Raw genomic sequence first — 72,089 nt, forward strand, 5'->3', positions numbered from 1 at the left:
ATAATTAATTGTTCTAGAATGAAATCCACTGGTTTTCGTAACAACTCCTTGTGGCTACTCCCGTTAGTACCTCAAATTAGTTACTAGAGCAATTACAGGATAATTACTCATTAGTTATAGGGCACCCTTGACCTCTCCTCACAGAGACCACTTGTGCAACCCTTCCAACTACCATAACCTGGCCACCTACACCCAGTACATAAGGAAATCAAATCTGTTGGTCTCACTGTTAAACAAGTTTCCAATCATTAAGATCTTCAAACTTTAGCAAAATTTGAATTTTTGTTGTGAAGGACAACTGGGGAACATTTATGTGGGATAAATATTTTCCTTCTAGGTCATAGATTATAAGGAAACAAAGATCCAGCCAGTTCTTCTTGCTCTGCGTATTGTCTCTTAAGGCTTGGTTTGTTGGATGAGTTAGAATAAAGGCCGTTTCTTATCCATTCACTGGTAATCACACATAAAAGCACGTCCAGAATAATATTTTTCTATAGATCTTAATTCATTCTAGTACACTATCTTTTTTATATTCTCTGTTGCTTCCCTGAACAACAGGCTATCCCACTGCAGTGCATACAGAAAAGGCCATCAGCAGATTTGCATAGAAAGTATGGGTTATTTTTTCCTGTAACTTTTCCGGTCCACACCAAGAAAGGACAGAACAAGATTGTAGGTGGAGGCAAGGACCTGTGAATGATTAATATATATGCATTTGCAGACGGCAATGCTTAGTCTTTGCAAGGAATGGTAAAGTGTCTGGGTCTGTCAGTGAGCAATGCAGATGCTGCTGCTGGCTGCTGGTTTTAAATGCTGCTGTTGAAAGAAAAGTTGGTGCTGGACCATCGGTCTCAAGTGTGCCATAACTGAGCCATGTATTGGTAGCTTTTCTTCTTTGCTGTTTATTTTAATAGCTGGCTAGGAGTCTCCAAAGTACAGATGTTTCTTCTAAAAGGTTGTGGTTTTTGTGTGTGAATGCAGTATTTAACATTGCATAAGGAATGGCCTGGCCCAATATGTACCTTGGTCTTGGACATTCAGGTTCAGGTACTAGGTGGGGAGTTTTGCATTCTTCTCTTTTTTAGGCCTTTTTTTTTTTTCCAACTGCTCTAGCTTCACTTATAATAGTGCCCCAATCTCAATAGCCTGGGTTAGCTTATTCAGAATTAACCAAGAACTCTGTTTTAAAATTAATTTTTATTATAGTCCACTTATTCACATATCCTCTGTGAAACCTTCTTGAATTAATTACTGTGCCACGAAACTTGTTCATTCTGTCCAGTGCCTCTGTTGAGTTGTTAATCTAAGCCAAGGATGCTCAAATTGCATATATGACAGATAATTAGAGGCTCCAGTTGGTCAGATAAGCTTCTCTGATTCTTTGAACCATTCACACTAGTTTGGAAACATTCTCCTTTTCTGTTCAATATCACACCTCCCATATTTCAGGCTATGTCTGTTCCATCTTTTTACCATACATCCTTGCTCTGTCAGTCCCACTTTCCACTGACTGTCCCTGGAGAGGGAAGAGGTTGGTAGCACAGGGAGGGAGGTTGTGGGGTACCACAGAGCTGCTGAACCTGCAGCAGGTACCTGGCCTCCAGCGCAAACCTGGAGGCAGCAACTGTTGACCAAGGGCCAGCCAAAGAGGACCTGTTTTGCTGCAGCTGACGAGGCAGCCCGCGTGCGTGTATTTCCCTATTGTTGGCTGCCTAATTATCAGGCATGTACTGGCCTGGCAGCAAACTGTTCTCTTCCCTGAGCTTAGTCAGACCCCACATACTGATTTCCTAACTATCAGCCGAACAGCTGCATCATGCTTTGGGCCATATGTTGCTCACCCATGATTTGCATCAGCACCATGTTTGAGCAGCATATTTATGTAACCTGCATTAGAGGTGGGTGGCTGTTGTCCCCTATAGTAGCTGGCAGGGGAAAGGATTATGGGTTTCCAGCTGATTTTGCATGTAAAATTTGATGTTCTTTCTGTAAGGGCAGGAAGGAGCTAAAGAGTGTACCAAATAACATGAGGAACTCTGTCATGCTGAAGGGCTAGATAGTATCGAAGACTCATTTCATACTCCAGATATGCAGGCCAGCAGGAAGTTACTAGATGTGAGCAGGCAGAAGGCTTTTTCCCTAGAATGAACACCTGTGAAGTATTTACTGACTTTAGTCATACTGAACGCCTGGTGTCAAGTGAGCACTGATGGGACAAGGACAGTGATCAGTCTGGTCCCAGCTGCCAATGTGACAATGTGATCAGCTCTTCTGAGGCAGCCTTATCGCTTTTTCGTTAGGCTGCCAACTGGTCTATGGACAACTTGCACATGTTTTACATTCTGATTACGAAGGCACAGGCAAAAATATTTTAAGTGCAGGTTTTGGTTTTCTTTAAGTGTTTTCTTTTCAAGAATAACCAACATCCAGGCAATTATTCAGTTGCATTGCAGCATATTTTATGTATGTATATTGTTTCAGCAACTTTTTTTATATTTTTGCCATATTTCAAACTTTGTTACTTCTCAGTACGCCCAGTTAGACTGCAACAGCTTCTGTGAAGCTTTCCTTTAGAGCTCAGTTTCAGGCACCAGAGATTTCAGGTATCAGTCTTTTTTCCCAAATATTGTTGCTTTTAAATATCCTTTTCCATTTGAACCATGGATTTCTATATTTCATATATTTTCATATGTTTCTAAATTTGAAAACATACCAGAAGTAAAAAATTTGAATTCTGTTTGTATCTCCTGTGTCTTCCGAAATATCCTTACTGATGAGTGTGCAACAGTAATATGAATCGAATTAAGTTCCCATATGGTTGAGTACCAAAGGTGTAGTATTGAAATCTCCGTGTCTTCCTCATGTTTAATTCTGGGTCATCCAGTAAGATGTTTATTCCATTCACCCTCCTTCTCAGATTCTTAACCGTTTGAAGGTTGTCTTTGCAGGTAGACAGAGGAGATAAATCCTTTTTCATATCTGTTTTTCTTTCATTGAAGTATGATCCTGAGGTGTAAAAGAATCAGCTTGAGTTAGATCTGGGACCCCTGTAGTAGACAGCTGGATTCCCGGGCTCGTAACTGTTCAGAGTTTAGTGGCACCTGCCTGTCTGCAGTCCTTCAAGAGGCACCCGAATGCCCACAGGTTTAGGACCTGTGCTATAAAACTTGACCTGAAGTCCTCTGTGTTCTGTTTCTGTATCTTCCAACTGCTTGTGTAGTAACTACTGGACCCAGAGGCTACTTTTCATGTGCATTTGTGAAGGGGTATTGAGTTCCTCCTTCGACTGCACTACTTAGGCAATCAAAATTCTTCTAACAAAGGAAAACATGCAGAAACGTTGAATTCCTGTTTTCCAATTGCAGGAACCAGATTTCTTGCAACCAGAAAGACAAGTAGGGAATACGAAAGTGTTGGCATTTTTTTCTTGTGTTTTACTGAATTGGATGCTTAAATCTTTTGAACAAATCCAAAGCACAATAAATTGCCATCCTTCAGGACTTGCTAATGCTGCTTCATAGTTGGAAAAACTCAGTGGTCTTTTGAGATGGAACTGTGAAGCAGGGAACAAGAGCAGCAGCTATTTCAGCCAGCTTTTCTCCAACTTTTATTTTTGCTTGCTTGGTTCTCATTATTTATCTCCTCACTGATCACACTTCTGAAAAATATGATGTTAGTGCTTTTTAGTTACAATATCCATAATACTGTTATTGTATTAAAAATAGCCAAAAATCTCTATTTAATTGTACTGTTTTCAGTGACAGAGGTTTTAACAGCCTTTCCTCAGCAGAATAGAAAATTGTAAAATTTTGCCTCTCAAAATGTATGTGTCTGGAAGAGGCTGTCTTTCTAAGGAATATCTTTCTAGGCAAAAATGTGCTTAAAATTTAATTAGGATTGTAAAATACTGTTTGCAGTTTCATTAAGCAGAGTCAGAAGCATAATACAGTTCACAAAGACTTGAAATGGGTCGTGAAGGGAAGAGGGAGAATGAGCATCCATGCGAAGATGACTTGCTTTCAACATAACTGCTATAAATTCTTATTAATTTAAACATGAGAGTGAGTAAGAGCTGATCAGATTTTCCAGCAGACTATTTTTTCTGTCAGAAAGTGCCAATTTGTTTCGGAAAAACACTAAATGACATCTTAAGACCCTTTTAGAACATGTCAAGAAGGAAAGGTAGAAAAGTTTAAGGAAAATGTAGTGAAATTAAGAGGTTATCAGAAGATTGTAGTTCTTAGAATAAAAGGTTGGAAATGTAATTTTGAGCATCCACATCTCTCGTACAGCTCAGCTTTTGAGTTGTACCAAAAAGTGCAAATATGCGCAGACGTTCCCACAGAATCTCCCATCTCTGGCCGTGTTTCTGGTATTTCTGAGTGTGCCAGCAGATGGGCTGCTACAGTCAGTTTTGAGTAGTTTGAGAGGTTGCTGCACATTTGCTGTTGACTACTTGGTTTTCAGCACTGAAGGTGTTACACTGGGCTGTAAATGATTGCAACAGGTTTTAGCTCAGTTACTGTAGCTTAGTTGACAAGACTGTAAGTTCCAGCCAGTGGGGCTGTATCATCCCAAAATACTCAGGCTTGACTGTGAGAAGACATTTTGCTGTGGCAAAATATAACATATAACTATGTTAGGAGTAGTTTAAATAAAGGAAATTTATGTTGCGTTGGTACCCTGTATTAGCAGAGTGGAGCTTGTAAATGCAGTATTTCCTGGGCTGACTCTAAACCCAGTGTATGTGTTTCCAGTATGAAAAACATTCTATTATCTCTGGTTCTTCACGTTTTTGCTGCATTGAGTCATGACATGTGAAGATCTGGGGTTGAAAATTGAAAAGGTGTGTGTGGAAGGGTGTTACGGGAAATAAACGGTTAGAGCAGACAAATATATCGTCAAAGTTATGGTTCTACAAAACACTATCAGTTTGAATTTTGAAGCTTTCTAAAATTCTTTAATATTTTATGGTATTTTAACAATTTCCTGATTTAACAGGTGCTTTAAACATTTATTCCTCTCTAAGTTTGAGGATTTCATTGTCTATTTAAGTACCTGAAAAAGTACAATAGGATTTACTGTAAAGTGTAACATTTCCTTCTTTTAAGTCTGTGTGTCCCTGCAAGTACTTGTGTTACTCCTGTACGGGCCATTTACTTGCCTTTAATAGGCTTGTATCTACATGAAGGGTGTTAAAAATATTTGGACACATATTATTACAGTTTATGTTTTGATTAAAATAGCAAAAATTTCCCACCAGTTTTGCAGTAGAAAGTTAACTTGTTTCTGTTAAATTTAATGCCTTCTAGGGTGAAGTTGTGGAATTCCTTGATGAGCTGTTAGAAGTGGATGAAAAGAAGGAATCCTGATGAGTGAAATCATCACAAAGTGCTTTACGAAAGTGAAGACTCACCATTGCTCCTTACTATTTTTGGTCACCTGTAGTTCCAGTTAGATATACCTCAAAGGTGCTTCTTTAAGCTCCACTTTGTGTCCCAAAATCCACTCCTGAAAGGTTACTTCCATGCTGCACTGACTCTTCCGTGAGCATGGCTTTTCACTATGCAGAATTGGTGCATATGAGTTTGCCTCTCGAACTTTCTTTCCTTTACACAAACAACAAAACAGACTATTTGTATTTTCTGGGATAACACTAAGTTTCCTCATTTCAGTGCTGTTCTACTAAGTTGTAGCACTACAGCTAAATTCTGAAGAACTTTTGTCAGATTATGAACCAAGGAAGACATAACAGTTCCTCTTTCTGACCTATGTGTTCTATTATTTATATATGTCTTTTTATATGATGATGAATAAAGTGGTAATGAATCCCAGTGCACCTGAAAGATGTTAAGATCCATTTAACTAGCTGAAATAAGGTAATTAACAAAGCACAGCTAGTGATCTTGTAAAAATTGCTTAAAGAATTTTGAAAGCAGTTTTGATCTTTTTTAAAAACTGAATTAAATTCCATGATGTGCAATTAAAAATAAAATAATTTCTTCTTCCTACCAGTTGTTCTTACTCTTTCTGTTGAAACAACCTGTGGTCCTTGTGTGAGGTGGGGCCAACCTATGAAATATTGGTAATTGATGTATTTTGTATTCTCTTCTGAAGAAAACAGTTTGCTTGGTTTTTTTCAGTCTGGTGGGACTGTCTGCATAATTTTCATCCAAAAGTAAGTACATGTGGAAACTGCAGTGATTTGAAATGGAATCTTGAAAAATATTTATATGTGAATTCCTGTAGTTTTTATTATTAGCTGTATGGCAGAATCCAAAACAGAAATACTTTGAAGGCCCAAAAGAGTGTGCTAGAGAGGAGTAGTGGGTTGGTAGATAAGTGTACTGAAGAGCAGAAATCCCCTTGACCTCAGAGGAGGATCCAGGATTTCATCCTTTGCTTTCCTCTTTCGTTTTCAAGGATCAAGTCCTGCAAGTGGTTTCATCCCACTTACATCAAGGGCAGGCAAGCATTCAGCGCTCTTACGACTGAACTGTTATCCAGCTGAATGGAAGTGAATTGCCCAGCTAAAATCTGTGTTAAGTTTTTAAAAAGGCAAAGCATGATCTAAACTACCTTGCTGAGTTATTGCTGTTATAACTTATATATGCCATAGTAGTCTATGCTATTGAGTGTCTACAGGGCATAAGAAGGGGAATCCATGGGATCGGATTTCAGCATCTGCCAGCCTGTGACAGCAATGAAACATTTGAAGTTGCATGTAAAAGATGTTTGGAAGATCAGATTGGCTTTTTTAGCTGCTTTAGTATAAATCACAACTAATCCACTGAATTTGATGGGCAGATTGTTTTATTCTCAAAATGAAAATCTATCAAGAGCCTTTTAACTTTAGGACATTTGCCCAGCTCCACTTTTGGTAATGAGGCCAGAATCCGGCTTGCTGTGTGCCTTGAACAGGCAGAGTGTGTATCAGATTTCATTATGGTTTTTGTTCCACACAATATTGTCACTCCATTTATTGTAATTTTGTGTAAGAAATGAACTTTGCTTTTAAAACTTAAAAGCAGCTGATTGTAAACGATCACTTCACGTCATGAATTACATGTAATACCCTGCTGGGGTAGTTTCTTCAATTTATACTTTGTTTTCTCGTGTTGGAGGTGTGTGTATATACGCTCAAGGGAGAGGTTACTGCTCTGGAGTCCTCATTTGTCCTTCTGCTTCCCAGCCTTCATAGACAACTCCAGATTTCCTCCTCAGGAACTCAACGATTGATCTTAAGACCATATACCGAAATAGCATCATCTTTGATACTCTGGCTTTCAAATCCAGAAATCCCACTGTTAAAGGGCACGGAGCTGGTTGGAGGTGGACGTATCCATCTAGACTGCCTTTGTTTTATAGCATTTTTAGTTTACTTTTTTCCTATTGCCATTTACCAAGCCGACTTCAGAGCTCTGCCAAGCACTGGCTGTTGCCTGGCGGTTTGTTTCTGTGATGCCCTAACTCTTGTGTGCTGCCCACAGGGATTGCAACGCAAAACCTGAAAGACTTCCAAGAGCAGTGCTTGTAATTCAAGTTCCTGAGCCTGAGGATTTCCAAAACTGTACATCTTATGTGGAAATAACGTGGGTGCATAAAGCTTCTAATCATGTTTTGCCTGTTGGTGAAGCAAGTAGCATAGGCTGCAGTAGGTACAAGATCACAGAAAGTAAGTTCCAGGATCTCTTTGTTTTTGCCACCCAGAATTATTTCTCTCCAGTTAAAAAACTCCATTCCCTTTTTGAGCACTAATTGTCCAGGATTACTATTATCTTTTTTTAAAGAGCAAAGTATGTGGTAAAACACTGCCATATTTTCAGTCCAACGCTAAAACCAGAGCGCACCAGAGTTACCTATTCTGTGATTCATTGGACTTCAATGGATTACACTGGGAATACATTTAGTGCCTAATTTTTCATCTTCATTGAACAGTTTTTCAATGGTTATTGCAAGTTTCTTGGGTATTATCAATTTCCTGGTAAGCTCATGATTCCATCATCAAGGCTTCCTTAAACTGATCTCTTCTCATGTTCAGTCATTTCCTCAACTCCATCTTGCAGCTAAAATCCCCTGCCATAGTGCCTTCTCAGGTGGGGAATTTCATGATTTACTAAGATGTCCATTAGCCAATGATTTATTTTCCTTAAGCCTACTTAAAGTAAGTATGTCCTTTATCATTCTGTTTAACTTGAGGAAGCGACTGATATTCCTGTGGTCTCCTGAAATGGCACCAGGATCCTTTTTTCATTTTGTTCAGGTGTCTCTGGATTTTTTCTGGCTTTCTTAATTTCCACTACATATAGTCCCAAGCTAGTTCCATCTTAATAAGTACAAGTAGTTCTCAAACTCTTGTTCTTTTCTAATGAGAAATAGCTCCTCTTCCAGTTCTTCAGTATTTATCATGGCTTTTTTCAGCATTCTCAGGTTCTTTTAACTGATTTTTCTTTTCCTGCTGCTGTTGTTAAATGCCAACGTTTACATGTGACTGTAATAATTTAATGTCTCTTCTTCCACTCCTCTGATCCTGCCAGATCTTCTTGGGAGGCTGTGGGAATATTCTTGCCTCCCTTCTGCCACTCCAAATTCCTGCAGTTGTGAGTTGCCTGCCTCAAATACTAGCAACTTCTACCTAACCACATGGGATATTTAGATGCATCACAATTTCCTTTTTTGGCAAGGCTTACAGGACGATGCTAATTCTCATGGTAACATAATTTTGTTGAACTCACCAAGTTCATGTAACAGGCTTGAACATTGGTACCATGGCTGCTGACTCTGGGGGTGAAATTCATATTGGCCTTGGTTGGTAGTATTGTTTGTTATAGAGATGTACAATTACACTTTTAAATAATTGCTCACATTTCTAGTACCAAAGCTTGGTCTTCTGGTAGCTGCCGTTGGCCTCTGATCCTCTGTTTCTGCTCAAAAGAAAGTCTGCAGTAATTCAGAGCCTGTCATTCCGTCACCACTTGGAGGTGAATGGTGGGTGAAGTCCATCTTCTGGCAGGTGTTTAGCACAGGGGGCTGCATGCATGTGAGTCCTGTACTCGTTTTCATGTTGGATGGGGTCCTGCATGACAGGGAACTACTTGGAAGCTGAAGATTAAACTGAGTCAGAAGCACTGTTGCGCTGAAGTGGATATTCATTTATATGAAAAACACAACCGCTGGCTGTCAGGACAGTTTCTTATGTAAGAACTAAAGCTTGGGCAAGGGAAGAGATGCACAGGTGGAAAATCAGTGCATCTCAGACTATGCTAAGTGTGTAATCTTTTTCTAATTAATACCTACTCTTACTGATAGTAATTCTTCATTTATTACTGGCTCCTTGCTAATTCATCCTCATAAATAGCAATATTCATTAAGAAAGGAAGAAGCTTGGTAGTGATTTTTCTTCTCAAAGCTTAATTCTGCTCCCATAAAACAGCATCACAGGCTCCATACTTCTGTGCCTCGGCAATTCCAATTGCCAATAAAGTCAGCTACAGAAAACAAATACTTTTAGAATAATCAGTTCTGGCAAATTCAATGGGAATTCAAATGTCCTGCTGGGCCCTTTCATTTGCTGTAGTAATTCTGCAAGCAGACCTTCATTACTTCTGTTGACAAGGCGTGAGCCAAAAGCAAATTCAAATTGGTCCCTTTTCCAGAGCTTTGCTGCTTTGGAATGCTAAAATATAAACCCAAAAGTTAGTCAGATGCTGTTCTTAATTCACTCAAAAAGCCCATCCAGCCAAGGAGGTGTCATTTCTCCATACTTTCCAGAGCAAGTTTGAGGCAGAATTAAAGATAGGTCTCCTCAAGACAAACTATCCCTACGGAAGTCTGATAGAATGCTCTGATTTACAAAGTTTTTTCTCAATAGACTGTTGCCATTAATACCCACCATATGTCTTCACATCCTTTACAGTGAATTATTAGTCTGTATTGATAATGGAGGCAGACTTGGAAAATCTTTCAATTTCCAGAGAGTCTTCATGAAAAATGGTTTAAATAGCATGCAAATTATACAGCTCTGAAAATGGAGTTGTGATTTGTTGGATTATAAAAGTACAAGTGTTTATTATGACTGGTACTGAGAATAAACAGTTGCTTGCATATGCCAGCTACTATGGAAATATGTTTTTAAGTTCTAATGTGAGCTGTAAACCAAAGCTACTTCAGTTAAAAAAATTCAATACTTAGACTGTGGGGAGAAGTAGTCAGTGCCAGAGAAAACATTCCCCTTTAATAATGTTTGAACATAGAGCTGTGATGCAGTTTGTAGCAAGGCAGTGAGAAAAACCCACAACTAATCCTTCATTGCAGCTGTCTGAACTTTTGGTTGTCTGCCATACTTTAAACAGCGACTTCTTTTTCCTGGTGACTCAAGACTTGAATGACCTAGTGTGGAGAGTTTAAGCTATATACAAAAAAGGAATTAAGTAAGAAATAGCCAAAGTAAGTTGGGTTGCATGCCCCAGCAAATCAGGGGTTTGTATCTTAAGTCCTCTTCAGTGCCTAGGAAAAAATATTAAAATAAATAGATACCTTTTTATTTTTTTATTTTTGGCAAGGAAATATTCAGCGGTTTAGACACCCATCTCTCCTCCTTCCTCTCTTCTCTCTCTTTAGAGTGCTGATGATATATGGAAACTAAATTCTGTAGAGAGTTCAAATTTTGAAGTTTATAAATGCTAACCTTTCCTGTAGAAGAACTTTCTAATCTTGGATTACTTTTAACTTTTTCTTCCCATTGATGTATCTCATGGGTAGGTCTTTTAAGCAGCATGAAGTACCAAATGAGCTTTTTTTCCCTGATTAATTCTTTTGCAAAGTAATGAAATTTGCTTAGTTTCACATGGAAACATTGGGGTCAGAGGAGTAATTTTGCATAAATGCTGACTTTAAAAAAGAAAAAGGGCTTTCTGCGTTTGCCCCATTCTCACTATCACTTATTTGAAAATGAATTAAACATTTAATTCTTTTAATTTAAGTATTATCCTGAACTGATGGAAACCATGTAGTTTGACAAGTCTTACAATGTTCTAATAATTTCTTATTAAGACTAATTTCTAAATGGTCATTCATAGCTACATATTCTGATCTTTCACAGCTATGTATTATGTTGTACCTTTGCATGACAAATAACGGGATATTGAAAAAAGGTAAATCATTGAAGAAAAAAATCAATCTATGCTGGGTCCAATGCCCATGGCAACAAATCTGCAGCATAATAGCTTTTGAGGTACACTAAGCAACAAGGCAGTACAACACAATAAACCATATATTGTCATCTGTCTGACTAATGCAAGGAAAACCACAGAAATTGAGGGATTTCAGCCTGAGAACTCAGTAAGTACCTAAAATGCATGAACACAGTGTTTCTGTGCAAAGGGGAGCAAACACCTTTTGGTTGCAAGGGTTTGAGCCCCCAGATACTGCCAGTAGCTTTGTGTTTCGTCCCACAGCATCAGTTCTCAGCCAGCTGAAGCAAATTTATACAGTCTCTGTCCAGATGCAGCAGCACATGATCTGTATGAAATGGAGGCTCGGCTAACAGGTAGCTGTTAATAATGGAAAGGAGGGGGAAGGGAGATCATATCTCAGTTTTAACCCCAGTGAGCAGATTCCAACCAGCCTCCTGTAACATGTAGTTTCACTACAAGAGAATGATACATGACTTTTATCACAGAGCAACAGATCATCTGTTTATTAGTTTTCCCAAACTCTCTGAATCATTCTGGTTAAGTGAATACTGTGAGTACAAAGAGATGATTCTGCAAAAGAGGGTAGATGTTCTAAAGCAGAACTGGGCTGACAGTCTAAGCTATACACTTTTCAGCTAATTTTTTTAATATCAAAGTATCTTCTGCAAGACTTATGCAAGTAACAGACCTATCTTTTCTTCATAAACATATGGGCAAACTGGATGATTTGCACAAGAACACACACAAGTGCTTCCTTTCCTGTTTTTTTTGTAACTTGATTTTTATTTAAATACTCCCAAAGCATTATGTTAATGTACACTTTCTTCTGGTTCATGAATAACAAGTATTTTTAAGTCTCAAATAAGATCCTTGTACAATTTGTGTTTGTAATTATATTTTGAGTCTCATTTTCACATGTTCAGTTCCTGAGCCAAATAGTATTGACTTTTCATTTTGAATGATGCTACACAGAACTGTAACACCTACTTGTACCTTTCAGTTAAGCAATATTTTTAATGGATGTTCCCTTGTTTATTTTTCAGCATGTTTCCATGGGATTACAGACGATAAGTTTTAGTTGAGTTAACAGTCTCCATAAAGTTGCTTAATGCAAAATCCATTGTTGGGGGTTTTTTCCGCATTAAAAAAATAGTTTACAACAGAAATTCTAGGTTATTTCATAGTCTAGAATGCATTAAAAGCATAAAGTCACGTGTATGTCAGAGACATATTTACAAATCTGTACAATTTCTGTCCTTCTTTATTTACTGCGGCTCTTGCCAGGCAACTAGGTTCAACTCTTACCACTCTGAGGTCAAATTCTCCAAGATAACGTATATCCATCACCTAAAAATGCTTTGTTTTGCTTACCAGCCCTGAGATTGATCGCTGCATGTAAGAGGGGCCCGATTCTGCACTCCATTTCATAAACCCTACCTTCCATGGAGTTAGAGATGGTTACCACTGTGGCTCAAGGCAGAACATGGACATGGGTGAACCCCACCCAGGCACCTTTTCTTACTCCAATATTTTAATGTGTTGAACTACTGGCGTATTTTGACTAAGGCTGAGTGGCAGATGAATTTATTTCTGACCTGCAGATTATTCACAGTTGCCAGACTTTCTCTTGTTCATTCAGAAGGGTAAGGAATAGTACTTCATACTAAACTCACACTATGTTAAAGGATTCTAGCTCCCCTCTCTCCCTATTTATTTTCGAAACTGTTGAAAATGGAACATGCTGTTGGAAAAGCCTCTGTGCTTTTACACCAACAACCAGTTTAAAAAGCCAAGTGTTTGCATTTTGTCAACTGGATGCAATTTTTCTTTCTCAGGTCTGATTTATCTTTAAAACCACAATAAGCAGCATGCAAAAGGGCTACCCATCTCCCATAGCCAAGGTCCATCCCAGACACCCCTCCAGCCAATGAAAGAGCAGAATGGTGAAAAAATCAGTCCTTCCACAGAGTTCACATGGCAAAAGTATTATACATGGCTTCAGTTGCCAGAGGTACTACTGGCTGTGAATTAAAATTCAGTATCTTGGTCAGTCAACATCATGTTCAGAAAAGCAGCTGACTTAATTGTATAGAGTTTCCCTGGAAAGTCCTTCATCACTGTTTGGCTCTGTAGTAAGAGGCTATTCATCATAACACCTGGAATCAAAGGTGCTCTGACTCCTCTCCTGCTGATACTTAAGGAAGAATGGCACTTAACAGTATTATCTGAATTCCAGGGAGACATCATGATTTCTATAGGAAGATTAGGATGAGAATGGAATTTCTTCACTAAGGCTAAAAGAACACCTTCCAGAAAAATAGCACAATGATCCAACATTCATGGCTTGTTAAATTCACAATGGTGAAGAAAATAACCTTAGTAATCATTGCAATAGTATCCATTAAAGTATGGTAGCATATAGTTTTTCTTTTTAAGACACATCAGGTAATAGTTTGTTACTGTGGTTTATCCTGACCAGCTTGGGCAGGTTCTAAAAAAGGAACAAACACCACATGTGTGGATGCTCCAAAAATATCCGTCTCCTATTCTTCCCTTCTTCTCTCCTTCTTTTCCTCTTCCACTGAGAATAGACCAAAAAGGCCTGACCAGCCCTACCATTACATTATAACCAGGTAACACAGAAATTAATCAATTAATTTATTATTAATAGGAGCAAAATGTAAAAGCAGAACAAATTGTAGGTGTAGTACCAAGCATGCTTGTGTCCTGCTGATGTCTCCAAAAGACCCTTGTGATAAAAATGTACAGATTCTTTAGCTCTGCAAAGTCGAATATGCTAAACTGTGACTTCAAAAGGTTGAAATTTATTTCTGTCTTCTATGTTCTTTTAGCACTGTTTGTTTCTTCTGCTTTCTGCACTGCTGGATTTTAGCATCCATGTGTCATGTGATCCTTCTAGCATCAGTATGTTTTTTCTTCCGATCTCTAGCATCTCTGCCAAACAGGCCCTGGTTAGACTTTCTGCATTTCGATGTGCTGGTGATGGTAGTGGTGGTAGCAATGATGTCTGGGTTGACACCTACCATTTAATTTATAGACAGAGTTTTTCTGCTGCCGTTTTTTGAAAAACCACACTGCCAGTACAGCTGCAGCCAGTAACAAGCAGAGAAGAATCACAATTACTGCTATGATAGCACCCTTGCTGGACTTGGGACAATCCTCTCCCTCACAGGGCTCGGAAGTGGGAACAGGCTTTTCTCCAAGGCCCTGGGTGAGATTTTCTTGCTCAGCTAATTCCTGGGATGCTGTGTCAGTAAAGATGTCTGGAGCTGGTGCAGTGGTTGCTGCTTGTTCTGGGTAGGTGGTTGTTTCTTTTAGTTCTGTGTGTGGAGTGTAATCAGAGGGGCTGACCATCACAGAGGTTTCTGACATGGATGTTTTTAAGCTGGTTATGTCAAACGGTATTGTTGTACTGGGCTCCTGAGTCACAGTTTCCAGAGATGCAGCTGGATGTTCCCCTGTAGCATCATCATAACCTCTGCTCACACTGAAGTTCTCCAGACCACTTGCTGACGTAAGTGATGCTGGTGTTTCTTTAGCCCCTTCATCATCTATCCTTGTTGTTGCTGCCACAATCTGTGTTAAACCTTCCTCTGGAGCTGGGCTGCCATTTCCCGATTTTCTTACTTCAACATGATTTGGTTGGTCAGTTGTGAGGATGATGTCGTCTTCTGTTCCCATTGAACCATCAACTTTATCGCCCTCCTCTTCCTCTACTTCCTCCTCTACCACCTCTTGTGTTACTGGATAACCATCTAACCATGATTCATCAGTAATGGCAACTGCATCTATCACTGTCTTTGTATCATTAGCTGTGAGAATGGGTCCAATGGGGAAATCTTCACTGTCATAAAACATTTTGGCACCAGGTTCATCATAGACTGTCTTCCCTCCGATGTGGTTATCACCTTCGGGAAACTGTGCTTTAGTAGAATCATCTGTCTCTTTCTCCAGTTCAGGTTCACTGAAAGTTTCTGATGGAAACCAAAACAAGTTTTTTTGGCTTAGAAGTGACACGGGGGACTCAGTTGGTGTTCTGCTTCCTTTTTCAGAAGTGTCTGTGTCCTGAGTAACACCTTTGGTGCTTCCAGTTCTTCCTTCCTCTGAACTTTTACTGAACGAAAGCTGTTCTTGCTCCTGCTCAATTTCTTCCTTGTCATTGCTATGTTCATTCTCAACAACAGGTATTGATCTGTCATCAGGAAAGTTATCTTCGTAGTCAATGTGTGCCTCGGTTTCATCTAGAAACATTAAAAACAAACCAGAGAAGCCAACATTTAATTTCTCCAGGAAAGCACTGGGATGATTTATTGCAATAAGCCAAGAAGAAAGGTGCAATGAAGAGTGACTTTTAGACAGTATTTTTCATTCTATGTTATTGTTTATTTGAAAGGGACATGGTCCACCATAAGCTGATACTCAATATAAAATTTTTTAAAAAATCAGATAAGCGCCAACACTAACTGCTAGTATCTTACCTTTCCAGATTTAAAAATGTATGTAAATAACTTACTGTCTGCAGCTAGAGGACTTCCTTCAGTTGCTTATACTTCTCTCAAAACTTGCTTTCCCTGATATGACTCTGCCAGACTCGAGAAAAGAATTTCATCACATTCAAGCAAGAAATGTGCATGGAGAGGAAGGTATAGCAAAAAGCAATCAAGTACTAATTGACAGTTAAGAAAACCCAACCCAAACTAAACTAGAAGTTTTACAGCAACTTCATCCCTTTTGAGCCAGATGACTTTAAAGGATTATATGGAGCACTTTATGTTCAAAATATCAAGGTACATATTTATCATTAAACTGCTTTTCTTCAGTTAACTTGGTGTTGCAATTTTACAACACCTGGGGCCAGAACTGTCTTTCTCATTCCATGAGAGCTCTTCAAAGCTGCCTGAGGCAGACTCCACCACCAAAGCTGACTTTGAGTTCTGCTTGTTTTCATCTGAAGAACTTAAATCCAATACTTAAAGCCTAACTCCTAGGTATCATGATAATACTGTCTGTAAGCAACTCTCAGGCTTCCAATTTTAAGAAATGAAATGTTACCAAAGAAAGGAAAAAAACAAAATCAAACTGGTAAAAAACACCTCAGAGTGTAACAGAGGAGTGGATTCATTGCAAAGTTTGAGTGTAATTTAGCAATACTCCCCATGTCTCAACAGACCTAGCACTCAAAGCAAAATAGACTTGACTTAAAGCATGAAGCTAAATGTTTGAATTTGAATGAAATAATGCATTGTAATTTATATTTCTTCCACTCTTCTAAAAGCTTAGCTCAATGAAACATTTTCCAAACTGGACAGGATGGTTGATTTTCAGCTCACACAAGTTTTACTCCTTAGAAAGTTGATGTAATTGCTGAGATTTATGCTGGCATTAAAAGTCATAGAAAACAGTGCCTTGGGATATGGAAAATAAAACAAACTGAATCATGGTGAGAATTTTTCTTTTTAAGAGAGTGTTTAGTCTTTCATGAAGACATTGAAGCAATAGACCTGGCATGGCACAGGAAACAAGAAATTAATAGGAGACTCTGTATTACAGATCAATGCATTCATAAAGCCTTATCTTTTTTTTGCCTTTTTACACTCAAACAATTTTGCATTACATTTTCATCTGGGGCCCACCTCAATTCCCACCTGAGTCACATTCTCCTTGGAGACTGCTTCCCAGACTTCTGGCAGAACCATATTTGGTCTACTCTTAAAAAAGATTAGAAATATTGTCAAACCAGTCTGACCAAAAACGCTTAGCAGTGATACAGCTCCCACCAGCTCACTTTTTGCCAGAACAGCTTAAGCCAGGTGCCAAAACAGAATGAGCATTAACAAAAGGTATTTTCCTTGGAATAGCATCTGGGTCTACTAGAAATCAAAGTAGTTATGCTGAGGAAACCAAAATGTGTGACAAAATGTGCAGAGTGTTAATACCTCTGTGAAAGCTATCGTCCTGTAGAGCAGGTCTTTTCATCTCACAAGAAGGGTTTTGGGGGAAACCTGCACATGATAAAACAGTGCCAACAATTGACCTCTCTCTCTCCTGTTCCCAGGGTCCTCATCTGCTTGTGTAATCCTCTAGATCCTCTCCATCTTCTCCAAAGCAGAAAAGACTTCTGTCTGGTGCAAGGGTAACTTAACAATCAGGGGAATACAACTCTTGGAGTGGAAAGCTTCCTGGTAGGACTCTCACTTTTCTAGTTAATCCTGAAATCTTTTCCAATAGTTTTTCAGAATTTTGTAAATGAATGGAGACTAACTCTGAATACTGAAGCATTTTAACAACATGTTCATGAAGCTCTGCATGGCACTGACCATTGCTATGTTGCACTTCTACTAGCCATCAAACATTAGTCTCATTTTGTCCCTTGTCTTGCTTTCCCTTAAGAACTTTTCTACCTGGATGGCACTCTCTTTGCATGGAAGTGGTGTCTCAAACCATTTTGTTGTCCATCCAGACTCCTGCTAGAAGTTGATATCTGGCATGCCTGCTTCACTAAAGTCCAGTGTCTTTCAGGACAGCCCATAGGTGGCTGTTGCATGTATATGAACTGGAAGATCGTAATGTGAGAAGTCCCCATTTACCAGCTGTTATAGTCATTATTTTCTTTTTTGAGATGCATCATCACACCAGTCTATCTTCACTTGTCTGTCTCTTGTACCTCTATTTTTGCCACTCATTTACTTTTCAGACTGCAGTAATTCAGCTGAGGTTGAAACATGAATTTTTATGTTTTGATGTTCTAGAGCAGGTTCACGCATCCATGAAAAAAATTACATCCACATGCTTGTGTTGTTTCCTCCAGACCTATTATTTAGTTAGCAGTATGAACGAGCAGCTAGTATTCATCTCATTGACCAGAACCTTATGTACTGGTCAATGAGATGACCAGTATGATCCGTACTCATTCACCAACGAGTATGGATCACTGTGAATGCTTAACAACTGCAGTAACATGCTTTTTATAGAATTTGAAGCTCTTTCTCTTTAGTGCCTCTCCTGCCATATAGTTTCAGCCTATGGAGGCACACCAGGAAAAAGCATGAGCTCCTAAGAAAATACAAGTCCTCAGTCTATCAGAACATATTAAAGATTTGTTGAAACATCGATCAAGTCTCCATCAAACCTGCTGTCTTTGGGCCTGATCCTGCCTGTAGAGAAATGAATTGATGCTTTCTTAATGCTGAGCTGAGGAAAGAAAAGGCTTATTGTAGTCTAAAGGGAGCCTGAGATTGGAGCTCATTATGCACTGCTCGTCACTGCATAAGGGAGTCTTGTTCCTTCTGACAATTAGATTGTGGTCCAAGTTGTAAAGCTGCTATAACGTATTTTCATATGCAATCTCACGTATTTCTATAGTTTATAGCAAAGACTACCAACATAACTAATGTTAGCTTACAGGATGCCAGAATGAAAGCAGCTATTGAGCTCTCTAACCATCAAAGGAAATACAGACCCCCTTACTCTGAAGCTTTGATTTATATGATCCTGGATTGATTTACACAGTAACAATACCCTGTTCTTTCTTCTGGGCCTCTGACCTTCAAACGGGTCTTAGACTTAGTATTTAGTGATTTTGTGTTACCACGACAATCTGTTAGGTTCACTGTGAGCTTGATTTTCAAGAACAGATTGAACAATTTTTGCACTTCTTTTTGCTCACCTCCTTGGCATTTTCTTGAACTTTTGAGCTCCCTGAATCTTAGTGTTGGTACTGAAGAGCAACAACCAAAGTAGATTCAGCTCCACCTCTTATCCAAATAATTGCAACCATTATTTATATCCCTTTTTAAAACAGCTAGTAACTGATTTAAAAGTGATTGCATCTTCCTTTCTACCCAGGCAGGTCTGGTTTTAAGAAGAGCTAGCACTAAAATTAATTTATCCAAGACCAGAATCTTTCTGTATTTGGTCACTGTTACATTTTACCCCTACTCTCCTCTGGCAGACTCAAGGATCAGTGAGTTTTACCTGATGTCTAAGGGATTACTGAGGCTAAAATGAACTTTTTACAGCAACAGATGCTGCAATGACATACTACCAAAGACATGAAGCTCAGTTAAAAGGTAAAATCCTTTTAATTTTTAATTAAACATTTTTGGGAGGCAACCGTCCTTAAGAGCTTTCATCTACTTCAATTTTTGATCCTAATGTGAAAACAGTGACCAAACATAGAGACAGGCAAACACAAAGAGCTTGGTTTTCCACACTCTAGGATCAGTTTAATTTTTCTTCTAGATAGCATATTGGCATCCAAGCTCTATTTTGAGTGTTGCTATTTTGGACAACCATAAAGTGCACTGCATATTTTGTGGATGTATTTTTGGAGTACAGGAAATTGAAACTTGATTCTATATAGACCATCATTATAAACATTTCTACTCTATAAAAACATCTTTATTCTAAGAATCTCAAAGTAACTACAGCAAGCATTAACAAGACAGCATCTGTTTTAAGGGTGGGAAGGAAAAGAGCATGTAGACCAATTTGCCCAAGATCAGTCAGATTTGTGAACTACAGCATCTCAATGAATTATCCATTTGACTTGGATCAGGCATACAAACACACTTTTGTTGAGTCAACCAGAGTACGCTAGACAGACATCGTGTTGCTTTTTGTCTTTTGCAATAACTACAAGAAGGAGGATAAATTTTATTCCAGCAGAAAGCCTGTTAATATAAATAAATAACCCATCAATTTTTTTTTCTAATTCCATTTGGCAGAATCAGTTCATGCCAGATCGATACTTTACATTAATCTAATACCACCGCTCACTGACAGGCCTGAAAAGGGAACTGAAGTTTGTCATAAGAAATGTTTTGACAGGCCGTGGAGATATTTTTTCCTGATTTTATTTTTCTGTCACAACTCTTCCTTTGCACTCTCAGAATAAAAAAAAAAAAGGCATTCCCAAAGAAGATAGAAAGCCAAAGACATTTTGTTTGATCTTTTAATTTGAAAAAAAACCCAAACAAACAACAAAAAAACCCCCAAAAAACTAAAAGACATAAAAAGAAATGGTGCTGGTCAGTTGTGCTTACAGACCACATGAATGTGAATCAACTCAGAAAACAATGTTTGAAGTAATGAGAATAAGCAAAGTAATGAGAACCAGGCAAAATGACTGGGAGCTGCAGATAAAACTTTCAGAGATGATCAGAGTTAGCCAAATCCAACTCTGAACACACTAGGCAACTATCCAAGTGTTGACACTGGAGAGATTCCTTCCATGTGCAGAAGAAAGGGACCCTTCTGCCACAAGCATATAGCTGGAAAAACCCAAAGCAGCCCAGATAAAAGAATAAATAGATTATATTCTTTTGAGCCAGTTTTAGGGCAGAGATGGGTCAGGATTTCCCAACTTTATCATCTGCCTTCTCTTTGAGGAAGCAAACTCTCGGGGATGCAGCCTAATGCGATGCAACCTAATGCAATGCAGCCCTGACCTCCCTCACAGAAGTGTTTGTGTTAATGCTTCTGATATTGAACCTGTAGTTCATTTCGGGAAAAAAATTAATGTCATTTAGCAATGGTCACTTTAGTCTCTGTGCCTGGAGGACAGCCACGGCACGGCATGTATACATCTGCTTTCAGACCTTACTACAATGCCGACCTTCAGGATCTATTTTGTGAAACAAATGCATTATTTCCACAAAAATAGAAAAAATAATAAACTACAAAACTCATGTATTTCCCTGTTCTCTGCTTAAGGTTGCCTTGTTGGGTTGAATATCCTTGTGTTTTCAGCTAGAACACAGCATCTTTTCATGATGAGGAGTTACAGGGAACACTAACTGTACAGAACCACTTCTTTTCTTAGAAAGAGTCTTGATTAAAAATTACGGTCTATTATCTGTTGTGCACAATGTACATTACAGCTATTTGTAATGTACTGTTTTCTTAATTTCCAACATAGTTTACTGTATCAAAAATCCACTTAATATAACCCCAAAATAATTTTGTTCAGTTATGCCCATAGCCAAGTTTTGCCATGTATTTTGGGTTATATGTGTATTGATGCATAATTTTTTTTTCACTGAATTTAAAAATCTGCCAACTGTATGGTCGTACACTTGCATCCTGGGTGCCAGAATGGACTGTATCTCTTCTTACTGGATCAAAACAGAGAGGAAAGACGATCATAAAGTGACTTCAAAGAACATTTGAGGGCTATATTTAGACACTGCTGTGATGATAGTTCTTTGACTCTCTATTTGCTCTGGGTGAACAACTGGGAGGGTAAAGCAGGCCCAGTGTTTTTATACAAACAAGAAAAACATAAAAACATTGTGGTTTAGTCTGATATTCTGCCTGGACAGCTGGGCATTATAATGCAGAAGGTACCAGCTAGAACTATGATACACAGATATAGCATCCACAAATCTCAGAAAGCTTTATGAAATTAGATAAATGTCATCACTCTTTCACAGGTGAGGTGGAGCAAGCAGCAGAGAGCAGTATAGTGACTTTTCCACAGTCTCAGAGACAGTGAAAGATATAGGAACAGGCTTATATCTCTCAATCCTCTGATGATGGTTTTCTCCCGGTGGTCCCACCGTGTTGGTGTAAGAGCATCGGGAACACTTCACGTTTCCAGTTGCTCACCCAGCGCAGATGCAGAGCAAGGGAACTGTATCATCTTACCAGCCTCTAAACATAGCACTTAAATGTTCATTGAGGAGGCTTCACAAATATCTTTCCACTGTTGTCAGCTGGTTAGGACAGTAGTCCACTCTGCCAACAGGGATATAAATTCTCTGTTAAGTCCCATAATTAACCTTCATGATAGGAAAGTGCTCTCTTGCCTCAAAGCACTTAGAAAGCAGTGTGCATGCTGAATTCTGGAGTACTTAATAATTATTCTTCTCTCTCCTATGACCCCAAAATATCAGTCAACCGTAAATCAGGTTTCTCTTAATTAAATTCTTTTCTTTTCTTTTGCTGTTCTTTTTCATTGAATTCTTACTTTTTAAAAAATAACGAACCCTAGTATCACACATTTCAGTCTTCCTGTAAAGTATTTTTTCTTAAAAATTTGTGATCAGGAAGATTATATAATAAATATATATTTATTAGTTTATATATAAATATATAATTATTAGTTGAACACTTATTGTATTTTTTATCCCAGGTCCTTAAAGTGTTTGAAAAACAATAATTAGAGGAAACCCTTCAGCATGAAGTCTACATTGAAACAATTTAAAAAATCATAATCCACAATATCACATCTACCCCAAGTTTCACTGTTGATATTTGTGACTTTACAGCCACACTTTCCTATTTCTTTTAAAAATATTTTTCTCTCCCCTGTGGCTCCCCTGTGTGAAAGGCTCAGGCAGAACACGGGAAATAGACCATTCATCCAGAGGAAACAGTGAAACACACACAATTCAAATGGCCTGATGCTTTCCCTTCCTTACTTTGATGTAATACAGTTTTATTTCTGTGTGTGCTGAAGTTAGTTTCCACTAATCTCAGTGAAGGAAAAAGAAGTATCAGTTTGGTGCAGACTATAGGAGATTCAGACCCACTAGGTTAGCTGAAGATGTCCCTGCTTATTGCAGGGGTGTTGGACTAGATGACCTTTAAAGGTCCTTTCCAACCCAAACAGTTCTATGATTCTGTATTCTATGATCAGATGTAGATACTCTTTTTTCCGTCTTTCCCTCCGTGCTCCTCCTCTATGCCCTGCAATATTTTGCTTAATCATCTGAACTACTGTTTGTAAGAACAGTTTCAGAAGCTGAAGTAGTTCAGAAAAATGTTGGTTCTTTTATTTTGGGGTTTTTCTTACATCTCTACCATTTGGATGGAAGTCTGGTTCCCAGGTGCACAGACATGACCTATTTCTACTAAGAACAAGTTTGACCTTTTCTCATGATTATCCATTGCCTGATGGTATATATTCATAAGTAAAAATAACTCTTTGCAAGCCCCTGGGCATTAAGGAATATAGGGGTTCTGAAACTGATATGCTAACTCCAGGCCATATAGATAGCTCAGCTACCCAATGGCTGCCCAGTCCTTTGCCTAAAATTTATCTATTTTGCTAGAAATAATATCTTAAAACTGTGATTTCTCCCTGAAAAAAATAGTAAGATACTCTGATGACTATTCTTAAATATTGGAAAAAATGGTGAGATCATGCACTGAGCATGGTAACAAGAGAAAGCAGAATTCAGATTACACCCACACCTGAACTCGTGGTACTATTTAGCTTATGTTTAAACACGGACGAAGTTAAAAGCTTACAGAAGAATAACTAAAGGTGGATCTTATTGGGGATTTAAATTAAGAAAATATCATTCTTATAATTTCCCAGAGCTTTTACATTTTGCTTGGAGTTTTGGTTCGGTTGGGGCTTTTTTGTTTGCTGGTTTTGGTTTTGGTTTTTGTCTGGTTTTGTTTTGGTTCTGGGTTTTTTTTTGTTTTTCGGTTTGGGTTAGATTTATTTTGAGGTTTTTCGTTTGTTTTGTTTTTTCAATAAAAATCTGTTTTCTTGAGTCAAGTCATTTGATAAAAAAATCCACTTTCATTCCTTTTAATGGAATAAATATCTGGGCAGCTACTATTGTGTTTGTAGACAAAAACTTGGGTACAAGTTAAGAATTGTTCACCTTTTTATTGGGGTAAATTAAAAAATGATACACTTTTTTAAAAAACTTTTTGGTCTCACTGCTTAGCTATAACACAAAATGCATTTCTGCCACTCTGTCACAGATGACTTCTATGGCACAGGTAGGTCTCTTGACTTACATAAGTCTTTAATTTTCCCAGACTAACAAAAGGAAGCAGCATTTATCATATGTGTAAGGCCAGATGTTCAAAAGGAGTAAAGCTAAAGAAAAGGGCTAGTAAAAGCTCAGATCATCCCATCTAGCTTCTTACAGGGCTGTGGAAATAGTCAAGAACTTAAAAGGCTTTTTTACATTGAACGGATTCTGCTGCCCAGAAAGAACTTTCATGCTCATATAAGTATGAACAAGTTATCCTTTCCTGTGGTTTATTGGAGATGTCTACCAGTGGGATTATAGAACCCTTGTTGGGCCGGATAAGGCATTGACCTTCCCAGGGACCGCCCAGGTCACACCCCTGCGAGAATGGAACAATCTTAGTTAGGCTGATGGGAGGATGTGACCTCCTGGAGGGATGCTCCCTGTGTTGGGTGAGCTTACCTTTGACACAGGCCTGGACCTGCCCGTACCACTCCCCGCAGCTGTCACAGAGTAGCGTGAACGCTGTCTCCTTGTTGCCCATGATGTACCCCTGGGCACAAACGTACAGCAGCTCATCCCCCATTTCAAAGCCAGTGTGGCCATGTAGGATGGTGTGGGGGAAAGATGGTGGGTCCCCACAGGGCTTGTCTGAAAGGTAAAAAGAGACGAGATTGTAGAGACCTTGCAATAGTCTTTTAATATGGTGCTGACGGCGGTGCTGAAAGAGCTATCCTGAGGATAAACTTATACATGTCCACAGAAATCTCATCTGTTTAATGCTCTTATGCTTCTTCACAACTATTTTCAGCTATATTTGAGAAGGTATATATTGGGCTATAACTGTGATGCAATAACCTTAAAAAGGCTTTTGTTTGGAAGCTGAAAAAGTGACCTCCAAGACTGTGCTCCTAAACATGTAGAAGGAGAAACATCTTCAGAGAGCACCCTTGCTATTTTGCAGGAGTCCACTTTTAGGGCATCATCAGCAACAGTTCAACTGACACCAGTTCATGTCTGGTGTTTTCAATGAGCAACAGTTTTGACAGAAAAGCTTTTCTCAGTCTCCTTTCTGCAAAAGCTCAGGCTTTCCTGCTTTTGCTCTGGGGACATTCTGCAAAATCCTTCTGAGTCTCAGCTGCTGCTTTTCCCATCATCTACCCTCTTCTGACCCAAGCATAGGTAAATACATGCTTGTTTAGAAATATGATGTATTTATGTTGCCAGCTGTTTACCTTGTAGTGAAATGAAAATCCTACAATAAACATCCACCCTCTGTGAAAGTTCCTTTGGATCAGGCTTTCAGAAATCATCTGATAGACCTGACTAACCACTTCTCAACTGGGTATGCTGAAAAAGAGCTGCCACTAATATAAGGGACACGCTACTGAAGTCAGAGCTTTGAAGTCTGTTCTCTATACTGTGCACACACACACATACATATAAATATATAAATATATATATATATATATATACTGTCTAACACCTTCAGAACTTAGTGGGAGTCATGCACACACACTGACAGAAAAAAACAAGCTGTTGAGGCTACACAAAGCTCAGTCTATGAACAGTCTTATGGAGGTTTGGCATCTGAGGAAGTGAGGCGCAGTTAGCAGCTAATGCCTTTCCTGTGAACTGGTCAGATGAACAGAGATTGATGTGGATGAAAGGAATAAAAAATTATTTTACTGCCTCATAGGAAGGCTACAGAGCCCTGCATTTCATGTACTTTATTTATATAGCTACCTCTATTGGTACGAATGGGAGCTGTGTGTCTGCTCTGAGGGAAGTATTGATCCCAAGGTTGTATGGGACAATTATATATCAGAGGATACATCAGAGAGTATTCTTATCTACAAAGCCTTGCTTCTTGATCCTGTGGCCAGAGGAAGCATAAAAGTAACACATTAGTTAACTATGGCAAACACATTCAAAAATCACATTATAACCTTCCAGGAAAGAAGAAAGGTGGAGGGATCTTTACAGTAAAATTTGACAACAGCCATGGTAACAGAATTATGAGAGCCTGAAAGAGAGATCTGGCTGGTGTTGAATAGAAAGAAAAGTAGAGATTTTAAAGACGTTCATGGACCAGCACTCTGTGGGGAACTTTTGACTCTCTTGTGACTTTGTAAGGTCATGCCTTTGCTGCAGAGCATATTGAGTGGCAGCATGGACAAGCTTAAGTGAAAACTGATATCTTGCAAAGACAGACTCAAGTTCCTACATCCATTTTGCTGCTGTCCTCTCCTGTGTAAGATGTACAGAAATTTTCTGGGTTACAGCATCTTATGGCTCCTCATCCTGCTGCAGTCTTGGTTGCTATGACAATTCCAGCTCATCCTTTTGCCAAACATGTTCTTTCTGGTACATGTACAGAAATGACACTGGCACAGCCACTCATCAAACTGAGCCACTTCTGGGGACAGGCTTCAGGTTTTTGTCTGCAGCCTTTGTACTAGGAGCTGGAAGAGCACGGGTTTATTTGTAACAACAGTCTGTGCTCAGTGCTGGCATTCGGGTCATTTTCTTACTGGAAGAGAGGAGGCAGATCTAGGCCACAAAGCGTGACAGAGGGTGTGTTGGCAGCAGCTTGTCATGTAGAGGAACAGTAGTGCTCTTTGTTAAGGCGACCACAGGGGTTGCCTGGAGTGGTGATGCTGGTAGATGAGAACTGGGTTCCTCTAGTGCTGCACTCTCGATCTGGAGCTCTGATTTTCCCCTCATCCATCCTCCCATAAACCAGCATATTTTCTCAGTGCTTGCTAAAAAATTAGCCCACTGCATGGTTCCCAGTAGAAGAGCATGATCTTCTTGATACTTGAGGGCCATCTAACAGGTCCCATGCTCTGCCTGCATGTGTCCCCGATCACATCTCAAACCTGGAAATTTGGAATTGGTTTCTGGACATCATGACCCTTCCTGAGTTTTTTATATATTGACACTGAGGTCAATCACGTAACACGGCTCCATATGTTGATAACTGACCTCCAGTAAACAAGAGTGGATTGGGCTACAGAGCAAGACAGGACAGCACAGCACAGATATAAAATTAGTTAAAGTACACAGAAGATCCTCCTGTCAGCAGTAGTTTGGCACAGACTGTCTCCTTGAGTGAAAACCACTGCTACAGTCAAGAAAGACCTTAATATACATGTGTAGAAATCAGGACAGAGTCAGCATCTGAAAAATGATAGGGAATAAGTGGCACAGCAAAGATGTAAGTGTTGAGCAAAAATATGTTAGGGCTAGTAATGGCTCTGGTTACAGACCTCTTAGAGACTCATTAACTATTTTTTACATGGGACTGAAGAGGCCTCCTGTTAATTGAGTTAGCATATTCAGTCAATTACTGTTTTTTAGGAAAAACAGCTCCTCAGAATACTGGCTTTAACTCCAAATCTTGTGTGGAAAGGAGTTTGTGACAAGTGATATCTGGCAAAGAGTTGGCACACATCACTTTAAGAACACAGCACCTCTCCTCCCCTACCTGGATTCCTCCAGAAGCATCTTTACTTGAATTACAACCTCCCATTAGTTTGTAAAGACTCTTTTTGAGATGTCTTGATAGAACGCTGTCTACAGAAAGGGCAGCCTAAGACCAGTGCAGAAAAAATCAACATGAAAAAGATGCTTCCATATCACCTGGCAGAACTGGGAATTTACTGGAATCTGTTTATCTGCAGTCACTACTTTAACTGTGTACCACGCTCTGAAAGCTGATGTGAGACATCTGCTTTGACATAAAGCATCCCCTGTTACAACCCTTCAATTCAGTAGAGTTTTTCCAGAGAGACCACTGGAATTTGTAGGATGTCATCCCATCATTAAGAAGTTAGAAAACACAACTCTTAACAGTCAGGCCTGTGAAAGAGATGAGTGAAGATGTTTGTTTTTCTTCTTGATTGCGGAGACCTGAAAGTATATGGAATTTTTCTATTTGGATAAAAGTACTGCAAAAATAGAGTACAAAAAACCAAACCTCAATTATAGCCAATGTAAGTGTTGCTTGTAAGCTACCAATGTTGGAATGCCAATACTTCTTACATCGATAGGACTTGTAAGACTTTATTAGTTTAAATGACATCCCCACATAGGTGGGAATTCACTGTCAGCCATATGCGAAGCTGGAAAAAAGAAATGAAAAATTTTATATCCACAGCAAAGCATGACAAATACAAAGAAATAGTTCAAATATTACACAAAGCAAACTGCAGTTTGATTGCTCTTGTAAAGTACATTTAATATATTTTCTGTAAAGAATACACTATTTTCTTTTTTTATACTGTTGAAAAAGGCAAACTGAAATATGTATGTAAACCATCAAGCTTCGATGGATATCTGGAGCCAGGAGTCATGTTTAAAAAAGTTTGATTTGCATTTATGCTGTACTGTACTACAAGTTGCTGCCTGTTTAGTTTTCCTGTGGTGGCAGCAAATCAAAGCCTTATGGAACAGAGATCTTACTTGTTGCCTGTAAATATCAGTGGGTGACTGAAAGAAAGAACCAGCAAAACTTGGGAGCTATTAACAAAAAGATCTTTCCTTTGCTGCATAAAAAAAAAAAATAAGAAAGAGAACCAAAAGTATTATATACATATGAAATTGAACGGTATGTGGTATTACAAAAAAAAATAAGACAGGCAGGAAAAATTCCAGCTTTCTGGTTTTCTTGCTTTATCTACTTTATACTTAGAGGCATTTTCTTACGAGCTTTGCTAGAGAATAAATACACACTCTGTGTTACAGATCTGACTTTATGTGTGATGCTGCATATTCAGAATAGGCAGAATCTAATATACTTTTAGGTATATTTTGGCACTCAGGGCTAAGAGAGAAACTTCTGATCTCAGCACATCCTGAGCTGTTACAGAGTTGTCTTGCTGACTCTAATGGCTGCATAAAACATCACTTTACGGGAAATCAAGAAGACACATTTCTCTGTACTGTGAAAACTGCAGCTATTCTCACAACATTCATAAAACATTACAGCTAAATCTTTCCTTGTCAAACACAACTCTTAGTACCAATTCCATGTAAAACATCTCTTAGCCTTAAAGGTTGTTGTGATTCTTCTGTGTGTACGGAACAAAAACCATTTCAGAAACAAAACCAAAAAAAAAGTCTCTCTCTCTTCAGGATTTTTATTTTCCTGATGTTGCAAGTACACTCAGAGCTCTTGCTAGCACCTGACCACTGCCCCTGCTGTTGGGGCATGCTGAGGTGTGTGCTTAAGGAATTTGTCTGAACTCATTTGCATGCTAAATGTTAATTGAGTCAAGGTCAATTATAAATCAAGGCCTAAGAAGGAAAATTTTTAATGGTCTGTACTAGAAGTTTCATGGTGGTTCGAGATGCCCTTTGCACAATCCTAAGAACTGCAAATAGAGTTTGAAGAGCTACTATCATCAACTGAAGAAGAGAAAGCTAATGTGACTCTTCCCTCTGTCCCTTCTCAACCAACCAGTCTCAACTCAGCCAAGTCTGACAAAGAAGGAAAGCTGCTGAGTGTCTGCTCATTGTGGTGAGATGAGTTTAAAAGAGGAAAGAGCCAAAGCCAGGTGTCTTTTCCATTGGGATGGGCACATGTAGGACTCAGCTCTTACTGTTCCCACATGCAGTTCTGGCCCACTGATTAACAAACCAGCGTGTTCATATCTCCAAGGCAGCCACAGCACAGTGCCCCTCTGCCCAGCCAGCCATTCCCAGACCCAGCAAGCAGCTGAGAGTGCCCTGAGGGTGGGGAGATGATGGGTAGAGGGTGAGGTTGAGAAACACTGGAGAAACAATCAGATGAATTTCATATGGGACTGCAGATTATTGGTTGGATGAATATAGAAGAAATTAAAGGGCTGGAAGAAATTAATATGGGGACATAGGTCTCAGTGTAAGAAACCCGGGATTTATCAGTTTCAACAGCGTAAAACAATTTGCCTTTTGTATTTAATACTAACGTATTTCTGTATTATAATTGAAACTGTAGTGCTTAAAAGTGATGCCCAGTTTTCTAAAAGAAAAAAATATTCATGAGCTTTCATGAATGAACAACTCATTAATCCAGACTTAGATGTGTAGTTATGAGCCACATGTACAAAACATCAAAACAGATATGCTATGTGTGAGGTTGTGGCACAGGGTTTGCTGTTGCTGCTTCTTACTGGGCATTTGCTAAAACTCGAAGTGGCATCCCTAAGGTGTAGGATATTGTTTCATTGGTCAACAGCTCTGTGCTGGCTTGTGTGTCACTGTGTGTTATACTTGCATGTTAAAGCTATTTCCTTCTGGACTTTGCTCTTTCCATACCAGCTACAAACTAGCCTCTGCCACACAACTTCTCTTAAGCCTTTCCATTCAAACATTGGCTCTGCATCCCAAATTTTTTCTATTTTCAAAGAAGAGGGAACCTTACAGTCATCCAGAAATGTTTCTGTGTATAAGAACTGTTTGGTGAGTGCATTGGAATGATCATCTCATTCCGCCATCAGAAAATTCCCTGCCTTGTACAAAACAAATTGTTAAAAAATTGGTTATTCTTTGTAAATGACCTGAATTTCCCCCGAATTTTAACTATGCAGTTCCTGAGTCCTATGTAGTACTCCTTTGCAGCATAACCTTGTCTGTTATGTTCTTATCTTCATCTTTACTACCCTGTTACCGTGAGCAGTAACCAAATGCAAAAGGTAAACACAGCCCCTTCTCTGAGATCCAGCATCTACGTGTAAGCTCAGATGGAGCAGGTTGGGACAGACAGGGGAGCACAAGGGCACAATGGAACAATAGTGGCCAGAGCAATGATTTCAGCATCCCACAGCTGTCCCACCCACTGTAAGGTTTTTCTCGAGGGGGGAATGATGACAAAAGAGAGATTTGAAGGAAGACAATGAGAGAGTTTTGCAGATGTTTACAGGGAGCTGCTCCTATATGTGAGGAGCAGCATGGAAGAAAGCACAAAGGTGCTTGTGTGACAACATTAGCAACTGGGTGACAGAGCTGGCATTGCTCACAGCAGCACGGAGCCTGGATTTGATATCACAAGGCTTATTTGAGAGGATGGTCAAACTCTACTAAAATCACTCTTTCTAAAAAGAATGATTTGGTACACACCAAATATGCATCACCTCTGCTACATTTCACTTCAGCTGTATTTTCATCACCGCTGCTGCCACTGTTTATTAGAATGACCCCTGTGTGGTGAACTTACTGCTTCTCAGTAAATGTCTGCTTGCCTTTGCTTTTCTTGGAAATGGGATGCAAAAACTCGCTACGGACATCAACAATGTGCTTCAAGTGTTCCCAAACTTCTTTACACAATCCTACCTATCAGTAACAATTTACTTTTTGCCTTCAGAATTCATCTTTGCTTGTGGGTTCCAGCATTTTAATATCAAAAAGTCAAAGCATCAACTTACATTGGAAATAGTTTGGTTTTCAGAATCATCCATGATCAATCAGAGTCCCTGGTGGGCTGGTCTATGCTTGTTAACAAATTAAAAACCCCAAAACAGCACTAAAATGGAGGCAATGGCATTATTTGCATACAAATGTTGTATACTGATAGATATCATTGAATCATAGAATCATAGAATCAGCTGTCTTGGAAAGGACCTCCAAGAGCATCAAGTCCAACCCTTGATCCACTACCGCTGTGGTTGCTAGACCATGGCACTAAGAGCCACATCCAGTCTTATCTTAAAAACCTCCAGGGATGGAGAATCCACCACCTCCCCGGGCAGCCCATTCCAATGCCTGATTACCCTCTCTGTAAAGAATTTCATCTTGATATCCAACCTAAACCTCCCCTGGCAGAGCTTAAGACCATGCCCTCTTGTCTTACTGATAGTTGCCTGGGAGAAGAGACCAACTCCCACCTGGCTACAACCTCCTTTCAGGGAGTTGTAGAGAGTGAGGAGGTCTCCTCTGAGCCTCCTCTTCTCCAGGCTAAACAACCCCAGCTCCCTCAGCCTCTCTTCATAGGACTTGTGCTCCAGTCCCTTTACCAGCCTTGTTGCTCTTCTCTGGACCTGCTCCAGCACCTCAATATCCTTCCTAAACTGAGGGGCCCAGAACTGGACACAGTACTCCAAGTGTGGCCTCACCAGCTCTGAGTACAGGGGAATAATCACTTCCCTAGTCCTGCTGGCCACAGGACCTTCCCTGTTCCTGATACAGGCCAGGATGCCATTGGCCTTCTTGGCCACCTGGGCACACTGCTGGCTCACGTTCACCTGCCTTCAGTTCAAACTCCCAGGTCCCTTTCTGCCTGGCTGCTCTCCAGCCACTCTGTGCCCAGCCTGTGGCACTGCATGGGGTTGTTGTGGCCAAAGTGCAGGACCCGGAACCTGGCCTTGTTGAACTTCATCTTGTTGGAATCAGCCCAACTCTTCAGTTTGTCCAGGTACCTCTGCAGAGCCCTCCTGCCTTCCAGCTGATTGACACTCCTCCCCAGCTTGGTGTCATCTGCAAATTTGCTAATGGTACACTCAATCCCCTCATCCAGATTATCAATAAAGATATTTAACAGAACTGGGCCCAACACTGATGCCTGGGGGACACCACTGATGACCGGCCACCAACTGCATGCAGCACTGCTCACCACCACTCTCTGGGCTCGGCCCTCCAGCCAGTTCCTAACCCAGCACAGAGTGCCCCTGTCCAAGCCATGGGCTGCCAGCTTTTACAGGAGAATGCTATGGGAGACGGTGTCAAAGGCTTTGCAACAATGTCGTGTTTTGGGGCTCGAAATCACCTTGCTAAATTACATTCTGCTACAGTGCTGAGTAAGGGAGATGCTTCAGGCACATCCGTCATATTTGTGCCAGATATATTCCTTTTCATAAAGTATGTTCTGTGAACACCAAAATGGATTCTGCTGGATCAGTAGTGCTGTTTGAACTTGCTAAACTGCAGCGAAGACAAAAGATAATGCAATTTATTTGCTGCAACAATGTCTTTGCAGCAGTTGGCTCACTTAGTGGGTGATGACTATAAGGATTTATTTTTTACATTTCCTTTTTGCTTCTCACCAGTAGAAAAAAATTGAAGGCAAAACTTTTAACATTACAAGATAGCAATGACTGTGAATTATTTCAAAAGTATATCAGTGCTGACCTTCATCCTTTACACAAAAAGCACCATATTGGTCATTCTCAAAGGGATCGGTTTCAATTTTAACATCAATGGCTTTCACGCTCTGCTGTTTGCTGCCCGTCTTTCTGCATATAATTGTCCTAAAATAAAGAAGAAGAAGAAAAAAATAATCAGAAATCTTCTGGAGTTGTACATGCAGATGAAATTTGAAGATTTTTTATCAGAGTAGTCAGGCTTTAGCCTCAGTTTAACTGTTTCATAGATGGCACGTAAGAGAATAGTGTGGGAAGATCTACGAAAAGAAGCCAAGGGAGAAATAGAAATAGTTAAAAAAATGTTTGCTGTAGATCATTTCAAGGCAAAGGAAGCAATATGGAATGTTTATCTTATTATATTCTGTAATACTTCTAAATATCAGACCTAGACCCAGAGTATTTAAGGCCATATTCTTCTCTCACATTTCAGCAGTACACATTCCCACCAATAACACCTAGATAGAAATGAATGGAAAACTCAAGGTTATAATCTGAAAGATTTTAAATCATTAGCATTTTACATCAAAGAGTGATTAGGTTGCATATTTAACCGCTCAAAGGTTAACGCAGGTAAGCTCAGAAAATTCGTCTTGGGTTCTTGGAAATAAAACTGAGGGTTTTTTAATAGTAATTTTACACATTTGTGTAAACTCCATTTCTTCTGGTTTGGTACTCAGCAGTAACTAATCCATCCTATTGCCCCTCATAGGCTTGAAAAGTTTTAAGTCTGTATTTGGTTTTACGGCCCTGTAGATGCTGAACATGAAGGAAGAGTTTATTAATTATCTCTCTTCTCTCAGCTGTGCTGGCTGCTTAAAACTAACAAATAGAAGAGAGCTTGTTGTAGAAAACACTGGTTTTACTGTTACATTAAAGGTTACAAAGGCTGGGAAAGTGAATTCAGACCAAATTTTTGCAGCTGGATATTCATGGTGAGGGGTTTATATTTTTGTGCACAGCAGGCTTATAGAAGTGTTGCACGGTCAGCTATTCTAGCAAGAGCCAGACGAAAATGCCTTCCACAGAGGAATCCTTCCAGTGAAGGAAATATATAATTTCGTATTGTGCAATTGTTGAACTAATGTGTCGTCAGTCCTGCACTGAATTTGAGGAATAAAAAATAAGATAAAGTAAAATAAAATAAAATACCCATTCACTGAGCGTGGAAAATATCCAATGGTAACCCAATATCTGATCATGCACTTAAATATATATAACAATTGATTTACAAAAATAGGCTGAATTATGGTTGTATAGACTATCTTCATTCCGGTATGTATTAGTTTTGAGTAGTTAAATATGCAACTTTAATGTTCTTTTAATATAAACAAACAAAAGCAACATGAAACAAGCCATTTGGTGGTGGTCATGCTTAAGCACCAGAATGGTTCCTACTACACTTCTGCTCTGGAAAACAACATGATGTCATTTCCTGCTGAAAGCCCCTTTACGATTCCAAATCAAATGTTTCGTTTGTAAGGAAAACTCCACTTGATTTTTTGGGGAATCACTTGAAGTGAATATTGTCCATACAAGTTTTAAATCAAGTTATCTTAGAATTTAATGCATTTAAAGTCCAAGACCTCTAAGTCAGTAATTAGGCACCTAGACAGAAATGACTTGATCTGCCAAGCTGAGTTGAGATGACTGGAAGAATCAATTAGAAAATTTCTGTATGTATTCACATATTGTTCCACCAGGTCTTACGAGGTCTAAGTGAACGAGACAGTTATACTTCCCTTCAAAAAGTGCCTTATCAACCTTAATCTTTTCAATAATTACTTGCTTAGGTCCCTGGATCACTTAGGCCTTGGAGCACCAAGTAGACAGTGATATGTCTGTAAATAAACACGCTTTTTATTCTGCAGTTGTGTACTTTAGGCTTCAGGGTCTCTCCGTCTCTCAAAAAAAAATCCAACTAGAAAAACAAACAAACCAAAACAACAACAACAAAAAAACCAACCAAAACAACAAAAAAAGCCCCCCAACAAACCAAACCAATTTTGAAGACTGTTGCCATCATAAAATTCTGGTCTCTGAAAATCAAGCCACATCCATTTCTATGTTCTGTCAAAGAATAAAGTTCCTGACACTTGGAAGAATTTTTTTTAAATCTTACCTTTAAATTTCTGATTTCTAAATCCAGTTGCTATATTTATATATTTAGCTTCTACCCAAGCACTGTAATTTTTTATCAGTTCTTCAGCAAGCTAAAATGTTGTCCATGGGTGTCACACCCCTGGTGTAATCAAGTAATCCAAAACAGGATACTTGGCTCACGTGTAAGATTGTTATTTAAAGAGCAAGTTTTTCTCACCTCTTTTTACAAGTTTGTAGTTGACAGATTAGCTTAGTTAGTTGATTAGCTAATTCATTTAAGAACATTTCTCAGCTGCTATCCAATCTGACTTACAAAGGTGTACCTCACATATAGTTTCAACATTATACATAAAGAAAGGCTTTAAATTATATGAAGATTTTAACAAGAATTTCTCACTAAATTTTTTCCTACATGAAGTTGAAAAATTGCTCTTCCTGTTTCTTTCTTTCTTTTTTTTTCTACAACAGACTAGACCCTGATTAATCTGCTACTTAGGAGTTTAGTTTGGATTGTTATCATATTAAATTTGAACTGATTAAAACTGCAAACTTTCTAAAGCAATTCTTCTGAAATGAAAGAAATCTTGTCTTGTACTCACAACAGTGCTGGGTTAATGATTGGACTTGATTATCTCAGATATCTTTTCACACCATAATGATTCTAAAAATCTGAAGGAAAAAAATCTATTTCATATCTCTCATTCCACCTTCTCTGTCAGTAGTTTCCTACCACAAGCTCCATCCTGCAAGCAAACATCTTCAGTAAGGTATTATTATGGCTGCTGAACTTCAAGAGTGCTCAGCATTTCTTAGTAGTGGGTCTAATGATCAGACCTGCAACGCCCTTGGCATAGAAATAGTCTCTTTGCAGTTGGTAGGACTTCAGGTATGACCAAAAATACACAATAATAGTCTCTTTTCTCTGAGTTCTTGAGGGTTTCCCTAAATCCTAAAATGTTAGCTTTTAATCTATAATTACAGTTTAAATATACAGGTACACTTTTGTCTCCATTCTAAAAGGTAGAGTTTGATGCTCTTAACTTCACTTTTCATGACTGAAAAATGGCTATCAATTCAGACTTAAACATATTTTAAAATTTCTTCAGCAGCAGCACTGACGTGCTGAAATAAAGAACAAAAAATTGTACAGTTTTGCTAGTCTTTTCGGCACCTTTGCTGAGAGGTTGTGTTTCTTTACTGTTTTGAATTTGTGCACTGGGGCATACATCAAGGCTGAGAGAATGTCACTTTACACCTTTTTAGAGGATACATTCAGGTAGGGAACTTTAATTCTATTTATTGCTACTTTCATGTATTAATTGAACTCAAGCGGACCCTCTCATTACTCAGCATACAACGTCATCTGATGCTCAGAGAAATGTAATTTCCTGATTTTTTACCCTATAGTTAAGAAATAGATTAAATTTTGTTGTTCCTTCTGTGGAGATCTCTTGTGAAGGTAGAACATGCTCAGAAGAAACATACTGATTCAGACTGCAGATCATTCATAATAATCTGCTTGAAACATTCATGTGTCCCTGAAAACTATCCTTACATGGCCATGAACTCACAATCTCAGCATAAAAATCAATCAATCAATCAATCAATCAATCAATCAATCAATCACACACTATCTCTATAGACCGTGTAAGTACCATATACTATTCAGTAAGGTAAAAATGTACTTGGGAAAGGAGAGGGTTTTAGTGGTATTAACAACAGTCCCTGCTCTCTGATGGAAAGTGGGAAGGTGCTTGATGGTGTCTCCTTTGTTTCCTAGACAAACTACAGAGAACCTTCTCAACCTCTCGCTACCCAGCCTAGAAGGACAACTGGTTTCATGGTTTTCCTCTCAATAGAGAAAACCAGAGACTGGAGACTCTGCACTGTGTTGAACCTCAGCTTAATTCCTGCTGTACAACACATTCATCCAAGTAAGAACAATTAACAGTCCTTCTTTTGTACCTACCTCGAAAAAAAAGATCAGAGGTTGGCCAAGCTGCTCATTGTTTTCCTGTGCCATGACTCAGATACTGCAGTTATCATGTGCACACATGAGGAGAAAATCTAACCTGCAGCACAATAAAGGATGAACCAGACTTCCCATAAGCCTTCTGCTTACTCTTGTGCTGCTTAAATTTTTTCTAATGTATTATGTGACCAATGAGTAACTGGTATATTTTGCTCTTCTCCTAATTCCTCTGTTCAAAGAAGAAAACAGCAGAAAAACTGGCATGAATAGTATTTATTTCACAATATGCCATGATATGCCATTATATAATATGTACTAATAAATATGCCATGATGATATGCTTGAACTGTAGTAAAGATACCTAATTTAGTATATTGTATGTATGTCTAATAAAGGTATTTTTAATAGACACATAGTATTTTTATATAAATTTTGTTTGTAGTAGTATCCACAGCTACTTCATTTCTAAGATAATTACAAGGCAATACTTGAAAATTTTTCAGTAAGCCCAAGTTAAAACATATGGAGTTAACAGCTGAGTTTATATGACAAAGCGTGATCCATCAGCACAGAAATCAGTAGGTGGGACTGGGATTTTTTGTAGTCACTACTTTATCTGCCAGTTGATTGTAAGTTTTGTAGTCTTAGTCAATAAATTCACTGAACTGAGTCAGAATGGTCTTATGACATTTATTCATAGTAGTATGAACTTGCATATGAATATATTCATGCAGAAGAACATCACCAATGTGTTAGCTGAGGCACTGTGGAGGTCTGGTTCACAGCATACTATAACTATAACAAACCTTCTCCTAATTAGAAAGTTAATAACTTCATCACTTTTCTTAATTAAGATAAATCTTTTATGTCTGCTAATTTTTTTCACAGGTCAGCCTTACCATTTGTGTTTCAGTAACGAGGTAAGAGAAAAAAAAAAACAAACAGTAGTAGGGAAGCCAGACCAGGGGATTTTTATTCTTAGTCTTTCCGTTCTGCAGTTTGGGAAACTGCAAATTAGAAAGCTGGCTCTGATGAGGAATAAAATATATATGACATGTTCACGATTACCAAAGGGAAGAAAATTTCCCTGAAAAGTCGTGAAGGGGAGCACAGGTGGGCTTTGGAAAGTCCATTGACTGGGAACTATAGAGGCTAATTTTGGCTGGATGGGATCCAAAGAAAGCAGCTGCTAAGTGTGACATGAAGAGACATTCCAACAGCAATACTGCCACTGGAAATGTCAAAAGGAGGTCTTACCAAGGCAGAACCAATATCCTTTAGATTCTTAAAAATATACACCAAAATGCAGCCTTTTGTGCTTAAAATTGTACATATGACTACTGAAATAGTGAGGTCTCTGTTCATTAAATAAATATGGCCCATTCATGAAGATTTTTTATACTGTAGCCTAGTATGAAAGATTTTATATAGCCATTTTACTCTAATATCACTAGGTACATATAATTTGAGCATTCTTAGTGCATGAAAAGGAGACTCGTTGCTTCCTGGCCTGGACTAGTTGGATGCTCAAAGACACATGACTAAAAAATTGGTTTTACCCAATTTAATTTTATGGGTTTCAGTTTAATCCATGGCTTTCATAACAGATGTTACTGATTAGTTATCAAAAGGTTTAAAAATACAATAATATTTTCTGAATGCTATTAATTTATAAAGAAGCTCAATTCTCAAAGAAAAAGCTTTCAGATAGGACAAAGCATTACAGAGATTCTAAAAAAAAAAAAAAGGCAAAATGGGTGAACTTCTTTTGAAAATTAGAAAATCAATCTCATTAGAACTACCTGATAAGTTAAAACTCTGGTACTAGCTACTCTTGTGCATTTGCAAAGAGAAAGTATATCCCCTTTCTGATTTCATTTTGCTCAGCTAAGCAAACTGATGACCTTTAATCACTTTTGATAAGAGAGGGGCTTTTTTTGGGCTAATCCTAGTCTAAGTTCAGACCTGAGGTTGGATGCCAAGAATTACACTGCACTATTGGAGGTAGTGTCTCACTGGTGCCTGATTCAAGCCCTTCAGTATTGCCCCCTCTCTCTTGGATGTCTTTTAGGAGGACTGCATTTATTTTTCTCACAAATTTTATGTGAGTTATTTTATTTTACAACAGCCTCACTGCAGTCCTGTGTTCTGTGACTACAGTCAGCTCTTTCTCCTACTCTGCCTTTTCCAGATGAATTGCTAGTTAAAGGCAAAAATTCCTATCAGTTTTCACACCATACTTTTGCATTGCACTCCATTTCTGTTACTCCTTCTCTGAAGTCAAGCTCACCTTCCTGCTCAATATTGTGATTTTCCTTGGTCTTAAGAATGATTTCTAACCTTCTGGCATTAATTAATTTCACAAGTGAACCCCTACATTTTGTGTCAAAGTTTGCTAAACTTTTGCTAAATCCCTTAGAGTTTGTTGAAAAAAACCCCTCCCAGTAAAAACACAATTTCAGGGTGCAAGTTACATGTGAGTAAATAGCAACTCTGAGGACTATGATGCTACAGTTTAGCAGATGGGGGCTTGGGTGCTTGTCCTAGAAAATACATCAAAAATATATACTTTCTTTTTTTATTATGTTTTTCCTCAAAAAGTACATTTTCTAAAAAATTCTTCAATTATTGGGCTGTGTGTATTCCAAGAACTGTGGCTTTGCCCATGCTGTCTTCCCAGGCTGTGCTAAGAAAAGACCTGGTTCCCACCTCCCTAAGCTGATGCAAAGTGGCTCATGTTCACATTGCTCAGTGACATCATTCCTTGGAGTAAACTGGTCAAGTCCAGACCTTAAATTCAAGTCTCTTGACTGAGCTTTATGTAGAAATCCCTTTTCCTGAAATACAATTACTTCGTATAAGACTTTCTGAGATGGCTGACAAGAAACAACGAGAAGACAAAGTCGTCTTCTAGCGGAGCGTGACACCAGCCGAGAGCTGTGGGACCAAAAGTTGTGACATGAAGGCATTTCAGAGTACAAGACCTCCTCAGACAGTTTCATAAGCAACTTTAGCATTCTGAATTAGACCGTGTCCTGTCAGCAATGTCTGGATTTTTCTGTTGAAGGGAATTACTTGACCTGCCTCAAACACATCTGGGAGCAAATTCATATGTGTTATCATCAGACAGCAGAGCACAGCCTTGAAATAAAACAGAGAGCTTGCCAAATTGATGTATCACTAGGACTGCTTCTCTGCAAATAAGCCACTGGGGCTGTTTTAGCATATACACTGGGATGAATTTCAAGGGACTCACAAGTCCAAGGGTTTACACACATGGATGAGAGGACTGGCAAGGTCAGCAAGTAACCCTTTGTTTCATTCCCTGGATATTGCTTTTTCTCTTTCCCAAGAAATGTGCTTTTATTACCCTACTGTCAGGTGCTGGGCAAGTCCTGTGCAGTAGGCAGAAAAAGAAGGAGGTAGTCTTGTGAAATGCCATTTCTGAGTGTTATTATTACATTTCGCCCTGGTGTCATCTGCAATGAGGGCCCTGTTGTGTTTAACACTGTAGAAGCATTCAATACGAGTCAGGGCAAAACCCAAAGAGCTAACAAAAGAAGGAAAAATAGAGATGAAGTAATTTTCCTAGCAGCAAACATCTGGTCTGTGGTCAGCCAAGAAAAGAACTCCAGCCTTCTGACTTCCACAGCAAAGCTTATTCTAGCTGATTCTGCTTGCTCACTCCAGAGTTATCCCCTCTGAAATAAATCCCCCAGGGACTGGGTAGGAACCAGCCCAGAGCAATTTCATGCAAGGGAACAGGTTGACAGCCCTGCAGGAGGTCTATCATAGAACTGAAATTCTATGCAGAGATTCAAAGCTTGTAGAGGGGATACATGGCTTCATTCTCTTGTAGGCAAATAAGGAACAGGATAGGGAATAGGACAGCTTCAGCTTTTCAGTCCTAGAAAAGCGATGGAAATGAGTAAATTTGCTATGAATATATTAATACAAGCTGTTGAGGATGTTTAACAATTTCTAAAATAAATAGCTGCTTTCTAATATTCTGTCACAGGGTTGATCATAAGACCAGTCGTGTCGTGTTCACTTTCCAAATTTCAAAAACCCCACAAAAGAATATAAGACCCTACAAGACACACTGCCCAAGTTTTCCAGTATGACATGTAAATTCAAAAGATAGCAGTGAGAGCCGTTCAGAGAACTCTGCCACCTTTTTTCCATTTATATTCTGGCAGATTACTTGATGGTTTTACTGACTCACTTGTCTGACATGCAAGTAAGTCATAGAGTGTCATTTTTAGTATAAATAGCTATTAGGGCTCATCTGACAAATGAGACTTGCCTAACGACATTTCATTTCCTGAAATGCAACAATGTGTAATAATAATAAGTTACACATGTCAGGACTGACTTGTAAACGACTTACTTCTGGGCTGCTGGAAGAAGTTACCTCTGACAACTTTGTCAATGGCTCTTCTCGAAAAGTTCCCAAGTCCTTGGACCTGCCAGTGACTTGTCTGTGCAAAGAGCCCTGAGCTCTGAATTGGGTTGGTATGAACAACTGAAAGTGGAAGACAAAACATCCCCTTATGCCTGTGAAAGAGGTTCTGTCTCAGGCTGCTCAAACCACAAAACCACCCAGTTTATTGTGTCTCTGGATTTGCTGGCAAGGATCTATTTGTTTAAGCAATTTCCATTCTACATCAGTTGAAATGAATCATATTTGTCAAGACCTGATGCTTGGGGTAGCCTAGTTTGCAGGGATTGAAATGGGTTAGAGAGTGCAACACAAGCATCTCCATCAGAAGATAGGTGGATATCTTCTTCCACAAGCATCAGTCTCTGCAGAACAATGTTTTTAACACCCTAACATAGCTGGTGTTCACTTCTGACTTAAAATAGACCAGACATGAGCACATCTACCTGCACGGCTGAGGAGGGAACAGTCCTTTCAGTGGGTCAGTAAGAAGTAGCTTGGAGTGAGCTGGGTGGCCACAAGAGAACAGAAGGTGTTCCATTATAATCTTGAAAACTTCGCATACTTACATATGGATCCACGTTTACACACAAGTCATCAGAAATTAATTTGACAGTCAGCCAAACTGGACTACTTCTTTAGACCAAATTCTCATCTTTGCCCATATAAGATGTATAGCCCAGAGAGCAGGCAATATAAACATGCTCACACTGACTCAGTGATGTGCCTAAGTCATAAGAGAAAAAACTCCCACAGGTTTCCAGGCCTTGATTTGACCATAAAAATAATAGTAAAGACACAACAACCAACAGTGATGGATATATTTACTTGGAGTGGGATTTTGATTATTCCCTAAAACCATAAAATAGCCATCAGAAGTGAACAAATCACTGACTTGTACAAAATGTGAAAAATGGATCTAGCAGGGAAAAAGTCTTTATGTGTCTGCTAGAGCTCCTGTTCAGTTTTAAGTCTAAGTGGTGAAAGGAGGGCAGAAGCATGTAAGAAAATCTGCAACACTATAATGACTTCACTCACATAATTTGTTTGTGTTTACTTCTACTGCCAATGTCTAATCCATTTTTCCTCAGGAGAAAGATTGGGATACATTCCAGGCACCAAATAAACAAACCAAACTTCATTCTTTCTGAAATAGGGAACTTCTTTTATCATGTTCCCTCTTATTCATCTCCTTTCTGATGCACACAGTCCAAAAGGATATGGGAGAATATTAGACTAAAGCTCTGTGATCTGCACTGGATCCTGCCAGTCAGCTGCTGGCAGGATTCCAAGATTTTTAATACAACCTATAAAGTCCTGAACAGTTGTGGCCCTGGCAAACAGGGGGAGGTCACTTTTCATTCAAAGATGTGGAGGTCCATCTAGATAAATAACACAAGGCATGCCCAACGAAGAGTCCTTTGTTTTGAAAATAATTTCCCCTACTTCTCTAACCTCTGGGCATGTTGTGAAGCCTGCTTTCCCCTCTCTGTGTTAAATCAGAGTGTGGATTGAGGCTTTTCTGTATATCAGCTATCCTCTATTCTTGCTGTCATGTTTCCATTTATCAAGTAAATGCCAGAAGTATTGAATAGGTAAATTTTTAAAACTAAATAATTTTGTAAAATATTTTGAGTTCTTAATAACTTTTCCATTCGTTTTATCATTCTTGAGCCATTTTTTTGAGACTCTTTTAATATCTTTCCTAAGATGCAGTAACAACAATACATATAAATTTTCCAAAGGAGGCTTTTACACTTACTTATTTGTATATGTTTTTTCTTCATATTCTCCATCCCATCCCATAAGTACTCTAGCAACTTCTTTGTTTGCTTGTTTGTTTGTCTGTTTTTACTACAGCTGCAGTCTGACAGTGGTTTTCTTTGTGCTGTCCATAGTGATGTCCTCACATCTTTGGTGGACTGACAGAGGTAAATCAGAACCCTATTTTCAAGTAGATTGCATGTTTCCCCTGTATGTATTATCATTGAACTCCATTTGGAATAATTTTGCCTGTTCACCTAAATCCCTCTATAAATCTCTATCTTCAACTTGGACTTGTTCAACTTGAACAACTTTGTCCCATTTGCATACTTTGCACTCAATGGCTTGTTTCTTTCTCCAGAGCTGCATTAACTATCAATGAAACCAGTATAGCCTTTTTAGGCATTATACAGTTTCTACTTTTCCCCAGAGTCAAAAATATACAGTTCAATGAACCAAGTAACATACTTGCTGGTGCTTGCCCAGCCATGGGTAAAATAGCCCCAGAGTATAAAATTCCAGCTCCACAGAACTTCTCTCTGGTGAAGCTCTCCAGTGAAGGTCAGATGTGGTGAATGCACAGCAATGGTGTGCTGATGTGACCCCACAATGGTCTTTCTGATAAATAGTTTAGAGATTTCCATACTAAGGACAGCTTACTGGAGGAATGTGTATGGCAAGTTGGAAGGGATGAAAAATCTTCCTTTCCTTCCCATTAGTATGATGTGTTTTTATCACTGTACACAGTTTTGATATTGAGGATATTCAGGGGTAGGTCCACAGTTCGTCTACTAATAGTTGTGACTCCTGTGCCTGCAGTAATTAATTCAGGATCTCACTGGACTAACTAGTGTTATTGCTTAGATAAAAAAGGGCTAGTTTTCTCCTACTTGTCATCATTCCTTACTTCCAGAATACAGAAGTTACATAAAAGACCCTGCCTACAACTTTGCCATGAACTTCTTAGAGTTATATAGTTTTCCTGGGTCTTTAGCCTGTGTAACATGTCAGCAACTGTCTTAAGAAAAAAATGTTTAGGGTTTAGATCACTGTCTTATATACTGAGAGATTTCTGGATTTTTTTTTTAAAGACCAAAATTACATACAAATTTTCAAATGATTTTTCACCTGGGAAAAATGAGAATCACTGAAAATAGTTGCTTTTGCTTGAAATTGTTTAAGTACCACCTTTCATTTAGTAGCAGCAATTTTTTGTCCTTTGGGAATTTTATCGCTAAAAATACAGAAACACCGATGCTTGCTTAAGTGACTGATAACTGTCACAAAATCCAATAACACGCTAAAGTTTGGGAACTTGGAAACAGTATTTTGATAGAACAAAACTTCATCACCATTGAACATTGACAATAGATTAGATGTACTCCTGGGAATATATCTACCTTTTCCTGTATGGTCCCAGTTTCAGGGACATGAGACATTCATGCCATGATTTGATCCCTTTGTCAACTATGAAGCCTGTCTACCTGTTCCTGAGGCATGCTGTGAAAACTTTAATTTTGGAACAGACTGGACAGTTAGGATGTAAGTGCTTGGCCCAGTGCGTGGCATACAGCCAGTTCAGTGCAAGACTGGAATGAGATAGGTTGAGTTTGGGAAGCCCTTATCAGCCACAGCAGAGTGGCACTGTGCCAGGGCCATACTGCTTCTGGCACATAGCTGCACCTATTTGGACATATGTTCTCAAAATTTTGAATTCCACTGATAGTAGTTGGGACCTCTGGAGTGCTTATGAAGGCTGACTGTAGCCTCGTGAAACTATGATCAACAGAGGGAAGTGATTTCCACCACAGGACACCTCTACATTCCTCTTTTAAATTGGTTCATGGAGGGGGCTGTGTCAGGCCATCACACCTTGCAACATTATCTGTAATGTGAGGCAAAGTTCAGCCTAGTGCTAAGCCACCTGAGCTGCCCAAGGCCCCTGAGCTGCCTCAAACACACTGAGGGACAGCATCAGTTCCCTGGTGGGGTCTCTCAACAAACTCTACACCACACGTGCGTTATCATATCTAAGTGCACCTAAAGCTGTACCTATCTGAACGTGCCTATTGTCTGTTCAGGCATAGGTCGATACCTTAGACAGATATATGATTTCCATGAGGAATTCAACTTGCTGAGCTTCTTAAACAGTGGAGAATAACAGAGTCAGTGGGAGCACTGACACTAACTGCAGCACTGTGCCCTCAACCTGCAAGCTTATTTAGGGCTTAGCACGCCACTACAGGCCAAGAAAACAGGAACCACAGTGATGTAATTCAGAAGGAAAGAAGAGGAAATTGCTTCAAATCTGTGAAATATATAATCTGAGACTGATGAAGATTTGTGTGCTTGCAACATTAGTTGTAAAAAATTAATTCTTGGGGGGACAGCAGCATATTTCACTATATGTCATGGTGCTTGAATTGTGGCCAGTTTTTCAGTTATATTCTTAGTCAAGGAGGAAAAACTTGTCATTCATACTTCTCAGAAAGTGTTATGCTGTTGTCCTTACCCGGCGGAGCCACTGGCGAGCCATCCCGTGGTGCAGCCAGCAAAAGAACAGTCCAGAACAGCCCTTTTCAGTTCTTCTGCAGTTGCTAAGCGAGCGCTCAGGTCAACACAAGCTTTCTCAGCTTCAGCTAAATCCAGACCCTGAGAGTTGTTCTTGGACTCAAGTGCAAACACTTTCCCTGCAACACCAAGAAAGGACATGCCATTCGTCATGGAATTATGCTCAATACATATTCAACAGAAATATTGCAAATTATCACCGAATAAAGTCTCCATGCTTTTACTAAGTTTATTTTAATGGGTAACCTACCTTTTGAAATGGGTAATTTTATCAAGACTGTAAGTATCTTTGTGTTAGCTTTTCTTTTAATTTTGTTCAGCAACAGAAAACCAAGTGTGGCTAAGCCCCTACGGATTCCTAGCTCATAGGAGAAGCTTGTCTTGCTCTGTAGGTGTGTGCTTAAGATCTGGAGAAAGAAAGCATGACACTCTCTCATATGCACATATATAGTCAGTCAGAACATCTCTTATAGGCTACTAACACTGGAATTCATTGCTAAACATTTTACAGTTACTTTATAACAGCTACACCTATAAAGTAAGCACATTCTTAAAAGCTAGTATTGCAACCCAGTCTCCCATGTAGAAATAGATTTATATTTATACTTTCTCTAAAATCAAAATTATATCAGTATATGACAACTTGAGTCTAAATACAAACTACTTTTTAATTATGTCTTTTTAAAAAGACAGACAAAATTTTTTCTTAATGGAAGGCCTTTTTTTTTAATTAGCATGAGAACATGTTTAGCATAACAATTTTTTGGTGTTATCTATATGTTCAGTTTGGTTTATTTTACTTTTATTTATCTAACACCATGAAAGCTGTATGGCTGAAAGTTAGAGGTTTTGGCAACTGGGAACAAGGCAATTGTGTTTTTGGCAATGACATTTGAGCAGTTACTGGGTTATGGAATAAACCTATTAGCTGAGTGTCTCCAGAAAAAGAAATAAACAATGAGACAGTTTACAGTGCTGACATTAGAGTTGCCATACCTATCTTCTTTCTGATGATATATAAATCAGAATAACTTCTAAATTGCAAAGATACAGGTTGAATTTGCTTGTAGGTGCAGGAAGAAAATTTTTAAGCACTGTTCATTCAGTAAATGCCTGGAAACACTTACTTATGTCTCATTTTCAAAGTGGATTAGTGGTAGTGATTATAGGAATGCATAGCTTCCAGCACATACTGAGTGTTCACTATGTAGTTAGCTTCACACTCACAGGATGTATTAGGAATCCTTCAGACTGATTCTGCCTGATTCTGTACCAAGTGCCACCCCCACCACATATTATTTTGATAAATTGATAAATCTAAGTCTAATCCTAAATACAGGGAACTTACACAGGGTAGGTCTGTCCCTGAGAGCTTTCTGTTCTCACCTGTGCACAGCTGAACCCACTAGAAGAATAATAGTCTTACATCAAAAAATGTAAGGTTTCTCTCAAGTAAACATGGGTTTTGTGTTTACATGAGTTAGCAAGTGCAGATGGGTACTGACGAAAATTCCTGCTTCGATGGGAATTCTACATGTGCACAGTAAGAAATCATTCCGACTTGGACAGATGGCAATTTAAATAAGGGCAAACAGCTATGAGAAGGAATAGAAATTCAGAGTTCCCAGAGTGATTTTCTCAGGCAGTTAACAGTAGTTGACCAAGGAATACAACCAGAAGCCCAGATCAGTATCGTAACCAGTAGACTACATTGTCTCTTGATTCTCAACTGCAATCAATATCATGAACTGTAATCAGAATAGGGGATTTACACAAAGTAGTGAAAGAAGCAAGCCTCTACATTCCTAAGTACACAAACACCAGGTTTCTTTGCAAAATATCCCAAATAATGGCCATGACACTAATGTCACAGCTCCTGTTTCTAAAGCCATGAACAGACTAGTGAAGTACGCATGGCCGAGGGAGAGAGATAGTATAAGCAGAAAGATGATCGTTTTACACAACCATTCCGAAGTTGCGAAACAGCTTTGTTCCTAAAGGAAATCAGAGATCAAATGTAATGCTTTGCTGAGGCTTTGTCCCAGATAAAAAATTCCACATTCTAAAAACACCCACATTCTACATTTCACCACTTGACCGTCAGGATTGAGATGTGTCATCAAAGACATACAGAGTAAATTTGCATAGCATCTGATGTAAATCGTCAATGCTAGTTTGACATGGCAGTAACCTTTATTTTCCAGCTATTAGTATTTCAATTAGAAGACTTAAAGAAAGGAAAATGATTAAGCGGGTAGTTCCATTCAGATACAATCAGAAGAAATTGAGTTAATAATTTAGTCTTTTCACTAATAAGCAACAATTACATTTTTAGAGGAGTTTAGATATCCAAGACAGAGGCTGAGACAGCTTTCCCTAACCGCTTTTATATGTTTGCTAGTGCTTACTACTAGCAAACTACTTCTTACTAGAACCTATGAAGATGCTGATTCAAAACAGAGTCTTGTCATTTGTAAAGCTATCTGGGAAGTTCAAATTATATACACAAGTGGATTTTAGGATAAGCTAGGAAAGATGTGCTGGTTGGGAAAATTACAGTGAGCTGCTTTATAGGAAATTCTGGTTAGCCAGAAGTGGATAAAGAAGGCTGACCTGCTTAACAGATCAAACTGTAAATCTTCTCCAAAGTTTTAGAAGCTCTATGGCCATCTGCCCAATTTTAAAGATTTGTCCTCTGGTTTTGTCTAATTTCTCACCTAGAAAATATCATGGGATGTAAGGTTCACTTATCAGATGCTTGACCAATGGAATAGCTGGATCCTCAATATCCTGAGATGCATCGCACTACTGAGGGGCACTCACAGGAAAAATATACAGGAGACATGCTAGCATAGTAACAGGAAAAATACAAAAGTGCATCAAAACAGGAAGTCCTCTTAAATAAAAAAGACTGCAACACTAAATTGAATTCTGCACCTTATAGTGTCATGGTTAACACGTGGTATCATTTTCAATCTAAGGGAATCTAAGGATTCTGGTTAATTATTTGTAACATTTTTATCACTGGTAGTTTTAATGAAAAGTTTTTTAGAAAAGGTTTGTCTCACATACATGATGAAATTACAGTAATTTTTTCCATTAGGGTAGTTGAAATCAGTTTTCTCTCTGGGATAGTATCAAGAGAGGTGTTGTCATTCTGTTTTAAATATGAGACTGCTCTATATTTTCATAAGACACAGGATCAAGGATCATATCTACATGAAGAATGTAATATGCCTTTGGTTGTGGCACCTCTGAACAGCCACCAGTCTGAGTTTCCTCTCAACTCTCTTCCTTCATTTTTGACTGGTAACCTTTGTTTCCCATAATGTTTTCACCTCCACAGGTGGGGTAGAAAGTTGTTACAAAAACTCCATGTACTTTTCTGAAGCCTTTCTAAACAAAGCAAGTCCCTATGGTTTAAAGATCAAGATAAAATCCACAAAGTAGTATTTCTCAGGAGGCTGAATGAACATGTTGAGTTTAGCATGTTCAGAATGAAAAATATCCTTGTCACAGTAAGGTTTTTTCAGATTCCCATTTGAAACCAGTGAAAAAGCTTTTAACGTCAATGCTAAGACATAAATAATAAGACATAATTCTTCCAACTGCTAATTATCAGCTGGATTCATAGTTCTGATGGAAAACTTACATTTGAAATCAAAGAGAGTCTCTCCTTAGTGATTAGCCTGTATTATATTGCTAGCCTCCACCATTATCTGATCATTATTATTATAGAATTTGATTATATTTTGATATATTGATAATATTTTAATTAATTTTTGCACTAAAACCTTGTAAACAAGAAATAGATTAATATAGTTTTTACTTAAGAGTAGCCCAATATATTCTGACTGAAAATATAGATCTCAGGGTTTTTAGAAGCATTTTTATCACCTTGTTAAATTTCTGCATAACTAGACTGTAGATTTCCCCCAATAATTCCACCATCAAGTCCAAAAATTCATGGTTGAACTAGAGCATGCCTTTTCAACATGCATCTAGTCATGATTCAATGCCTCCAAGTAATGGAGAATTTACAGCACACTTTATAGTAAACTGTTCCAATGGTTCATTACTCTCACTCCACCTTATTTCCAGCTCCAAATTTTTGCTAAACTCAGCTTCTAACAACTGATCGTTATTATTTTTTCAAGATTAAAGAGCCATCTGCAATCAAACGTATGGAAGCCTAAAAACAAAACCCTTCAAAAATAAAACCAGCCCCAAACCTTCATATTTTGTGGAATGTCAGTGGATTTAGCAGAATTCTCTTGGTTATCAAGAAGAGAGTTTGTCTAATTTATTCTATTACAGTAACGGACACAAGAAGAAGTTCTTTTGAGGTGCTCAGGCACAGCTCAAAGCTCACTGAAATGAATTCAAATTTCTCCATGTGTTCAGCAGGATTTGCATTATGCTTGAAGAAGGAACATAAAATTGCATAGCCAAATATACTCTGAAGTAAGAATGTCTCACACAAATAATATAATATGAAAACACTTTAAAAGGTGTGCCCAGTGTGCTAATCTCATGGCATGACACTTCCTAGTTAAAAAGATAAAAACTAATCAGTTTCAACAAAATAAATGGGGTGAAAGATGTGCAAATGTGGAGTCTAATACATTTTTACTTGAATGTTAAAAACTTCAAATTAGGTAAAGAGAGCAGAGGAAGGGAAGGACACTTCTGTACCTCAAGAGAAATTTAATTTCCATTTCTATGGGCGTGTGTAACAATGGCCTTGATTGTAACAGTAAGGGTGAAGGATTCAGTACAGAGATTTGGTTAGCTGCCGCTTCTACTTAGTGTTCATGACTGTGGAGTTTATTTCTGTGAGAAACCAAAGTGAATGATGTCTTCTTAAATTCAAAAATACTACATCATCAAAAAAATAGCAAAATCAAGAGGCCACCTTTGTGTTCCTCCTCAGCTAAACTCAGTTGGAGCCTAAGTTTTGATTTTACTACACAGTTTAGACTCAGATAGTTGGAATTTTTATGGAAGAATCTGTGTTGTTTTGAAAGCAGAAGCCTGAAATGCTTAGACACCTGCTACTCCAATGTGAGCATCTAGAGAGAGCAGAAGAGCTTTTTTTTCCTTTGCTTGAAAAAAAGGACGCAAAACAAGACAAAGGAAGGACTATAGTAGCGGAGTTTTTTCCTGCTTTGGACATCAACAGTTTCTAGTCAGAAGTATGTATCTCAGATCCTCACCTGTTTGTTCCTAGCTTTCTGCATTCTGGATCCTTTCCCTTGCAACCTCTGCAGTCACTATAGTGTGAACACTACCAGATGACTGACTTGACCAATAGGGTTTTCATGTAATCCAAATTTAGCCAACAGATCAACTCCACTTTGGAACAACTAATAAAGTTTTGAAATTAGCACATTTTTTCAATTCAGGAGTGTCTTGGTAGGGTAGATGAATTGCCATCATCCTCTCCTGGCATTCTCTGTCTCAGAGCAAGTACTCTTCAGAAAACTACAGTTCATATGTGTGCATACTTTAGCAGCCATAAAAAGACAAAATAGGGAGGAAAAAAAAGCAGAGGCAGCTCCTGTGCAGGACGCAGGAAGTCACATCCTTGTTCTCCTAGTCCAGCACAAATTCGAAGAAATGTTAACCCACTCGAACTGGTACCATTGAGAACTGCCACAATAACCCATATTATTCTCCAGTAACTGCACTAACGGTAGTGGCACTCCATGGTCCATCAGGGCAGGAACAAGCCCTCAGGAAGCCTTCTGTCCATCTGACCTGGACCTGAACAGCTATGAGCAAGCACATTTCAATTGTAAAAAAAAGCTACAAAGTGAAACAAAGCTATATTTTATGTCGGCATTTATTTCAGTCTTTCTGGAGCCTATCTGTGCTACAGCAATGTGTGCCGTGGTAAATACTGGTCAAAAGAGATCAATTAAGCTTTGGGGCTTTACACCTTCACCAGACCTCAATGGCCTCTAGTTTTATTGCCTGCTCTCTGTCATTATTTGTGTGTGAGATAATAAAGCAAAAGTCTTCCTTAGGGAAATATATTGTAATCCGTTTCAAAGGTTTGACTATAACAGGGGCCAGTCTGAATTTCACAGTTTTTTTACAAGGCAAATTCAAAATCCCTTCAGTGGTTTGCAAAACATTCAGGTACCTTTAGTTAAAAATAACAAATACACAAGTGCATATGTGTCACCCAGAATGGTCCTTTGGCACTTTGTGTGTATTAGAGACTAGCACAATTGCATTTTCACCTACAACTTAACAAATGAGAAAGTGGTTTCTGTCTGTCAGGCCAGAATCTGCTATAAAAGAAAGTAATAATCCTGTTTTCATCCTCTCAGATCTTCTTAAACACATAGGCGTAAATTTTAAAGTCCATGTACATTGTTTTCTTCTGTTTTACTGTATAATAACCCAGATGGCTTATAGGACAGTGTTACAGTTATTTAGTTGAATATTAACCCACAGGAAAACCCACTGAAGATCAAGTTAAGAACAGACTTACATATTTTTCACAATGCTACTTGGAATTTAAACAAAAATGGAAACAACAGTATTATAATAATGCATGACAACTGTAATGTACTTTAGATATTCTACTCTTTAATTCTTAAAAATGCTTTACCATGTGTGAAGTAAATTTGACAAACTGTTGAATGATCATTAAAATCTGTCGTGAACTCTGCCTTAAAATGATCTCCAACATTTTTTCTCCTTTCTCTTTTAGAGGACACCTGTTTTTCTTTTAGATGATGACATTAGTTCTACAGAAATAATAAATTGAAGAGTGCTCCTGAAAAAACAAGGGGATTTTTCAGGTAAAGCACTGTTAGCAACAGAAATTATTATTCCTGTCCTCTCTCCTTGAGTTCTATGGAGAACTCTTTTTCATGGGTGTGCTTTTCCCCTCTTCCTTCATTTCAGAGGTATTTTGCTAGGGAAGGAGTATGTCCTAAAACAGAATTGCAGTTTTGCCTATTGCAATGCAGTGCAGTTTCCTGATGTATTTCTCTTTTTTTTTTTTATGCTTAATGAAAAGTAATTTTCTTCAAACTTACGAGACAGAGTTCTGTTGTATAATTGGTACTTTACACAAAACGGTGGAAAGTACAGGCAAGATTAATTTTCTCCCTTTCCTTTGCCATATTTTGTCACCAGCTGAAATAAATTTAAGTTAAACAGGAAAAATACTCTGAGAACAAACAAAAAGAGGTTTTTGTTGCCTTACAATGTTTAAGATCTGTTCTCTGGAATAATGCAGCAAACATCAATGGTAAAGGATTAGTGTATTGAAATAAAAAAATCCTGAGATCAGGCATAAATCTATCACAGCTGTGAAAGTGGAAAAATGTGACCACTCAGCATTGCTCTCCCAGGAAAAGACACAGTGGTTTCAAAAATAAATCGTGTTTTTGCTAAGGCAAGGTGGTCATCATTATCACAGGCTGAATCATCAAAAGGGCAAAGGCTACTGGAAACTTTCAAGGGATGCAGCTATTCAGGATTACCATCAGTGAGTAAAAAGTCCCGTTTCAGAGTAACCGGCACCTGGTGCTTCAGCCAAATTCATGTCCTGAGCACATCCCTCAGCAGTGAAGTGCAGATGAAACTCATGTGCAGAAAGGCGAGCAGTCATCTTCAGCGTGTGTGGCACTGAACAGAAAATGTTATGAAAGTTTTTCACTTTTTGTTTTCCCTTCTTCAAGAGCCTGCCCCAACAAATTGACATTGCAGGGCATCTGAAGTGGGCAGATGAGGAAGTTCTTTGGAGAAAAGACGTCTCCTAAAACATAGTTGAGTCTTCTTAGTTGTGTTCTGGCTTTGTTTTATTATTCTTATTTCCTCTGGAAAAGTTCACTATCCTGTCATTTTGTTGTAATAAAATAATTTCACCCTTCTGAGATCTTATTTCCTTTCTCTGCTTAAACCCACGATTTTTGTAGAGTTTCAAAAACCTCTGAATCAGAAGTTTCCTAACCCAAACTGGGGAGTGCATTTAAGCTTCTTATTAAAAAAAAAAAAAAAAATTTTGAAAAAAGTTTTTGGTTTGGTTTTTTTTTTTCTTTTGCAATAACACATTTCAACATACAGCTCTCATTCCAGCCATAGCAACCCAGCCCAAACTGAATGGGAGACTCACCATCAGCCTGAACAGAGATGATCTGAAGAATGAAGAAGACAGATCCCACACCCTGGAGAAAGGTGAGAGAGGATCTCTGAGAGCCTAGAGCCATTGCCCTGTTTGCAAAGCCCTCAGCCGCAGGAGGTTGGCTGCCGAGGCGTTTTCTCTCTCCTCCTCTGCACTTTCGCAGCGGGGTCTGCGGTGATGATTTCAAGGAGCACTTTCCCTCGGCAGGATCCTGCGTCTTGGGCTTGCACTGAAGGCGGGAGGGGTGGAAAAAGAAAGAGGGAGGGAGAGAGGAATCCTTGGCTTGGCTAATGTGAAGGGGAGGGGAAGGTGGGGGGGAGATGTCCAGCCAGCTGGGGCTGGGGAGAGGCTTTATCCAGTCCCGACTGCAGGGCAGTGCACACGGAGAGCCGGTGTGAAAAGTCACATTATCCTGCCGGTAAATACCTAATGGATCACGGTGGAAGAAATGTAAAAGCCGGGAGGGAGAGAAAAGGGGGGGAAAGGACAAGCGACGAGGAGAAGAAACCCCTGGATGAGAGGAGAAGGGCAGCTAGGTAGCTGGCACTGGCACGTGGTGAGTTTGTGGGCTTAGCTGTGCATCTCCAGAGGGACACGTGCAGACGTGGGGAGTGTTTTCCTCTCTCCAAGGTGAAATCAGCCAGCAGTGCCTTGCTGAGGTCAGTGGCTGCTGCAGCGAGAGTGATGGTCTTCAGGTAAAGGCTGAGGAAAAGTGCCAAATGGCATGGGACCCTGCCGGCCAAACCTCCCTGAAGATCAGCATCAGGATGGGTTAATCTTGCTATTTCAGATTCCAGCTTTGGGACAGGCATGAGGAACCGAAGGTTGAAGCAGGGATCTGTCAGCTAGTCTTCTTCAGCACTCCTGGTCCAGATGAATGGTGCTGGTCAGTTTGGAACACTCTGAAAGCAGCTGATGAAGGGAATTTCCAGTTCCCACTAGCACTTACAGCACTGACATTCTCATTCAACTTATATCTGTCCCAACACAAGTCAAAAGAATTCCCCTCAATAAGAGGAAACATACTGGTGTTGATGCCAGGATTTATTTCGCTAAATATATAAACGGAATAGTTTTGTGTTGCTGTTGGAACTCAGCAGGGCTCAGAAATGTTGTTTTCATATTCCCATCCTATTTTGCTTTTATTTCAGCTTCTTAAAATTTTTCCCTTAGAAATTTGAAGCTGGGCAAAAATGCTGTCTGGCTAGAGACTGAGCCACCAGGAACAGAAGCCGTGGTGTCCTACAAGGCAAGGTGCTGGCAGGCAGTTGTAGGCATCTTCTGAGAATGATGAACCTGCTTAATGTTGTTTTCCGTCTGACTGAGATGACTCAAGCTCAGGAACTCCTGTATATGATATTCAAGGAACCAAGTAACACCATAGTACTGGAAGCTTTAAAAATACCTACATTTGATGAATTTGAGCAGATAATACCGATCTGTTGACTTTTAAAGAAGTCTTCCTCCTTTTTGTGCCCATATCTAGCATGTGAATGTACACGCTGAAAACTTGCTTTGAATTTTCTGTTTATCCCGACAGTAGGGATGGCAGCAGCTTATTATTGCATTGCCTTACCAGCCTAACTTGTAAGGAATACCTCCAAAATTAGAAGGATGGGAAGTTTCTTGCTCACTTGATCTTTAACATAGGATGGTTGGCATAACAGAACCACAAAACTGCATTTCATTTCAATGGAAACTCTGTGCTCTGTACAACAGGTATTAACATACAAAGTGACAGAAAGGGAAACAGAAAATTGTGACATTTGTTGAGTTTATGTTTCTTTTACGTGGCATAGCTAATGGCATAAAATGCAGTTTTAACCCTGTGATGCTCCAATAGTTCTACCTACCCCTATTCTAAAAATTAGAGGACACAAAAATATGAGAATGTGTTGAATCTATACACTTTTAGTGAGCCAGCAAAGAGATTCCACGAAACTGAGTAAGCAATTACAGCAAGACACACAAACATTAACAGAAACCTGACATGACCACAGCAATAGCTCCAGATTTCCCTGACACTTGTCATAGGGATGATGACTTTGTGGGCCTTTGCTGTCCTCATGAGTTTGACCAAAGCAGTTGGGGGAGGGGACAGTATCTTCCAGTTTTCCATCTAAAATTCCAAAGATCTGTTGGATTAGTTTTGCTATAATTGGCTCATTTCCTTTTGTTGATATATGTAAAGGCATGTTGCCACTCTGGCTCCTGTCTTGGAAAATCTCAGCTTGTGTTCTTGAGTAGAACATCTTACTGATTTTAAAGAATTACAAAAGACCATAATATCTGTTCCTTTTTGAAAGCATAAACAATTCATAGAATGACCTGGCTTCTTCTTGCCATCCCATCTCAACTGTAAAGAAAGTCTGTAAATATGGAGAGGTAAGGACACTTACCAGTTATTAATTCCTGGAAGGTTAGTACTTCACTGCCAAACAGTTGTCCTTCCAGTCTAAAATTTCTATCGGCAAAAATTCCTGCTCCTAGTGTATTTTGGAAGATTTACATAAAACTGAGCAGAGTAGGTTTTACACTTAAATGATACGCATTGTTTTGCATTGAAATTGATGTTAATCAAGAAAAAAATCCCACTTTTAGAACCAAATCCTGCTTCTTGAAACCAAAAACTTAAAACAAAATCTGGAAGTTAAGATGGTTAGAAATGGATACAACCTCTTGCTCAGAAACAGGTATAACCTTTTGCTCAAAACCTCTGGCATTCATAGCACTGTAGTAACACACCAGCCAGACTATTCAGTGTATGAAATACAATGTATTATTACAGATTACAAAAGATTAATTGTATGTGCAGCTTTACATAAATCATAAATCATGCCTTCCTTGGGATCAGTGAAGGTGCCAACTGGGATATTTTATAAAACAGTGCTTCCCTATGTGTGAGCTTTTATTTAGGGAGAAAAACATGTGAAAGCACTGTGTTATAAAGTATGTAGATATACACATGAATGTACACACACAAAACACTTGTGTGCTGTGAAGCACACAATAATGGTTTGGACATCTAGTACCTGAGGAGCATCTGTATACATTTACATCTGGAATATGTCATTCAAGTTAGAGTGGCTTTTTAATACTAAATAAAATATCTGAAAGAAATACAAGTGAACAAAGACACATTTGAAAACAGGAAAATGTGTATTTACTATAGAGATTATTGTATTTCATCTCTTCATATCTACTACTAGGAATATTTACTTTCTGTCATTGAAAATTTATGTACTATAAACATTATAGATGTAAAGGCTCCAATTCTGCAAAGTCTAACACATACTCTTAAGCTTTTCCAAAATACGGACCTAGGATCCTAAGGTCTTGAGCAAACAGACATTCAGAAACATTTGCTATCTCAAGCCAAACTGGGCAGATGTTGGCAGATTTGTTAAAATGCTGCAGCTGGCAAAGAAACTGATCTTTAAAGAATGATGGAAAGAAATAGGAAAGGTCACTTTTCATATTAGAATAAAGCACAATAGAAATAAAGTTTCTGTTAAGATACCTCTTTTCTGTCACTAAAGTATGAGATTCTGTTCAACATGTTTCTCTACAAAATGCAATAGCTTTAGATGTTGACTGTCTGCATAATTTAGCTTGAAGAACTGAATTTAAATGGAATATAAGCTTTAGGTTTACTTATCATCCTAATTTTTTTTTTTTTTTAAGAAAGAGATCCACGTTAATATATGAGTGAGGTGGTGACTAATTTGCTCTAAGCAGCATGATTATTAGAATTTATAATAGAGCCTGGAATTTCTGAAGTACTGTCTCAAGATGAAGTTGAAAGGAGATAAATACAGAAATAAGTGAGGCATACAGCTTGCTACGTGCCTTACACTCAGCTACAGTGTCTACATAAAATGTTGGCATTACTGAATAACTCCATAACTATTTGTGGTGATCCGTGCCCAGGTGTGAGTTACCATATCCAAACTTTCAGATACCCGTTGATATGTATAAATGCCATGAAATAACTGATTTCCTACAGGTCAGATATGCTGGCAACAGCTGTCCATAGAATGGTGAGAGCAGTGAAAACCAAAAGAACTTGGGTTGTGCAGCTTTGTAACACGTCAACTTGAAAGTCTGTGCAACCTCTTCAGTCTCTCTCTCCACATATAAATTGAGATAACCAACTTCACACACCATTCTGATATACTTTTAGTAAATCAACAGAAATTTCTTCATAGATACTTTTGTAGTATCATATCATCATCATGACAGACGGCTGCTTTCCTGAAGTCTATGACTCGTGCTGCTGCTAGAAACAAGAAAAAGAATTATGGCTTGGCTTCCCAAGGACCTGTAAAGGGATCTTAAATACCTAATAGATGATATAGCATTACATACAAGCACTGCAATGACTGACATCTCCTAAAGGATATGGAGTCTGTGGGACCGAAAGGCAGGCAGGAAACCTTGGTAGTACTGTACACCTATTGTATGCACGGATAGTACACCTACTGTATACTGGGATCCAAACTTATTCTGCAGCTGTATCCAAGCTTCTAACCCCCAAAAATCCAACTGGAAAAGTGAGAGAAAAAAGAGGGAGAGAAAGATTTCTTTGTTTATAAAATGTGAATTATTAAGCAACAGTAACACAGACAAACATTTTTCAGTGTCTGGCAGTCTGCAACAGTCTACTAGCTGCAGGGAACTTTTTATTTTATTTATTCAAAGTGTTTGCACCTAATTAAATGAAAAAGTAGAAATGTGCAGAACTACCTGAAAGTAATTCAGGGAGCTGACAAAAAATAAAAATAAATTTAAAAAAAGTAAAAGGCATATACCCCACTTTGTGGGTGGTGGGTCGCACACAGGGATCTGTGTCATGGTGCTGCTGACCCTGAGAAAGACTGTGATTCTTACACTTACATCATGTTATGTGGGGTCAGGTGTTGTCATGTGACAGGCTATGACCTTCATATAAATCATTGCCATGTAAACTGTAAAAATCACACTTCATTTCTTGGAGACTGAGCAGTCTCAAGAAAAGAATGAAGGTATCTGGCCACAAAACAGCAGCCACAATATTACTGATATAAAATTAATTAATTTTTTCCTCTTTTTTTTTCTTTTTTGGTCAAACAGGGCTAAACCAAACATCTGGCTGTTCTTGGTAGGTGTTATTTGGCTGGGGGTAATGTGATAATTTTTACTTTCTTCTTTTTTTAAATCTTTTAATCTTTTTTTAAAATCTTTTTAATCTTTCTAGCAGCAGTCTAATGGGTGAAAATTATGTTGCAGCATAAAAAGGTACTCAAGTTTACCCAGAAAGTTTCTATTTGGTTTTTGTGGGCATCTGTAAAAGTAGGGGTAGAGACAGAATCTAATATTTTGCCTAGATTTCCATCTTCAGCCTGCAGACAAATCACTCCCATTTCATTATTTCATCCTCTATTTCTCATGCCCTCTAACCTTTACCAGCCAATGTCTTCACTTAGACAGGAGAGAGCAATTGCATTCAAGGCTACCTGCATCTACCTAGTCTATAGCTGCTGAATGCCTATCACTGTGGATATGTGGCATGGCATGAGCAAGCCACATGGGATTTGACTCATCTTCTCACAGTTCCAGGGCAACGACCAGAATAAAGACAGTCTCTTTCTGGGGTCCCACTTATGCTGGGAGTCTCCTCCAAAGCCGAGTGTCCACACCAGCACCTGTACCTACATCAGAGGGTGCTGCGCTGCATCACCTGGACACCCAGGGTCACTGTGAACCAACCAAAACCAGCTGAACTTCAGCATTCATCACAGAACCTCACACCTTCTCCATCCACTCCCTCTTTGAGTCCCTCCCACCACTCGTGAATCCCATTGCACGAAGACACGAAATGCTACAGGGCCAGTGACAGGAAGAATTTGGCCCCAGCAAATTTATAAGGTGCCACCTCTCTGGCACACAGCACAAGTTACCTTCCTATGGCAGAATTGTGCTCCAGCATCTCAGCTTTGGTTTTCAAAGGGACGCATCTAGTCCTTCTTTTTGAAAACAGACCCTGGCAAATACGGAAGAAGGAGATGTGCAGAAAGGTGAAAATGGCATCTCTCAGAGCTGCAAATGCTCCCAGCCAGGGCTGTGGGGAACATACAAAGCCATGGTTGTAGTGTTTGTCATGCTTCCAGCATAGCAATTAATTTGTCATTTCTTTTACCAGTTGTTCATATTTTGACTTTTTGTGTCTCAGCCTCTTTCTCCAGCTATTTCCTAGAAGTTAGTTAAACTGCATTCTAACCTGTGTTCCCTGGACCTAAAGGCACCCTAATTTCTCATTAGGTGTTAGCTCTGCCCTCTAGTGCTGTATGTGGCACAGGGAGTGGGTGTTGCGTCACAGAGCCATGGCTCTGACATAAAGCCCAGATGGTGTTCAAAACCTGACTGGTCAAACGCTAAAAGGTCAAAAATTTACATATTGACTAAACTAACTTGACATTTTTTGTGCCTCCTGGGAGTGGGTTACCAGGCTATTTGTAGTCTGTTTAAACAACAACAGATCTCTTAAATGCAGCCTGCCTAAACCCAAGCATTTTACATTACCAACTAGTTCAATTAAAATCTATTTATTGCACGCTTACGTGGCTCAACCTGTGGCTCTGATCCACCCTGCAGGTTCTCAGCTGCTGGGAATGTGACCAAGTGCTGCTTTGAGCAAAGGCAACTGAGGAAGTTCTTCACCTCAGTGCCTGGAGTTCAGGGTCATGGTGGAAGGAGCAGTTAAGGCAAAGGGAACACAGAGCTGTACTGAATCAAAACATTTTCATGGCAGGCTGTCACAGCAACCAGACATGGTATAGTCATAGAATGTAATTGAGTTTTGGTCTAGAGACTTTGCAGTTTGCAAACCTTATGCAAGAACTTGTGATAGTGCTTTGCACTTAGACAGTAGTATTTTTAAGTAGAGTTTTATGCAAACTCTAAAGTGCTGTGTTTTTCTAATTCCACTTGGCGAAAAATGACATGGCTCAAACATGCTGTAGCAGTTAAGATAAAGTTGCCATGTTTCCTAACTCAGCAGAACTGAGTAGAAGGAGTTGAAAGAATGGCTGTTGATATCAATATTTGAAATGCCTTCCCTCCTTGCACAAGCCAAGCATGCTGATACTAAGGTTGCTGTAACTTTTTGATCAGACAATAAAGAAGAGGAGAAGGGCAAACACTGAAGAAGCTTTGATTCTTTCTTGTCATAAATGGTCATTCTTATTTGGGAAGCAAATAATCTTCCAGATTCCCTATTTTCCCTTCCTCCAGGTAGCATATAGATCTTTCACACAAGGCCTCTTTCACACCTCTTCATTATCTCTCCAAGATATGCAGGTACTTGAGGAGAGTGGAACTGAGCATCTGAAAATGTAAAGCTTCTGAGTGATATGTAAAGATTGTGAGAGCAGATCAGAAAAGCCCAGGCAGATGCAGATGGTACCAAGCAACCGTGGGAGTCTGGGGCACTGAACCATGGAGAAAAGGACAGGAAGAAAATTATCAAGGTCTTTAGCTCTTAGGCTAAGGAAAGCCTAATTCCTGTTTTCTCAATTCCCCCATCTCCATCTTTTCAGAAAATATGTTTATCAGATTCTTTTCAATCTCTTCTGTGTGTTTTTACATCTTTCCTCCAACTCTTCAGCTTTTGAGTCTCATGCTGACACTTAGCTCTTCTGGTGGTGTGTGTGGGTGTGTGGGTACCAGAGGGGTGGTAAGGGGCACATGTATCAAATACCTAACCAACTTAATCAGCGGACTTCCCTGCCATCAGTTTTACAATGGTTAGGTTTCAGCATCTTGGGAACACCATCTTTCATCTTCTCCCTTTCATAGCATGCCTCAGTTTGTGTCAAGGAAAATGGATACACAGCATTCAAATGCTATTCACACTTTCTGCCAAATACCATCCACAATACCTAAAGTTCACTACTTTTCCATCCTTGCAGTCATTAGGAGCTGTCTAACAATTAAAACAATTAAACAACTTCTAAAGCAGACCCTACAAGCCATAATGGCGACAGCAGTTGGGCAAACAACATAATTTTTGTAACAAAATCTGGTCTTAACAGTCTATGAGTTAATGTCAGCCCCTTGAACTGGTCAGCTCTTGCAAATGGCTTTGAGTTGAATAATGTGAGGAACTGTAATTGATGTGTCCACAAATGCCAGGCTACTAACATTGAAACCATTACTTTTTATTACCTACTACAAAAATAGTAGTGGATTATTATTAGCTAAAAACAAACAAACAAAACCTGGAAAATATAAATATGTTGTTATACTAAATTTAAACTGACACCAAAACATGCATTTTTAGCAGTGGAAGTAGCCAGGATATTTTTGATATTAAAATATTTATTTAAAAAAGAAAAGATGTATTCTCCCTCATTTGGTTAAAAGAAAAATAAATCAATGCTGTGTGTCCTCAAAGAATTGATCATTTGAGCTTCATAAGTAGAAGGAATTTTATAATAACTCGGTATTCCTAGGCCAGTCCAGAGGTTGAATATTGCTACTGAGGAGATGATGAATTTTTTCTTTTTTAACATATAAATCACATATTTAATTTGCAAACAAAACTGAACCCTGCCCTGAAGTTGGGAACATCTGCAATTTGTAATTGTACAAAGAAGCTGGGAGAAGGGAATCAAAACAAAAGCTTTTTGTGTGTACGTGCATGCATACACGCACATGTGTGGGTGGGTGTGCTTGTGTGGGTGTATGAGAAAGAGGGAGGAAGAGAAAAAAGGAGAAATATTTCGCCTGATTCTTTGTTTTTGCAACTCAGGACCTGGCAATAGGTGATTTCCCGGCATGGATCTAATGTTGCAGACCTCGTCATATGCTGATACCTCCAAAATTACATATCTGGCTAAGGCTTCCCACTTGGAGTACTTTGGTATTTTTTCTTTTTGCCTCATGAGCATGTGATATGTTTCAGTAAATGTATGAAAAAGACAATCTAAAGAATGAAATTAAGTTAGATTTAAAGTTCAATATTTGCAAAAAAAAAGTTATTGGATAAGAAGATTAAATAACAACCTACTAATAAAATATTTGAATAAATAAACCAGCATTTAATTATACAATAAATACTATCTAATTTCAGTAGCTGGGGTATTGCTGACCAAGTTACTCAACTAAAAGTCAGTTTTAAATCAGCAATGAATTATTCACTAATACATAGGGCCCAAAATAAGTCCTGTCTCAATCTAGTTTGGTCTTTAGTCATATCATATTTATCAAAACATCTTTTCTCTTTATCTATCTAATCTTTTTTGGTCTTTTTTGGTCTATTTGTCGCCCTTGTGGAGCACAACCAGTACTTACAACTAAGCCAAGCAGTGTCAGTGGAAGAGAGATGAGGTATTCGAGTGAGAGCTTTGCATGTGAACACAGCTGCAAATATTCTGTGCCTCCGTTGCAAGAGGGAGAAGTTTATTTTTTCAGTGTTTCAACCTTCTTTTGTTGGTCAGAGTTGTACCACAATAGCAATCTCAGCTTCCCATCCAAGTCACAGAATCAGTGCTTCTTTGGTTATCCTTAAACTTCTCTGGTTATGTATTCAGCACTCAGTGAAAATATTTCCATCCAGGTAGACTGTACAAGGAATCTTCTTTGACTTTTGGCTTTGCATTTGAAATCGGGGAGGGTGTGCGTGTGTGGGTATTAATCTTGACATTTACCTGAGATTAAATATGGCTCACCAACTACAACAAAGCTAAATCCAACCTCCTGAACTAGATAATATTATTAATTACTCTTTGTTCCATAGGGACACATGATACATGAAGTGGCTAAGCAGGGACTAAACATGACACATCTATTTCACAAGCTGTAAGAGAAGATGGTTATAAAGACAGCATGCTATAGCTAATGTTACAGAAATCTTGAAAATTCACTGACATGTTTAAAAGGAGATGGGAGGCACTTCAATGTACATTAAGTAGGATGTTTCACATTTTTGGGGCAGAGAGAGAAACATAAAAGAGTTTAATAAAAGAGAAAGAGCAATGAAAAGACAATTCTACCTCAAATGAGAGGGTTAGGAAGGCTACAGGAGACACACTAGCAAAAATATACAGAAGAATAAAAAGGGAAGAAATTCTAAAATAGAGAACAACCTTCTGCTTTGAAGAAATAGCCAGATTTCAGTGTGGTTTTCTCATTTTTTTTTTCAAATTTTCTGCACGTTCCTTCCAGTCTTTTACAAGTCAGGCTATGAAAAAGCAGAATGTGACAGCCCTCAGCAAAGTTACGTACCTACTAAAGACAACAAATTTTGCAGATTTAATTTCAGAGTTAAGGATTTTAAGAGTGTCCCTCCAATCCAACGCTCCTAAAGATCTCCAAATTTCAAGTTAACTTGGCCCTCTGGAAGAGAAATATATGCAGAACTATATGAGTGTGCAGCATTTAGAAGTTTGAAAATACCTGATCTCCAGCGGTACACCTGCTGCTGCCCATTTGCTTTTTCAGGGCTAATCCTTGGTTAAATACTGGCACAACTTCAAATAATTAATTACAGATACGTAACTATTTATAGCCCTGATAGATTCCAGAGCCCCAAAGCAGTTGCCAGACTAAAGGACAGGTATATGCAGAATTTTATTTGCTCTTTGTTTGCTTTGCTTTCTCCTCCTAAATCTTTTCCATGGTGAATATTTCCATCCTCCTGCTTCATCTTGGTTTCCACCCTTGCTTTCCTTTCTCTTTTCTGTTTCATCTCAGTTGCTGCTTCTCCTTCCCTAACTCTCTGTTCTCATGTTTTTATTCACACTAACTTGTCCACTTTCTTCTTCTTCTGTCCTACCCTGGACTACAGTAAACAAAACAAAATATGAGGGGAACAAGAGGAAGGATTTCATCTGTAGTAAGCTTATTGGACATCTTACACTTTTTGGTACATGAAGCCTTTGCATGGGGCTAGGACTTCACTTGAGAAAGAGTAATTTTTATTTGGAAAAGAGAAAGCAGCTTTCTAGCACACATGGTTTCTGAGAAAACCTTATCTGAGTGTACCCTGAAGGCTAAAAAACCAAAGGCAAATAAAAGGAACCTCAAATTGATTATTTTTAAGACAGAAGGCAAATAAAAAGGAACTCCAAATTGATTATTTTTAAGCCACCCTCTTCACGTATGATTTTGGAACACTTAGTGCTGGAACACACCACAACAAAGATTAAGCATAGGATTTGCCAAAAATCAGTCTGAGTTTTCTCCATACATTTGCTTCCTTTTCTACTCTTACCTTAAATCCTAGTGCAGGAATTTTTAGGACTAACTGTTAAACTCTACTGGATGCAAAACAGCAGTGTGCACCCTGAAAACTGGCGAAAAGAAGAAGCGGCAATTGAAATAGGGAATAGAGGAATTTTGTGACTGTCATGCTTCCTCCTTTCTCAATTTCCAAATGAAGATGGGCTCTGAGTCTAATTCTGAAACCAATACATTTTTCTGCGTCATTTCTAGGGCGGGTCCACCAGGCCACATGTCCTTTTGTGACCACAGAGAGCAAATGACAAAAATGGGTGGTAGTGCGACAACATCGGCATGAGGTGAGCAGTTATTTGCCCCCAGCTTCCCAGGAATGAGAAGGGAACATGCTAAGCCACAGCATCATCTTCCCCTTGGGTCTAAGGGGTATTTGGTCTCCCCCACTTTGTTTAGCTTTGCTTTCAACAGCCTTAATGATGTCTCAGTAATAGCTCAGCTTAAAAAACCTCTTCGAATGTGACCAGATCTTCGTGATGGATGAAAAAGTGTTTAACGCTCATTACCTTTGTATTTTTTTGTTTTGTTAGGAGAGGGAGCAGCAGCATCAAAAAAATTACAGAAGTGCAATGGGGTTCCCAGTTCTCGGTTGTTTTCATCTGTTTGTGTAGACAAGGTGTCTGGCACCCAGGTCATGCTGGAAACACCCCATGCCATGCATACCCCGCTCTGTGCAGCTGCTACCTTATTTTTCAGTCTCTTCCAGGCACGAACTCTACTCCATTCTGAGCTGATACAAAGCTCAGAAATCAGGAATTGTGGAATCCATAAAGGAAATAGCATACAAAGAAGAAAAACAGCTATTTACAATTATAGCGACTGGGGTTTTTCCAAGAAATTCTGATTTTGTGTATTCCTCTGCCCACGGTGTTTCAGTTTCTGCGGTGGATAATTTGATGGATCTGAATTGGAATGACGTTCAACACCGGCAAGGCAGAAACAAAGGCAGAAACCTTGGCAGCGCTGCTGCTGGCTGTCTGCTGGTGGTGAGTATGTGGAGGATAATCAGCAGTGTAGTTCAGGACACGGTGAGTTAGGGCTCAGTTGCTGAAAGTGAGCCATGGAAGGGGTTGAGCAATTTCTGTCCAAACTGAAGCTAGTACAAGGATTTTGTGGGTGTATCACAGAGATGCACGACGGCTGTAATTAAATGTATGTCATGAGGCAGATGAGTGTCTCTTAAAGCCTCAGCAGCCCTAGGAGATCACAGATTCAGGTTCACTTTTCCAGAAGATCATCAAGCTCTTTCTGCATATTAACATCACATCTTGTCTCTTTCCTGATCCTTCTTGCTATTTTGAAGTTTTCATGTTACTGAGTAAATGGGCATAATATAGGCTCTAAACTTACCCTGCTTCTTTCGGGAACTGCATAGGAAGATAAGGTGCTTAAAATCGGCAGTAATATCCAAGGCTGAATGGCACATTTAGGAGCTGACAGAAAATGGCCTTTGAAGCAGCACCTTTTCAAGAGTCAAAGGGTCTCTCAGAGATACAGCCAAACTGTTAGAAAAATTCCTGACTGTAACGCTCATTTGTCCAGTTCATAAATCTGCCTCTCTATTCTTCAAAGTGCCAAAAGCTATCTAGCCAGACATCCAGCTTTTATAAGACAGTCTAACAAGCTGTCTGGCTCAATTAGTTGAACTCTGACAATGCTCCAGATTTTCAGTCAGCAGATCACTTTGTAAGGAAAATATCTCCTTGCAGACCCAGTTCCCTTCCGGTATTGGTAGCTTAACCTACGACATTACAGTTCTTAAACACTTTTTTTCAATGAACCACAAGAAAAAGCTTTGCAGTCCATCCACACACCACAGTTTCAAATCCTCAATTCCTCAGCCTTTTTTTCTTGGCCTTCTTCACTGTATATAGTAGAAGCAATATTTTCTATGGTCTGGTTGTGCATAACACAATGTGAAAAAAAAAAGCTACATGTTTGGTTATGAGTGAGAAATTCTGAGTACAAAAGTACTATTTGGGGTTTCTCCAGCCTGAGCTCACTCTGTTTTGGATAATCCTGTAACAAGCACAAATGTAAATGGCCCCACAGAAGCTGCACTCTATTACCAGGTTAGGCTCCATATGTTTATATCTAATTTCTGTTTCTATTATAACTTCTAGTAAAAAGCTGATATGGCTCAGTTAAACAGAAGCAGTCCTTATAAAAGCACAGATAGGACTTTTGATCAGTAAAGAGTAAAATAACTACTAGAATTACAGACTTGATGTGATGCCTCTTTCTAAAAAATGACACACTTAAGAAAGTAAACTTTTTTTCCTAGCTGCCCAATTAACCTAATTCTTCAAGTTTTACCCTTGACAGTCAGCATATATACAGAGAGATTCTCTTCCTCTCTAGGCAGAAAAGAGGCAGAGACATTTTCACCTTCCTGAGTTTTTACTGTTCATTACTAATGGCTTCAGTAACATTCCCACCAGTGGTCGCAAGAACCTATCTGCTCTGGTGATCCACCACTAGCAATGCAGGCATCAGTAACGCAGCCACACAGGCAAAACTTTAGGGTGAAAAATCCAACCAGAAACCTGAAAAACTGAAGACTCAAAATAAATTGTTCCCCATCGTTTCACGCACAGTTTCCCTTTTTTTTAACATTGGCCACGCAAAGCTTATTCAAATATGTTCTATTTTTTGACTCAAAATGACAGTGATAAAATTCTCAGTCATGCAAAACACAAAGAAAAAAGGTAAATACACAGTAGGAATACAATGCTATTAGAGCACTTATATTTTCAAGATTTACCACATTTCAGCAAGCAAATTCTGCAAAAATATGTAGATTCATTTTTGTCTGTGTTTATTTTTTGGATTTTGAACAACTTTTAGCAATACAAAATTAATCCAAATATGCTAGTTCTGTATAGTACATGGTTAACTTAATTCTGTACAAATTTTTCGGCTAAGGGCTTAAAGTATAAGACAACAACTTAGCATCCTGTATGAAGAAAATATCAGAGAAGAAAAGCTATTTTTAAACTAGCTGCATTGACTTCAACACACTTTAGAGCAGACCTTATTTTCATAAACTTCACAAGTTAATATGTTATTTTTATGAGAGATAATCAGCAGGATTATGTGGAAAGATGTTGGCAGAGTTACACACACAGTAAAACAATTCTCAAAATACTAGTCATTATTTTCAATTATGTTTTCTATTTGATTATTAAAAGCCAATCTTGTTGACCCAGCAATATACACTTGGCTTTGCAGCCACTGTTGCTGCTTAATAATGTCTTGGGAAATCCTATGCCTTTGAAACTCCATGCAAATCATCTGAAAGGAGCCAACATTAACACTCAGGCTGAATTAGAAAATAGAAAAATACACAAAGTGAGTTGCTTAAGGACAAAGTTGTCTCCAGCTAAAATTAAGCACTGATTCACAGTGACATTATGAAAACATTAAACTGTACATTAAAATTCCTAAACATCACTGCTATTCACAACAGGCCAATGCAAACATTTGTTACTTCTCTGTCTGAGAGGGAATTTTTAAGTTAGGAAAATGATGTCAGTAAAAAAGAATTCAAAACTAATTTTATCTGATTGGCAAGTGAGTTCAAGTACTGAGATACTAAATAAATATTTGACAGCACCATTCCATAGTATAATTTATTTCACATATGCACTAAATTAAAAGGAAAGCATTTCTAAACTGCAAGCAATTTTCAAAAAACCACTAAGCAGGATGACGGTGATGGCTACCATTGTGTCATGGTAGAGCACCTTCTTACCGTTGCAAAGGTTTTGCAGCAAACCAGAGTTTTGAGCAAATTATCAAAACCACAAGGCAGAGAACAGTACAGTAAGTAGGTCTGCTTTTGTCACGCTTGTGACAAGGAATTTAATTTTATACCACTGAGTGTTCCTGCTTATGAGGGAGGAGGAAACAATGCTGAATGCCTGACCTTGTGTTTGTGTCAGTAAGGCTATCGCCATTGAAAAGGAGCTCAGAGTTGTGCCTAGCAATGGGCATTGCTGGGAAAATTCATTCCAGCATGATAGGGGTGTTGTTAAGATCCTATTTAAACCTCTGATGTGTCTCAATGAGTGTGTGGAAATGTGTTATTCGTGAAATGACTAAAACTCATGGGCACATGATTGCACAGGGTGAGATGCAAGAGGTATGCAAGGACTGTTAGATGTGATGCCCAAACAGACCCAGAACTCAGAAATGCTTTCAAAGAGTATACCGAGATACAGCGTGTGCCATTTCTTGTTGAAATGGAAGTTGCAGAGGTGCTACACTTTTAGGTCCCTACAGTTTTGGAAAGGTAAGTCTGTTCAGTAGTTCCTTCCAAAGCAGATTTTCTATGAAAAGTTCTGTTATTTAAGATACAAGCAAAGAAGAAAGTGTCTCACTTCATTACAAGGACATAAAGCTGCATTTGAAATACTGTAATTATGGAGATAGATAATCAGCCTGGTTTAGACCTTGCTGAAATGCCAGGGTCAAAGTTAGAACTGAAATTCCCCAAAATTGAGAGGCTATTACACAGAATTTTTATTTAATCCCGCGTAGAGACAATAAATAGCTGCAAAGTTCAGCTGGTTTTTATCCCAGAGGACTTATCAAAGGCAAGGTTTATAAGTAATTATAAGAAAATATAAGTAACAAATGCAAGCCTTACCTCTATGTGAAATCACATGCTTTTAAAATACTACAATATACATGTTACAACAATGTTTTGGATGTTAAACGCAAAGCAAAAAGTATTTGATACTAGTTTCACTTAGAAAACTGTTGTAATAAAATCTGTGCTTTTTCACCCTTTACAGAAAAAGCAGAGTTGTAGACATCTATTGTCAAAAAAACCCAAAAGAAGCTAAATGCAAATGCAAATTTGATTTATATTATGAGACTATATGCAGAATTACTTTTTTTATTACAGTACATTTTATGTTTTCTGTTTCTTCTTCTTCCATAACTTAGAGAAGCCTGGAATATCTACTCATTGTCCTACAAATCATGAAACCTCAACTAATATGTCATTAAAATAATTGAACTATTAAAAGATAAAAGAACTATTAAAAGGAAAATTAATACAGACAGTATTGAAGGTTCTACATTAATCTTTCCTCACGATCTAACTATTTATATCATATGTGAATACATATGCTCTTCTCTTCTTGACGTACTTTCCATCATGTACACAGGGTCCTTTTTCTAGAGAGTGCTAATACAGAAACATGCATTTGCTGTGAAGCTTCACTAACACAATACAGAGTCTGTATGGCACTTTGGCACTGTTCTGGATGAAAAGCATTACATGCACGTAAACTGTGTCATTAAAAAAAACAATTTGGGAGATTAGAAAGAGTGAAAGCGAGAAAGAAAATGATGGTTCTGAAAGAGAATAATGGCTCTAGGAAGTCAAAATTTTCCCTTCCTAGGCTTACATAATTACCAGTCCGAAGTAGCTATTCACTTTATTTACCCTTGTAAAATAAACTCTCTTTGTGTGCTCATATGTCCTGTTGCATTTTGGAATTAATTGCAAATCACGTCTATTGAAACACCAGCGACAAACCATTTTCTAACAATGTGCAGGAGGAATCAAGAAGGTTGACTCGTAAATTAGTATTTATTCAGTTACCTACTAGCCTTGCTTCCAAACTTCAGAGGTCTCAATTGTAACTTCTTTTGTAACTTCTCCAGTTTTAAAATGTTTGGTCTAAATATCCATACACAGATGCTATACGTGCAATTTTATGCAAAAAAAAATTGGAAACAGATTGGATACAACTGCTTGGTTTGTAGATGTATTATTTCAAAATCTGTATTACTTCGAAATACAGGGAAAGTAGCAACTGTTAAATTTAATACTATCTCTGAGAATATGAATGTGGGGTATAAAGTTGTGGCATGCTGAATGACTATAGAATTTTTTTAGTAACACTTCAATTAAACAGCTACTGTGAATGCCATATCATGTCAGCTTAAATTGCTGAAACTCAATTAAATACACTACAGTTATCTCTGATTCTTACCACTCTTGAAGTGAGCTGAATCATGACACATCCTGATATCTGACTAGGTCAGGTGCTGGGCTAGAGCTGACTTGTTCTTTGGTTATAATAAAACTGATAGAAAACACCTTGGTTTTGACAGGAAATAACTTCAATAAAGGAAATGAAGTTTTGTCACCACAATAAGTTACTGTTTTCAATGTCATATTACTGAAAAATACATTTTTGGTAGGTGAAAAATTTTAACTTGGGATCTAAAAGCAATTTCACTGCTCTTATTTCTCTGATTTTTAAACACATTGATTTTCTTCCAGCTTTTCCTTCCTTGTCAGTTCCTGTCATGACCCTAGTGCAGTGGTGTGTTGTCCATTAAACTGTACTAGTTTCTCTTCTGGCCTTTTTCTGAGCACAAGCTTCCATTTCCTGATGATCTACATGATGCCTGGAGAATTGGTTTGTTTTGAAATGAGGTTGGTTTACCACTGTGTGTTGTAAATGCCACTCCAAACAGTGTAAACACATATGTTGGTTTGGCTTATCTGTGTCTTTCAAATCCTCTGTGTTATGCTCCAGTAAATTTTACCACAGAACCTTTGCAATAGGCACATTCCACCCACCCAAAGCCTCTACAAATATTCTCATGCAAATTTATTACTTCTCAGTATAATTTTCTGAGTAATCTCTGTAGCTTGGTCATTCTTGCTGTCAAGTGTCATTTTCATCTGTAAAGAGTAAAAAGACAAGCAAAGAAAACCAAATATGTCTACAAAACCA

General features: G+C 38.7%; 2 protein-coding genes across 2 annotated transcripts in view; one reads left to right on the forward strand and one right to left on the reverse strand.

Annotated features, from left to right (window-relative positions):
- The window catches only part of CRTAP (cartilage associated protein), a 22,159-nt gene extending 16,145 nt beyond the window's left edge, over positions 1 to 6,014 (forward strand). Inside the window, exon 7 of the mRNA XM_017823723.1 lies at positions 5,313 to 6,014. Within this exon, the coding sequence (XP_017679212.1) occupies positions 5,313 to 5,372 (60 nt within the window). The 3' untranslated portion in view covers positions 5,373 to 6,014. The remainder of the gene's footprint in view (positions 1 to 5,312) is intronic.
- Positions 6,015 to 14,134: 8,120 nt separating this feature from the next.
- On the reverse strand, positions 14,135 to 54,148 carry SUSD5 (sushi domain containing 5). The gene is made up of 5 exons (XM_017820307.1): positions 54,040 to 54,148; positions 45,844 to 46,021; positions 33,041 to 33,159; positions 24,395 to 24,583; positions 14,135 to 15,457 (listed from the first exon to the last, which is right to left on the reverse strand). The coding sequence occupies exons 1-5, from the start codon at positions 54,131 to 54,133 to the stop codon at positions 14,169 to 14,171; spliced, it is 1,869 nt and encodes a 622-aa protein (XP_017675796.1). The 5' UTR covers positions 54,134 to 54,148; the 3' UTR covers positions 14,135 to 14,168.
- Between the last annotated feature and the right edge of the window lie 17,941 nt (positions 54,149 to 72,089).

This window comes from Lepidothrix coronata, unplaced genomic scaffold, assembly GCF_001604755.1.
Source record: "Lepidothrix coronata isolate B3197 unplaced genomic scaffold, Lepidothrix_coronata-1.0 Scaffold3, whole genome shotgun sequence".
Classification (NCBI taxonomy): domain Eukaryota; kingdom Metazoa; phylum Chordata; class Aves; order Passeriformes; family Pipridae; genus Lepidothrix; species Lepidothrix coronata.

What these genes read in the sequence shown, in the direction of transcription:
- SUSD5 (XM_017820307.1), bottom strand. Translation starts at nt 54,133, where the DNA reads ATGGCTCTAGGCTCTCAGAGATCCTCTCTCACCTTTCTCCAGGGTGTG. An exon ending in TTTTTGTGTAAAGGATGAAG is followed by an intron (nt 24,584 to 33,040) that starts GTCAGCACTGAT and finishes TTTACCTTTCAG; the next exon opens with ACAAGCCCTGTGGGGACCCA. An exon ending in GGTCCAGGCCTGTGTCAAAG is followed by an intron (nt 15,458 to 24,394) that starts GTAAGCTCACCC and finishes TAATGTTTCTAG; the next exon opens with ATGAAACCGAGGCACACATT.